At 35.6% G+C, this 72089-nt stretch overlaps 1 protein-coding gene across 1 annotated transcript; it reads right to left on the bottom strand.

Annotated features, from left to right (window-relative positions):
• Positions 1–38720: 38720 nt before the first annotated feature.
• Positions 38721–71403, bottom strand: npffr1l2 (neuropeptide FF receptor 1 like 2). Its single transcript, XM_051109670.1, has 4 exons — positions 71184–71403; positions 50207–50583; positions 41781–41880; positions 38721–40338 (listed from the first exon to the last, which is right to left on the bottom strand). The coding sequence occupies exons 1-4, from the start codon at positions 71336–71338 to the stop codon at positions 39336–39338; spliced, it is 1635 nt and encodes a 544-aa protein (XP_050965627.1). The 5' UTR covers positions 71339–71403; the 3' UTR covers positions 38721–39335.
• Positions 71404–72089: the final 686 nt, after the last annotated feature.

The raw sequence follows: 72089 nt of genomic DNA, 5'->3' as shown, positions 1-72089 counted from the left end.
GTTTATTACAAAAAGACATCTTTTTGCGTTACATGCTGTTAATTGATAGACTGAGTCATGTGAATTACTTGTGATGTTTAATCGGCTGTTTAAACTTACATTCTGATGGCATCCATTCACTGCAGAGGATTGTTAGATCGCTGTCTCCATGCCTAGACAATTAAGATCCAGCCCCGGACACCAGATCCCGTCAGAAAATATCAGTTTGTCCTGTATCAGAACAACTCAGCAGAGTAGTCTAATACCCAAACCCTGTTAACAGGAGGTCTTGTCTGGTACCCAAAATACCCAAAACACTATTAACAGTCTTCTATCAGCCAAGAAGTTGACTGAGGAAAAACCAGTGAAAATGAAGAGCAGAAGCAGGAGACGAAGTAATGAGGATAAAAAGGAGCAGAGTTTATTGAATAGTCTTTCTGAAATGTCTCAATGCTCAGACTTCGTCTGGAGAACAAAGATTCAACAAGTATTGTTATACCAAACTGGTTCACAGCAACATCCCATAAACCTTGAGTTTCCATAAACATTCCCTTGTATCTCTTATTCATTAAGACAAACAGACCTTGAAGCTACACAGTCATAAGACTAAACAACAATGGAAAAAATACATATAAAAACAAAACAACTATAATATAATATAAATGTCTAATCAATTAATGAATCAATAAAACTAATATATAAATGACTATAATGATTATTATAAATAATTATATGATTAAATGGAATAATAAAATGATTAATGATTATAAATGAATAAATGAATGAAGACTAAATGAAGAAAGCAAAACACAACACAAATGTATGGTTGCTCTGAGGCAAAACACACACAGTTTGCATTTGAGGATCGTCAGATCCTTCAGGATCCATTTGTGTACATGGAATGATGGAAAGCTCAATTTCTCAGATGGAGAAACCAACTCCTTTTTATCTTGAAATGATGTTTGATAACAAAGATTGGGAGGAGCACGATCAGATAATCAACTAATTCGGCACAGGTGCAACTCATCTAGCTAATCATCCAAACTAGCACAAGTCATATATATGCACACAGCCGACTTACCTCTGTCATTCGACTGTTTTTTGGCATCCCCCTTCACCCCAACTCCTCCCTCTTAATCTATCCTCATCCTATAGACCAATTATCTGTTTGTAAACATTCGGGATGCACGCGCAGCATGGTTGCAGAAAACCCAGAGATCGCCTTTACAGATAGAGAATTACAAGGATACGGCACAAAATACTTAGATTTAAAAAGAGTATAGATTATATTGATTAGATGTCATTTTCAAATTGTTATTCGCATATTACAACAGCTTGTCACCCAGCCATAAGCAAGTTATTCAACGAAACTGACGTTAGATAGTGGGATAGTCTTACAGACCCGAAACAGGGATGACGTTTTTTATGGGCAGTTCAAGTGGCAGCCAGCATTATGTAGACCTATTGTTTAAATCAAATTTATGCTTTAAAAGTAGAGTAATCATAGCAGTTTTCATCCATAGTATGTCTGTTTAAACGTCTGCGTTTAGCTTAAAATGGCGTCTTTGACTACAGTATTGTATAAAAATTATTTGCATTCAGATTTTGACATCAAAAGGCCCAAAACATTTTTTTTTCTCTTATTCCATGGAGTTTACCCGTTTACCTCCACTTGCTACCAGTGTTTTTCTGCAACCACTATGCGCGCGCAGCTGCAAATGACGTCACTGTGACATCTACTCGAAATCGGTCTATACTTGGGATGGGGAAGTTCTCTGGGTTTGGGCCATATTTCGGGCTCAGAGCCCTCCCCAAAGACAGCACGCCAAAATATGCTTACTGTTTACTCAACCAGATTAGATGTAAAGGTGAACTTGAAGTTTACTTTTTTTAAATAAACTTAAAATGAAAAACGTTTTTTATTTGCAAATAAACAGAAAAAAAATGGTATGATTGTGAAACATAGTTTGTCTTTTCAAAGTTTTGCACTATTACTAAATAGGCCCATTTGTCTTATTTTGGGTGACAGGTCATTTATTAAGTAAGCTAAAGGCACAGGGACAAACATGGAACAACGCGTGGAAGGACATTATGTCAGTCTCAGTGCTATCTGCTATTATTTAATGCTGTTATTTTTTTATGTTTATTTTAATGCTGTGCCAATGCATGAGAACACCTTTTGACATTAATTTGCATTTTGTATATTAGCATTCTACAATGATAGCGATAAGTGAAAAGCAAGCATACTTTATTGTAGCTTGAGCATAATTACAGTGAAGATTGGTCAACAGACCTTTTCTCATAATCAGACATCTGGCCAGTGTCATCACCCCTGCAATCTCTTAATTATCCAATGTACTGCATGCTGACTACTCCTGTGTCATCTAACCAATAATTCACATTGCTGGAGGCACTAGGTAAACAAGTCCTTAAGCACCATGTTTGTCCTCATCCCAGTGGGCAATAATCGCATTAAGCCTTCCGTGAACACCTTGTCTGAAAACAAGATTCCTGGTGCTCTCTTTTAAACAGTTATTTTTGATTTGGTGATAAATCTTTGAAGATTATTTGGTTTCCAATAGATTGTTGCTTTAACTTATTGCCCACAAGTAACCCACATGACTCAATCAACAATTGTGAAGTGAAAATCTTGTTTGTAATAAACAAATCTATCGACAAGTCGCTGTACCTTAAACCTATAGAGTGTTTTTATGACGCATCATCAGTCGGCCATATTGGTGCCACTGAACCGAATGAAACTTGCATATTTTGCTGATTATTGCTGCTGAAAATTGTCAATTACTTTCATGTTTTGGGCTGCACTAATCGGTCAGACTGGGAAAAACATTATGAGTACTATAGACTACCAAAAGTTGTAACAAATCAAGGAGAAGAGTGCATAAAAACTGTCTGAGGAACAAAAGGCATTTGTGGTTGGCCAAACTGAACCAGGATTTCCAGGCCAAGAATCTTGACAACATGCTTATCATTCTTATCATTAATACTGCTCCTATGTAAATTTTAAGTTCAGTCAACTCAAAAAAAAGTTTATTCAACTTGAAATGTTAAATTATACTAAGTGACAACTTGGATATTTGAGTTGAATCAACTTAAAATTTTAAGGCAGCTGGGTTACTTACCCATCTGTTAAGTTTAGCAAACACAAATATCTAAGTTGTTACAACTTAACATTTCAAGTTGACTAAATTTATTTTAGTTGACTGAACTTAAAATTTTAAAGCAGCAGGGTAACAAATTATTTTAAGCTGACTCAACAAATTGTTTTTTATTTTTTACAGTGTAGTCCAGCGGTTCTCAATTCCAATCCTCGTGCCCTACCGTTTTGCATATTTCGTATGTATCCCTTATCACATAGGGGAGAGCAGGGATGAAAGTAACATGGGACGAAAGTAACAAAGCTATTTTCTCAGAGCCTGGACTGTATTTGCTTTCCAAGCTATGACAGCACATTTAGCACGCAACCCTTGATGGAGCTGAGAAATATCACGTGATTTCGTCATTGTTTTCTGCGGTTAGGTCCGGAAAGCAGTTTTCGAATACAATAAGTAAATTATGGAAGCTGTAATTTTTTTTTTCAAATTAGCTGTGTTGTTTCTCGTTTCAGGTGTCACAGTAATGATCAATCTACACGTTATTTAGTGCCGTAACATATCCTGAAATTTGGCTTTTCAGAGTTTTTAAGTATAGAAGTAAATCGGATGTAAATGTCAGAAGTTCCTGTCGGGACGAAAGTAACACTTGCTACTTTTGTCCCTCAACAGTGACAACAAGTGTTTCTTTTGTCCCGCAGCATGCTAATTTGGTGACTTCCTGTGTCTTGCATCATTTATTAAAACGTTTAGTATAAATGTTTATGTTGTATTATACCAAATGAATATGCCAAGAGTGTGGGTCAAAAAGACAGAGAAAGGTCTGATTCAGCCACACGTTCATGAGAGGGTGTTTCTGGACATAATATCTGTCAGGAATATCAGTCTCAGGGCTGTTGCCACATCCCATTTACCTTAGTCATATTTAGGTTTTAGCCATACTGTAGCTTTTCCACCTCCAGCTATGAATTTGCAGTATTTCTAAATGTTTTATGCACATTTTGAATTTATGCATACAAACAACTGGATGGAAACATGAATAGGCCTATTGTTAAATTATGTTGAGAATTTACATTATGCTAATTTAATTTAATTTTCATATTGTTCATTCAGATAAAAAAATGTTTTATAAAAATAAGTTGAATAAATAAATAAATAAATAATTTAAACAAATTCAAGTTTGTACACTCAGGTTTTGAAACATTTGATAAAACTTACATTTAAAAGAAAAATATAATAATTTTTTGCAAAGATTAAGGACAAAATATGTTTGCAGTTACATATTAACAAGCTCATAGTCGTGTATATTTAATGCAAAAAAATTTAACACAAAAAATCTAGCTTGTATTGTTGTGTTACTTTTGACCCACCTGTATGTTACTTTCATCCCAACGAACGGGGTCGAAAGTAACAATATGCAACTTATGTTCAAACTGAAATTATACTGAAGTCTTTCTACATTTTTACAAAATACCACCTGGTATTAATAGACCACACTTCTGAGTTATAGGCCGCAGCAAAAATATATCTCTGTCTACAACTTTATCTTTTTAAATTCTGTTTTTCTGCAAAATTGGTACTTTCGTCCCCGCTCTCCCCTACGACGTTTGTTTTATTCAAAACTTTCTACCATGATTCCAGTTCGAAGCGAGCGTATATGTTCCAATTAAAGACCATTAAAGTGTGCGAGACATGAATTTAAATTGTATTTATTTAGAGATGCATTTATGTCACACTTCACACTTCCCTAGTAAGATTCATCTGTGTGTGAAGACGTTGCAGGCAGCAACGCAGCGCAAATCTATGAATGAATGTTCCGAAGTGAAGTAAACTTCAACAGAATTCCCCTGCTCAGGGAGTAGGGAACAATGAATACTTCTAACGAGCTGGTTATCAGAATCAGGTGCGTTAACTAAGAGAGACAAGCAAAATATGCAGAGCTATGGGATGCGAGGACTGAAATTGAGAACCGCTGATATAATACCTCTCCATGTGATTTAACAGCTTCCACATGTTTTTTTTTATGGTTTAGACAGCTTAAATTAGCAGAAGAACCTATTCAGTAGTACATTAACCGTGCAAACAATGCTGTTGTTTATATCCGAATATCTCTAATATAACTGCACATCCGGGTAACTGACCAAGTTGTGACGTAAGTGCAAACCCACTATAACAGGGGTGGCGAACTCCGGTCCTGGAGAGCCGCAGCCCTGCAGAGTTCAGCTCCAATCCTAATTAAAACTCACCTGCCTGTATCTTTCTAGTAACTCTTCAGACCTTGATTAGCTTGTTCAGGTGCGTTTGATTAGGGTTGAAGCAAAACTCTGCAGGGCTGCGGGTCTCCAGAACCAACGTTTGCCACCCCTGCTCTATAATAACGCTTTGTCAAGTGCTGTCAACTGTTTTAAACAGTTTTTGCTTGTAAACTATGCTTGATCTGTGCATATTTCTCTCCTGGTTCCCATAAGACAACCTTTTCACTGGTACAAGAATATGGACTCTTAGTTTAGCTAGAAATGAAAAATGTCATTTCACTTCACAGGATGTTAATTGATGGACTGGAGCCATGTGCATTACTTGTGAATCACTGCGATTGTTTTTATTAGCTGTCGAGTGAGGATTCTCATTCTGACGGCACCCATTCAGAGGATCCATTGGTGAGCGAGTGACGCAATGCTAAATTACTCCAAATCTCAAAAAAAACAGCTCAACCACTTTTTGGATGGCCTGAAGGTTGAGTACATTTCAGCCATTTTCATTTCCTTTAATTAACTGCCTTGCAACCATTTAAGGCATTTTAGAAATGCATACCAATTCCCTAGCAACCCCTCTACAGCTGTTTAATTTTTCAGAATAGGCCTGTGCATTTAACACTTTCCTAGCAATTCCGTAGCAACACCACAGCAATCACTCGGAACATGATATCAGCTGCGTAGCAGTAGGCAAGGTGAGGCAAGGCAAGTTTATTTATATACCACATTTCATATACAATGGCAATTCAAAGTGCTTTACATAAACGGAAGTAACATAATCATAAAAATAATAATCACAACAATAAAACAAGGAATTTAAAAACTTCTAAAATGATTAAAAAATTGATTTAAAATAAATTTAAAACAGTTAAAAATAGGAAAAGATTATACATAGTGCAATCAGTTCGGACGTAGCACAGTGCTCATTCAGTAAATGCACAACTAAACAGATGAGTTTTGAGTCTAGATTTAAATGTAGCTAATGTTTTAGCACATTTGATCTCTTCTGGAAGCTGAAGAATGCGGGCAGCATAATAGCATAAAGCAGATTCCCCTTGTTTGGTGTGAACCCTTTATATTTCTAACTGACTCGATCCTAATGATCTGAGTGGTCTGTTATAGGATTATATTCAGTGAGCATATCTGCAATGTATTTAGGTCCTAGGCCATTGAGTGGTTTATAAACGAGTAAAAGCACTTTAAAATCAATTCTAAATATAACAGGAAGAGAGTTTAAAGATCTGAGGACTGGTGTGACATTCTCAGATTTTCTGCATGGTTCTATGTGGAATCCTGGCAGCAGCGTTCGTTCAATATGTTAGAAACTATTCAGAGCACACTGTTTTGTGAAGAAAATTAAACTACACAATAAATGTAAGTTATCCTTCATTTTAATGTGTAACATTATCTGATCGACGCAATCGTCAGCGCTGCCACTGCTGGCCGTCATTAGATTAATGAATAGCAGCACGCTGCTCAAATTACTTCCAGAAGAATAATCGAAGTGATTCACATATTTGTATATTATTTATTTATGCTTGCAGTATATTTATTATGAGTAGTCTCCCATTTTTGTATAAAGTATAATGCTATTCAATAAACGCACTCAATCACAGATGATATGACTCGTTTAACTCGTTGTTTGGAATAATCATCTGTGGGCTGGAAATATGTGTTTATTTGAACAACTTTAATTTGATGTAATTATTGAGGATTGCTCGTTTTTTGGGGGGGTTGACAGTTTACAAAAACGTAGTTTTTCAGTTATTGCTTACATAACATTTAAATGCAAAGGGTTTTAAAACTCTCAGCCAAGGCATTGCCAATCCAATATGCAGAGTTTGTCCTGACAGAGATGACTCTTTCTAGTTTTAAAAATGTAAACATAATTTGTTCTCTACGGTATATCAATGTGTCAGAGCAGAGAACACAAATGCTTATTTTCTGTTTGTTATGGAGGTTTACAATATCTCCGTTTCATTGGACAATAGTGTCATTACATCTTATTTGAGCTAACATAAATTGCTATATGAGAGATTTTGTACCTCTTTCAAGGCTGATAAGAGATTACGTTACGCCTGCTGTGAAGCCTATTTTATTGCCATTGTGAGCTTATTTTATCACAAAACCCAGGAGACCGGTGATTTATGCTCTCATTTATATTCTTTGTCTGTAGAAGATGTGAGAAATTACAGTGGAGCTTCAAACATCACACTGGAGAATAAATTTAAAAACACACCTTTTTAACTCTCCAAAAATATGCTAACCAGCCACATTGTGAGTGATTACATATCCGTTTGCTTCATTTTTTTCAGCAACTCTGTGACAATGTGAAATCACACTTTTCAAGCCCAGAATTGCTTCTCACAAACACCTTTTCACATAGCTCTGTACAAGACCTGCAAGTGCATATGCCAGAGGAACTGTGACCTCCTGTGACTCACAGTGTTTTCTGTTCTGTGTGATGCTTCTGTTTCAGAAGACCAGTGAACAACTCAAAGGACCTCAGCCACACCAAATGCATCCGTCTCCTACCAGTACTCCTCCAGTCTCGGTCTGTGGCCAGGACAGAAACTGAAAGGTAAATATTGTGCACAAAGCTTCTTTCATCTCTGCAATCCAAGGTTGGGTCAGGGAGAAGATATTTCATTAAGTGAACCAGCACACTGCCTCTTGTGAATCTCCAAAACAATGAATGAAGTCCAGCTGGGTTTGAGTTCATAGGAACATGTATTGGTAAACAATTTCTGGGAGAAGAGAAGGTCCTTATAATATATAGGTGCTTTTATTGGTATAAATACGCATAAATATGAGTTTAATAGTTGAAAAGTTTAGGTTAAGTTATGTTTTTTAAAAATGTCTCTTATGCACAACAAGCTGCCTTTATTTGGATAAAAATACAGTAAAAGCAGTAATACTGTGAAATATTATTACAGTTTAATAATAATAAAAGTACAGAAAAAAGTATTTATTCCTTTCAGAAACACTGAAAATACTGATCTCAAACTTTTAAAGGTTGTATAGGTACAGTACATCCCCTTAAATCACCTTGCGAACAGAGATGGTTAAAATTGCAAAAACAAAGCTCAAATGTTAGTTTTAAAAACAGCTTAATTTGCAGAGGATATGCTGTTAGTTATCTTTGTTACTAGATGATATGCTATTTGTTGCTGTTTGTTATTCTGCTATCTTTCTAAATTTTGGAGCAGCTGTAGATCAGCACATTGACATTATCACTGTCATTGTATCCCAACTATTTTAGCTAAAAAAAAAAAAGAATTTTATAATCAAAACAAAGATTATCTTTGTTCAGGCTGTGGCATTACGTTGCTATTCTGATAGCGAAAAGCCTGACTGAAAAGAGGCTAATTATTTAACAATCCCCACAATGCTTCTTTTCAACCTAATATTTTTTATTAGAGCAGTATTAGGAGTGTGTACATTCACTATATAAAGTGCTGATGGCTGGGAGACAATTGCTAGTAAGAATAAATATTCAAAGCTGACAATATAGTTCCTTCCAGTAAGTTTAAAGGTATATTTCACCCAAAAAAATGAAAATTCTCTCATTACTTACTCATCCACATGTCATTCCAAAGCTGTTTGACTTTCTTTCTGTGGAACACATATTGTGGAAAAGAGGCACAAAACCTGTCACTGGAGTGGTAACTTTTCAAGAGGTACACTTCGGGGTGGGCAATATGGCAAAAATATCATATCACAATTTTTTTCAAAAATATCACGATTTATCACGATTCTTTGTCAGGTTATTTTTACTAGTTTGTAAGTTGTCTGAGCAATACAGCCAAACTAATTTCCCTTTTTTAAAAACAAAGCCTTTCATGGTAACAAAGTATAAAATAAAAAAGAATGAAAGATATTTAGGCCAAAGTGAGAGTCATTATTTTATCTTTGTTATTAAAAAAATAAAAACAAAGCTAAACATAATACAAATAAAACAAGCTGTGCTTTATTTTTCAGGTACAGTAGGTGTATTTAGCAGAAGCATTCAAGAAATTGAATTAACAAATATAAAAAGTGAAACACTATATACATCAATTATAGTCTTGTCTGTCTTTGCTTGGACTGTTTTTGTTCCGGGATATGACAGTTAGGGTATGTCGAAAAACTCCCATCTCATGTTCTCCCTCAAATTCGAATCACCCTATATCGCTGTTTTACCCATTTTGTTAAGGGTGTTTGATCTTATTTACATGTTCACGTTGCAAAGACTGGGTTGGAACTTCTGCGGCAATGTAGGATGATTTTGAAATGATTTTAATTTTGAAATGAGGGAGAAAGTACGACTGGAGTTTTTCAACATACCCTAACTGTCTTGAGTCAGAATACTCAGAGTTCATTGAGAGAAAGGCAAGATGAGCGTTTGAGATTAAAAAGTATTTAAATTGTATTTTTTTAATGAAAATAACCGATCATTTCGCTAGATAAGACCCTTCTTCCTCGGCTGGGATCGTTTACAACCAAATTTGGGACCGTTTGAAGCCGTCTTTAAACTGCCTTTTGGAAGTTCAAAATCGGGGCACCATACCAGTCCATTATATGGAGAAAAATGCAAAGAAAGAAAGACATGAACATCTTGGATGACAAGGGGGTGAGTGCATTTTATGTGAATCTTTGTTTTGGAAGTGGACTTTTCCTTTAATGACAAGTAGGAGCATGTGTAGTACTGTCCCTTTAAGAGCTGCATGGATCTAATATACAGGCACCTGTTTTTTTCTCAATTGTTTACTTTAACTTTAGACATAGGCAATTGTGTTTATATATAAACCTTGCGTGCTTTGACAATATTAACGCGATACTTAACTTAGTTCAGTAATTAGGCACTATTTGACAGGATTTTAGTGTGTGCACGTTTCAGGGGTATATGCACTGGAAAAGGACATGTCAGAGCAGCACGCACTGTTGGACCTTATTTACCCCAAAGGACAGTACATATTAGTACAGTAAAATGCATATTAGTACCTAAAGTGTACATATTAGGCACCCGGATATCCATATCCAGATCAGATGGTCACTGTAGTCATCCTGATCCGGTCTGTATCCAGACCTGATGGTGGATCAGCACCTGACCACAAGAGCTCTAAATGTTAGCCGAGACCATGACAACTAGATGAGCCCTAGAGACAGTTCCCCTACGAAGACCTCTTGAACCACACGGTCAATGCCTTCAGCACAAATCCAGCTTTGACTCCTTTAGATGTATTCAGTCTTCAAGTGGAAGGAACAGGATCGATGTTCTGAGTGATGCCAGTCCACAATCTGAGAACTAGTTTCTCCCAAGGTGTTTTTTGTCCATTTCTGTCACTGATGGAGTTTGGGTTCCTTGCCACTGTTGCCTTTGGCTTGCTAAGATATGGACACTTCATTTTTGGCAGTATTGTCGACATGATTGCACAGAAGCTATTGAGAGCTAAACTGAATCACTGGGGGCAGCAACACAACTATAATGTTTAAGGCCCAGAAAGGTATACCTTTAGTATGGTAAAGACATTGTTTAAAAAAAAAACGTGACATCAGTGGTTCAACCATAATTTTATGAAGCTATGAGAATACTTTTTGTGCGCAAAGAAAACATAAATATTATTTATTTACGACGTTGTGTTCCGAAGATAAACGAATGTCTTACAGATTTGGAACAACATGAGGGTGAGTAACTAATGACAGAATTTAAATTTCATTCGTGAAATTTCAATTTAAAAGTCAGTCGTGCACATGGTTTACTTAAAACGAGCGAACAAATTATTTTTTTGTGCGCACAATTTACATAAACGAGGAGGCAAATTATTATTTCTTGTGCACGATTTACTTAAAACAAGGGAATGAATTAGTAAATCGTGTGAATGATTTAGTGAACAGGGAAGGAATTAGTAAATTGTGCACAAAAATTTTAAAGGTGCAGTGTGTAATATTTAGGAGAATTTATTGGCAGAAATGCAATATAACATACAAAACTATGTTTTCAGAGGTGTGTAAAGACCTTACATAATCATAACGTTATGATTTTATAACCTTAGAACGAGAAATTTATATCTACATACACATGGAAGTCGCCATTTAGTGCCGCCATGTTTCTATAGTAGCCCTAAACGGACAAACTTCTACAGAGCGCGTTTCGTCAGTACGTTGTTCTACTTCTTCGTTGGTGTTTTAAGAGGCCGCTCGTGTCGTCACCACGTTGAAATGTTGAAACGATGTTGAGCCGGCATTGTGATCCCATCGCACCCCCTCCTCCCTTTCCCCTCCCCCAAGCCACCGCATCCCAATGCCGTGTTCGGAAAGAAAGTTGTGTTTTAAAGGCAATAAACATTAGATGGAAAAATATATATATTTCATTACTTTCTCTCGCAGTTATATCGTTAAGTAATTATACTGTATATAAATTGCGGGCATTAGGGGGCCGCTAGTAATGTGCATGGCATTGAAACTGATTTCGTATGCACGATCGCATTTCACTTTCACTTTTCATCATGATGTTTCACTGTAGACTTCGTCCGATGCCAATTTGGTAGACGTCGCCCAACCCTACTAACTGTCATACAAAAAATCTAACTAAAGTCAGCGAATAAACCTGAGACAATGATCAATGAGTAACAATAATATTCACAATAACATATTGGTTTACTGAATAATTAAGTAAATATAATTCTTTGACTTACCTTTGTACAGAAACCTCATCGCTTGATTGGCTACTGTCAGGTGTAACAGACGACGACATTTTTGTCCTGTGTCAGCTTCTGTAGCTTCTGTATGCGTTTCGAAAGGGCGGGGTGAGCGGGGTACTTGAGCCGTTGGTTGAAATTCGAATCCTCACCGCTAGATGCCGCTAAAAATTACACACTGCACCTTTAAAGGGGTCATCGGATGCCCATTTTCCACAAGTTGATATGATTCTTTAGGGTCTTAATAAAAAGTCTCTAATATACTTTGATTAAAAATTATTAATGGTTTTGTAAAACAACACCCTTTTTACCTTGCCAAAATCAGCTCTGCAAAAATCATCTCATTCTAAGGGGTTGTTCCTTTAAATGCAAATGAGCTCTGCTCACCCCATCCCTCTCTTCTCTCTGTGGAAAGACGATCTTGTTTACTTTAGCCGTGTTTAGCCGCTAAACTTCCTAACTACCACGTTATAAGGAAAGGCGATCGCAAAGATTCATAAAACGCTTATACACACTTCTGCTGTAAGTGAAGCTGGATCATGAATGATTCGCGCAAACATAGGCGGATATATGTAGATCAGGAGGTGCATTCCATTCACAAACAAATGTAATCTACTGCTTCTTCAGCAGCTCAGATGTCGGGAGTAAATGACGACCACTATGTTCATTATTACATCCAGCAACACAACACCTCAATTGCTCAATCGGAGATATTCTTGTCTAATTTACATTCCTGTTCTGGCATCAAAACAAAGAAAGTTACTGGGCTGTGAAAGCTTGTCTAAGATAAGAGCTCATGTCGATCTCTCCCAACTATGGTGGGAGCGGCCTCTGTCGTAGTGACGCCACACCGACAGGCATCTGAGAACGGCTCGATTTGAAAAAGGGGATATTATTTTTACAGATTAATTAAAAACCACTGCATGGATTTTTATCGTTATAAGGTAGATTTGTACATAAACTGCCAACACACATTAATGTTCAAACAACATGAAAAAGTGAACTTAGCATCCGATGACCCCTTTTAAAGTTTTTTTTGCATTATTTATTTTCTGTTTAACACTTTAAAGTTTCTTTGACACAACTTTTAAGGGTACTGCCCCAGTGGCAGATTTTATTTTTAATTTTTTTTTTTTTTTTCCAGAAAAAGTACATTGGTTAATGGCCACCAAAACTGTTTGGTTACCAGCATTTTTGAAAAATATCTTCTTTTGTGTTTAACATAAGGAAATAAAGTAAAAAAAAAAAAAAAAAAAAAGGCTTACAATGACTTGAAGGTGAGTAGATGCTGACAAATTGATGACAGTTATTTTTGGGTGAACTGTCTCTTTAAGACATAGGTTAATGAAATGTTGTTTGGTACATGTGTGTTTACATGCATCAATATGCGACTGCAGTGGCAAAGCCGCTTACCTGACTTTGGATCTATACGGGAAATGTTTGTAATTCAAGACACATGCTTTCTGATGCCCTGATGTGAAAAGAAATCTTGAAATCAATACATTTGTCAGATGTCAGTCAGGTCACCAAAAGACGTCAGCATGATCGGTCGATATTTCTCTCCCTTAGTGTAGCTGATCTGTGGGCTCTATATGCTTGATGATACATTATCGTTCACAATGTGATTTTGTTAAGCGCAACAGGTTGCCATGAGCAGACATTAATTAATGTATACCTGCTGACGCAATCTGTTAAAGTGCAAGTGAGAGGTTCATTCTTCCTTCTTCGTCAGCTGATTGAGCCATCTCCAGGAGTGAGAAATGCAGCCATGTAGATTAATCATTAGGAGAGGTTAATGACTAGGAAAGATGTGCTTTGGTAACCTTCTATTTCAACATTACTGGGTTTGGTATGTAGACAATCTTAGCTCTCTTTTCGCTTACTGTTAGTTGTCCTCTTGATAATTACTTGCTCGCTTTCTGCAATGTGCTTATTAACATTTTCTGATGAATGCCTTTCTGAACGAGATGAAAGCTCATCTGTTTGTGCAATCAGAGGAATGTGTAAGAACACTGTGTCTTGGTGTGACTTGCACATCACTGTCTTTTGTTGACAGAGGTGCAAGGTCCCTTAGTGTGCACTGTTTGTGTAAAAGTGGAGGTTATATGAAAATAAAGCTATTGTATAATGGACAATTCCTTTTTTGCACTGTATGCTGTGGGGAATGAAACTTCCCAGCTATGTGGATTGACTATATGAAAGTGTAAAAACATAGGGAGTTTTTCATTGACACCGTCACCTTTGGCTTTCTCACTGGGAGTACAATACCCTAAGCAGTAAAAATCTTTCGTTAGGTAAGCTAAAAAACATGGTTCATGTGGTAACATCTAAATTAGTAGCTGGAGTTAAAATTAAAATGATTAATTAATGCAACTTACAAAATAAGACCTTGAAGTATTCTTTTTAAAACACTAATTGAGAGGAGGTTAACCTTCAGAAAAGAACCTCACAAGATCAGACTGTTTTTTCGTTGTTTTATTTTCTATTCATTTTCTCTTTTCACTAAGAGTAAACTGTTTTAGTAAATTTAGCCTTAATTAAGCAAATTAATGAAAAATAAATTAAATAATCAGAATGGTTTGTATTCATACCCCTTCATTTTTTTTTTATATTTTGTTATTTTGCTTCTTTATGTTGAACTGTTTTAAATTACTTTTTGTCACAACATCATAATTTATTAAAAATTGTAAAAAAATTAAGTACATTGCATAAGTATTCAGTACTGAGCTGAAGCACCTTTACAGCCTCAAGTCTTTTTGGGAATGATGCAACAAGATTTGCACATCAACATTTGGCAGTTTTCTGACATTCTTCACTGCACATCTTATCCTCTCAAGCTCTGTCAACTTGGATGGGTCTGGCAGTCATTTTCAGGTTTCTCCAGAAATGTTTGATTGGATTCAAGCCCAGGCTGTGGCTGGGCCACTCAAGGACATTCACAGAGTTGTCTATAAGCTACTCTTGCTGTGTGCTTAAGGTCATTACCCTGTTGGAAGGTGAACCTTCTGCCCAGTCTGAGTTCCTGAATGCTCTGGACTGGACTTTTTCTTCTACTCTGACGAGCCCCTCAGTCGCTGCCACTGAAAAACATCCCCACAGCATGAGGCTGCTACCAGCACACTTTACTACTGGGATGGTACTCTGGTATTCTACAGGTGATGAGCGGTGCCTAGTTTCCTTCAAACATGATGCTTGGAACTGAGGTTTTTTTTAGACCACAGAATCTTGTTTTTTACAGTCTGAGGGTCCTTTAGGTGCTAAGTTTTTTTTTTTTTTTTTTTTTACGTGTCTTCACTGAGGAGAGGATTAAAGGCCAGATTGGTGAAGTGTTGCAGTGATGTTTGTCCTTCTGTAAGTTTCTCCCATTTGCATATATGTCACCCTGGACCACAAAACCAGCATTATGTTGCGTGGGTATATTTGTAGCAATAGCCAAAATACATCGGATGGGTCAAATTATAGATTTTTCTTTTATGTCAAAAATCATAGGATATTATATAGGATAGGATATTAAGTAAAGATCATGAAATATTTTGTACCGTAAATATATCAAAACATAATTTTTGATTAGTGATATGCATTGCTATGAACTTCATTTCGACAACTTTAAAGGCGATTTTCTTAAAATGTAGATTTTTTGGCACCATCAGATTCCAGATTTTCAAACAGATGTATCTCGGCCAAATATTGCCCTAACAAACCGTACATCAATGGAAAACTTATTTATTCAGCTTTCAGATGATCTATAAATCTCAATTTCGAGGAATTTACACTTATGACTGGTTTTGTGGTCCAGGGAACATGATCATGGAGCTCAACTAGAGTGACCATAAGGTTCTTGGTTATCACTGTAGCCAAGGTCCTTCACCCATCAATTGCTCAGTTTTGCCAGGAGGCCAGCTCTAGGAAGAGTTGTGGTTTTTTCAAACTTCTTCCATTAAGGGTAATGGAGAACCTACTTCTGTGAACCTTCAATGCAGCAGAATTCCCCAGATGTGTGGTTTGATGATGCAATCCTGTCTCTGAGCTCTACAGGCAGTTTTTTTGCTTGGTTTTGCTGCCATCTTGGCAGCGCGCCACCCCCGGATAATCAAAAATGGGCAAATGTGCAGGACGTTGGTGAAGCTGAGGTGCCTGGTTGCTAAAACCAGGCCCGCCTAACTCGACAGTTGTGACAGTAGTGCTGCTGTGAGAAAAGCCAAGGAGAAACCAAGGCAGAACACAGTATAACATCAGTTACCACTCTTTGTTTTGGAACGCTCAAATTGAGTTACGGTGCTCTGCATTTGTTTAGCTGTTCATCAATATTACTGTGCCGCCCTGGGGTTATACGATATTCTGCCTTTGCTTTACTGTCCATTAAAGTCTGCCGTGTTTAAATGTCAGTGTAGCCTAACTTGTGTTCTTTTATACATCTGTCTATACATCTTCATTAGACAAACAAATCAGATAGATCACGATCTAACAAACTGCTCCATATAACAAAGCACTGTAAGCAAGTAACGACTAGAATTGGCAACAATTATTAATCGTAAATCATCTTTCAAGTTTTTTTTTTTTCCTTTTTATACTGTAGATTATTCACTCTGTGCCAGCTGTCAGTCTGGGGCTGCCCACTTCTGCACGTGTGAGGACTCAAATGCTGTGTCAGTGTAGCATGTATTACACATAAAATCAGAAAGAGTTAGCAATTACATCCCTTTCCTACCTTTTCTTGTAACTCGATAAAATCCATGGCAATGAACATCATCTGAGATGTTTAATTCACAATCATTCTGAGCATTATTCCTACTTGTTGGCGTTCACATCAATCTACAAGTCATTCTTATAGGTTAGGCTATTTTCATTCACTTTGATGTAAAACATGTCTTGCATCCCTTAATGTTAGCGAACATTGCAACTAAATTGGCTGCAAGAGTCAAGTCAAGTCGAGCTTTATTGTCATTCCGCTACATGTGTGGACATACAGTGGAACGAAATGTCGTGTCTCACAGGACAACGGTGCTACATAAATAAACATAAATATGAACATACATACACGTAGAAACAATTTTTTAAACCTATACATGTAACTATACATACACTATAAATAATTGACTGTACATACACATAACCTAAGACAGACTATACAAGTACTTTACATAATAACTGTGCTTGATAATGTGCAGAAGAGGTATTTAAAGGTTAAGAAGCAAATAGTGCAATATGATTTGTGGTGCATTGACAAGTAAACATTCTACAAGTACTTATTAGGTTCTTGTAACATAGGTTGTTAATAAGAAAGTGTCTGGTGCATATAGAGAGAAAAGAGTGTGTTTCTACAGGTGGTTTGTCTAGCCCACTCACCTGTGTGTAGCACACTCAGAGGTGCACCGTGTTTTGAGTTTTTCAACAGTTTACATTGTGGATAAGGTTTCAGCGAGGGGTGAGGTGGTTGGAATTGAGGGCTCTCACAGCCTGGGGGAAAAAGCTGTTGAGCAGTCTTGCAGAGCAGGCTCTGATGCTCCTGTAGTGTCTTCCTGATGGCATTATCTGGAAGAGATGATGGGAGGGATGGGTGGGGTCCTTCACGATACTGGTGGCTTTACTGGAGCATTGTGCAAGGAAAATATCCAGAAGGGAGAGGAGAGGGATCCCGGCGATCTTTGCGGCTGTGTTCACTGTCTGTTGTAGGGTCTTGCGGTCAGCAGCACTGCAGTTCACGTACCAGACAGTGATGCAGCTGGTCAGCACACTCTCAATGGTTCCCCTGTAGAATGTGGTGAGGATGGGTAGAGGGAGACTTGCCCTTTTCAGCCGGCGGAGAAAGTGTAGGTGCTGTTGCACCTTCTTGGAGAGTGACATGGTGTTTGTGGTCTAGGTTAAACTCACGTGTAACTTTTTTTGTCTGGTTGTTATGGTAAGAAAAAAAATCGAATCACATTATAGCCTATAAGATAACCAGTGATCAATAGATTTTATACAGATGTTACTATAATAATTCTGTAAATGGTGATCAGCACCCAAATATTGTATATAATGTGGTAGTTACTGCCTTTTGCCTTGGTGTGACTATTTGTTTATCGTGAGTTGTTCAAATATCGGTAATCGAATACGGTTTTAATGATAATTAAAATATGAAACGGTAATACTAACTGTGGGGAATTTTATCTCGATTTATCATCAAACCGGTTATCGTTCCATCTCTAATACTGATGTGGAAAAAAGTAAGTTTAAAGCAGTTTAACATTAAGGCAGCAGCATAACAAAATGTGAAAAAAAGAAGGGGTATGAATACATTCGCAAGGCACTGTAAACAATCACATTCCATTTTCAGTCAACTGTAACTGTAGTTAACTTTGTCCGATGTTAAATCTTGGGTTTAAAGCCTTATATTAACTGGCATGATAACAAAAAACAGAAGATAAACATCCTATAACAGTCGGATACATGAGGGTTGGCGCACAGCACATTCAGAGTTCAATTTTTCATAACACATCCTGTTGGGAAAAAAAAGCATATGCTGGTAGGTACGTTTTGATGCTGAGGTGCTGGTTAGGTAGGTTTTGATGCTGGTTTAAGCTGGTCCTTAGCTGGTTTATGCTGGTATACCAGCATCAAAACCTACCTAAGTTGCTGATTTGATCCCGGGAAAGGCAAAAGCCTTGAACTATTCACCACTGTGCGCTTGATGAAAGCACTTACAGTAACACCAGGCTGCTTCAGGAGATTTTTCAGAAAAAAAGAAAAAGCAAAAATATTTCTGTAGTTTATTTTAGAAACCCTAATGTAACATGGAGGTCACATAAAATGGTATTGGAAAGTTCTACTATTCTTTCATTTACTACTTTTCAAATGCATTTTATGCATATGTTTTTTATGATTTTACCTTTATCTCAAACATAGACTTTCAATCTTAACACGTGCAAATCCTTTCTAAAAAATTTTTGCGTTTACATTTGGCAGATTTAGTTAATCTAGCTAGCTCCAGGCTGAATTTTTCCATTTTGCCTTTAATAAAGTTTTTTAGGATGTATAAAATGCTATGGAAAAATGCTCAAATGATTTATGTTGTGTATATCTACTGGACATTGTTAGTAAGCAGGTAAACTAGTGAAAACTGACAACCGTGTATGTGCGTTCATACAACAACATTATTATTGCTCACTGCAACAGACAGCTGAAGGACAAGATGTGTCAAGGTCTTTAGTTGATCTCTTTAAGATGAGAGCTATTCAGAGCTGGCTGGTCAGTTGATTATCTGCCACTTCAAAGCGACTGTACTGAAAGGAGTCTTTTTTTTTGTCTGTGTATTTTATGGAAGGGTGTCAGATATATATAAACGGCACACTTTGTATCTGTGGTTACCAGTTTAAGAAAGCTACACATTGAACATTTGGTTTAACCTGACTGTAGTGTGCCAATCCTTTCATTTCCAACATGTGTTCTGAAGCATGTGTGCTTTTGTCTGATAGACAATTCTTGTGGATGCCAGGGGATTTTGTGTGATGAGAATTTAAAAGGCTGTCATTGATCTTTCCGCTATCATAAAGCATGATTTCCTCCTTGTGATTCATATCTTATCCATTAAAAATCCTAATACTGTCCTTTCTGTAGGGTCTAAATTGGAGGTCTGTGAAAAAGCTTTGACTTTTTTTTTTTTTTTTTTTTTTAGCTTAAAGAAGAAGTCCACTTCCAGAACAAAAATGTACAGATAATGTACTCACCCCCTTGTCATCCAAGATGAGCATTTAACTCATAAAGGTATAGAATATCCCTTGAAAGCGAGCAACTTCGTTTGAGTCCACTTATATTTACCCTTATGTTTTAAGTAGTCTGTTTTATGTAGATACTAATTAAAGTTCAAGAGTGGCAAGAAAAGAAAACATCTCACAGCACTGTAATTAAATTAAAAGTTTCAGCTTTATGCTAATTCAGTTAGATAATAGTCATACAACAAACTACCTAAAACCAATTCTTATGATGATTGTGGATCAGTTGGTTACACTCTCATATGAAGGTGAAATCCAACAGTGTGATAACTGTTAGATTGTGTATCCGTGAGCATTTAGATGTGAAAATATTTAGAGATTTAGACAGTCTATTAGATGCAATACACATGAAAACACTATTTGCATATGGAACAACACATCTGTTGTTTTACCTGAAGCATAAAATGCTGATGATTGACATTTTGATACATTTTCTCTTTGGAATCTTATTCTAAAAACTAATATTCATTGTTTATCTTGCCCTGAGGCCACAACCAAGTGCATCACTTTGAGACATTCCACATTAATAATAATAACAGCATTCTGTTCAAATTATGTAGGCATTATGTGTATATATTTTTTGTGAGAGTATACCAAATTGGCAGTTCCACAACAAATAGCAGCTTTCAAAAGCTGTTAAAAAGTCTTTATGACATTTTCATTCCTGTCACATGAAGCACAAACTAACCTAATGCACATTTGTAATGCCTTTGTGTGTGATATAGGTTACCGGTTCACTTTCCAGTCACCAGATCAGGACATTTAAAAAGAGACATCTTGAGAAATATTTTTTGCAGTAGTGTGGAATGAGAAACTGATAAAACCGCAAAACCAAGAGGTGAAAATTAGAAAGAAGATAGATGGAGAAACACAGATAGAGACAGAAGCTGGGGGATTTGATGTGAAAATGTGAAGATGGGTAGAAACAGAAGTACAGAAGAGGTGAGAGAGCTCACTAATTGCCTGAGACAGACTTTAATTGATTCTTTAATGGGGTTTGTGTGTGTTGCATGTGAAGAAAGCAAGCATGGACAGGATGGAGATCGGGCTGTAAATAAAGACACTCATGACTCTGTCCTCACTCAATATATCCTCCATCAATATCCTCTGTGAACAAAGCCAGTCATTTCAAAGTGTATTACTTTCTTTCTTCTGTCCACAAAAGAATTTCTGAAGACTTCTGTTTTTGTCCATACTATATAGTCAATGCCAAAAAACAACTTTGAGCTTCATTGACTTTCATTGTATTGCTTAAATATATTCTTTTATTTTCATTGAAGAAAGAAGGTCATACATGCTTGGAATGACACAACGTTGAGTAAATGATGACAGCATTTTCATTTTTGGGTGAACAGTCCCTTTTATTATCCAAATCTGCTTATGCTACAAATATTGGTGATGCCTCAGTCTTCAGTCAATTGTTTTTTTGAGAAAATATGTGCTGTTGCATTTCTTATCTAGTTTAACTTGTACTGCTATACTGGAGAAGCGACGGGAAGGTGAAAGTAGAGGCAATGATATAAGGACATGCTGTACCAAAACATTCATTCATGTGAGCTCTTGTATCTCAAGTACATGCACTACCCATCAGGCATCTGAGCGCTCTCATAAACATGCTTTACATGATCATTTTGAACATATACATGAATATGTGTATAATGTGGAACATGCTTTCTTAATTCTTACGCCGATTATTGATCTTATTAACATAATGTTCATTATGAATAAGAGTTTTTCATCCATTTCATTATGAAGCAATTTGACATGTAGCATCCAGCTGTGTGTAATTTTATGCAGTGTTGCAGTTAGCACTTTTGTTGTTGTTTTTTTGCTACTGTATACTGAGAATAGATTTTTTTGTCAGCATTCGCTCACCCCGTCATTGAACCTCTCTTCTTCTATTACACACAAAGATTTTAGGCAAAATGAGCTTCTGTTTTCCATTTACATAGAAAACTGATGGTGATTTATACTCTTTATACAAAAAAAGCACTGACTTGTGTGCTTAAGGCTATTTCAAGTCTTCTGCAGATACAACATATCATAAATTTGTGTTCAGGAGCAGCCGTAATTTGAGACATTTTTTGAAATATAATGTTCTTCATATTTTCTACTATCTTTGTACTGCCACTGATGTCTGACATCTTGCACATCAAACCTGAATGATGTGCGAGATTTATGGACTACTTTTTTGAGGCTTTTATAAAGCATGGATAAAAATCCATGCAGTGGTTTTTAATTAATCTGTAAAAATAATATCCCCTTTTTCAAATCGAGCCATTCTCAGATGCCTGTCGGTGTTGCGTCACACCCACAGAGGCCGCTCCCATGATAGTTGTTTGACATTAGTGTCTTACCTAAGATCAGTTGTAACAGTCCAGCCTCCATGTTTTGATGCTGGAGCAGGGATGTAAGTTAGACAAGAATTGAGCGATTGAAGTGTTGTGTTGCTGGATGTAATAATGAATGACATCTGAGCCGCTGAAGATGCAGTGGATTACGTTTGTTTGTGAAGGGAATGCACCTCCCGATCTACATATATCCGTCTGTGTTCACACGAATCATTCTATACCAGCTTCACTTACAGCAGAAGTGAGTGTAAGGGTTTTTTATGAATCTTTGTGATCGCCTTTCCTAATAATGTGCTAGTTAGCAAGTTTAGCGGCTAAACACGGCTAAAAACAGGCTCGTCTTTCCACAGAGAGAAGAGAGGGGTGGAGCGAGCAGAGCTCATTTGCATTTAAAGCAGCCTCGACCAGAATGGGATGATTTTTTGCAGAGCTGATTTTGGCAAGGTAAAAAGGGTGTTGCTTTACACAACCATTGAGAATTTTTAACCAAAGTATATTTACAGACCCTAAAGAATCATATCAACTTGTGGAAAATGGGCATCCGATGACCCCTTTAACATTCCGAGTTGAATAAACTTACTTGAGTTGACTGAACTTAAAATTTTAAGGCAGCAGGTTAGCAAATTATTTTAAGTTGACCCAACTTATGTGTTTGTGTTTTTTTTTTTGTTTTTTTTTTAAACAGTGTTCCTTTCTGGGCCTTGAACGTGTCAGTTGCATTGCTATTGATGCTTAATTTGTGTCCCAACGATGAACAAAGGTCTTTGGAACAACCTGAGGGTGAGTAATTAATGACAGAATTTTCATTTTTGGGTGAACTATCTCCAAATAGTATTTTCTGTAAAACACACTCCAGTGACCTCTTGTTTTATTTACAACTTCCAAAAATATTTTTTACAGTGTCCTTTTGCTATATGGAAAATTGCAGCTTGGCTATTCTGCCTAACTCATTTAGTGTTTAACAGAAAATACTGTAAATACAGTTTTGGAACAATATGAGGGTGATTAAATGATGACAGTTTCTCATTTTTGTGTGAAAGATTTGGATTTCTTCCTTGTGCAGCTTTCCGAAGCGATCTGCTAGAACATAATAAATGTCAGACTAACTGCTGCTATATTTTCGCTTTAACCAAAATGTCACACAAGAAGCAAAATATTCAATGACAGAGGGCTGCGGTGGAAGACAAACAACCTTAGACGAATCACAAATAACTCGAGAGGCTTTCTGAGAATATGATTCAATGCTAGAGCATCCTTTCGTCATTAGCCAATCAGTCTGTGTTTGATTTGAGCAATCATCTTAATGGGCATATTTGTGTTGTTTCTGTAGGAGACTCTTTTGCTATCAAGTCCATTGTGATTGAGGCTGCTGTACTCTATAATCTAGAGGTGTCAGGGTGCCGTACAGGTACAACAAAGGTGATGAGGTGAGGGTCTAACAGATGAATCACTGCCAGGAGTGAGTGTCATGGCTATTGTCCTGGGGCATACATGTGTTCACTTCTGTCCTTTCACTTATCCTTTTCTTTAACCTTGTAGCTCACTCATTTGTCCCTCTCACTTTCTCTCTTTCTGCCTCTTCCCCTCAGTCTGTTTTTTGCACTGATTTTCAACATTCTGCTTTTATATTTTAGGTATTGTTGCACCATTGTCAATATATGACATATTGCATATATGACATAGCATTTCTTTGCAATATGTTAATTATTTTGCTTATTAGGATTACAGTGGGTTCCAAACTTCTGAGACCACAATTTTTTTGTTGTTGTTTCTTTTTTTTTTTAAAAAAAAATCCTAAATGTTTATTTCCAATGTTTATTAAATCTTATATTTTAAGTCTCAAACTTTTGAACTTGCTTTTATTGTAAATTGCATATGCATGGAATGAATGTCAATGTATTGATTTCTGCGTAAATTGAATTTATTGATTTCTTTTGGTTGCTAAGAGAAATGAATTCTTTTGTTGATGGATGACCCTCCTCCACTGGGATTGGTAGGCTATTGCATTGCATGACCTTTAGAAGATTCACAGTCGCATTAAATCTTAAATAGCTAGCTCTGAAACAATCTCGGCTGACTCACATTTACTCTTAAAAATAAAGGTGCTTTACTGGCTTAAATCCATGAAGAACCTTTAACATCTTTGGAATTTTTTAATTGGACAAAAACTTCTTTATAGTGAAAAAAGGGTTATTTAGACTGTATTTATTTAGAGTTTTCTTCAAACTAGGATAAAATGGTTCTTTTAAGAACTGTTCACTGAAAGGTTATTTGAGGAACCCAAAATAGATCTTCTATGCACTCTTAAACATAAAGGTTCCAAAACTGTGTTTTTGCAGTTCCCCAAAGAACCTTTCAGTCGACAGTTCCTAAAAGAACCATTTTGAAAACCATTTTAAAAACCTAAAGAACCTTTTTTGACAATAAAGAACCTTTTCTGCATTTGGATGGGTGTTCAAGGTTCTTATTAGAACCATTGATGCCAGTAAAGAACCTTTATTTATTAAGAATGTGGCATCACTGCGAAAACCAATTTTTTGGAACCTTCTATTGTTTAATATAAATAATATTTCTTACTGAATTATGTAGAAGAAAACCCATGAAAGATTTACATTATTTAATAAAATCCACATTGTTTTGTACATATTTTGGTCTATGGGGGCGCCATTATTTCATTGACATGAATGGTTGCACTCGGTGAGTTACTGACGCTACCTGTTAAATTTTTACCGCAACACAACTCGTAATACACAACTCTGAAAATAAAATACTGATACAATGACAGCTACTGCAAGACCTTACAGGTGGCAATGGATGTAACCATAGCCTTAAATCAAATGGTCTGCATGCGTCTGCATGTTTACATCCTGCCAGGATGGCATCTAGCATTTCTTGTCTCTGTCATTTGTAAGTTCTTTCAGTAGCTGTGGTCTACTTTAAATAGCCTTAAAGGCATCAGGGCTAAAGTGGAGAGAACAAAGACACTGGTCTTTAGGAGGTTTTATTCACCCACAGGCATTTTCTCCTCTTCTTATCACTAGGAATGCAGTGAAGACTTACATCGCTTCTCTTGTTGCCCTTCGATTGAAAATTACAACCAAAAGCCACACAATATGACATTGTATCAGTATTTTATTTTTTTTATTTTTAGTTGTTTTGCGTCAAAAATAGCAACAGATAGTCCCAGTAGCTCATCAAGTGCAACCACTTCACATCATTGAAATAATGGCAACCCCCACAGTTTAAAATATGTATAAAATGTGTGTGTGTGTGTTTTTTTTTTGTTTGTTTTTTTTTTAAATAATGGGGTTTCTACTACATATTTCAGTTGCCTTGTATAAGTTATAGTCTTAGTCTTAATTCCTGGAGTTTCCCCTTTAGGAGTGTTTCGATATTTTTCTCACATGCACTTAAATAATATGTTATGAAAAGTTTGTGGGTTAAGAAATGCCTGGCTTGGAGCTCTTGGGTTAGCCAAGGATGGAACTTTTTGGTTGCCTTGTTACACCACTGTCACTGCACACTACTGGCTACTGTCACTGTTCCTGCTGTTCTCCAGGGAGAAAAAGCAAAAGGAGATGCTATTTCTAAAGCAATGCTTCTAGACTTTTTCTATACTAAGTAAGTCATTGTAGAAGAGCATCTGGCAAGGTTACTGAGGACCATCCAGATGCCTTGAAGCCAGTTTGTTTGTTACCCATGAGGCAGATGGGGTCTGCAAGATAATGCTGACTCTCAAACTTTAAATTAAGTTTTGAGGATTTTTTGCGTTGTTGTCCTCTCTATCCCTGTCACTTGGTGGAAGGTTCCACCTTTCCCTTCTGGCTTGCTTAGTTGGGGTCTGAAATACACTTAAAGGGATAGTTCACCCAAAAATGAAAATTCTGTTATTAATTACTCACCCTCGTGTCGTTCCAAACCTGTAAGACCTTCGTTCATTGTTGGAAACACAAATTAAGATATTTTTAATTAAATCCGAGAGCTTTCTGACCCAGCATAGACAATAATGCAGCCGACACGTTTCAAGGCGTAGAAAGGGAATAAGGACATTGTTAAAATAGTTCATGCACTGTAAAAAACTGCCTTTAAATTTTCAAGTTCAGTCAACTCAAATAAGTTTAGTCAACTTGAAATGTTAAGTTGATAACTTAGATATTTTAGTTGACTTTTGGTTTGTTTGCCTTAAAATTTTAAGTTGAATCAACTCAAATATCTAAGTTGTCACTTAGTACAACTTAACATTTCAAGTTGACTAGACTTTTTTGGGATGACTTAACTTAAAATTTTAAGGCAGCCAGGTGACAAATTATTTGACGCAAGTTGACGCAACAAATTGTTTTTTACAGTGTGTGACATCAGTGGTTCAAACTTAATTTTAAAGACAACAGGAAAGAACTATCCGCAAAATAATGTGTAAATAAACAAAAAGTGATGCATTGTCAAGATAAGCATATAAATGGACATATCAACTATTAAAAATGAGAATCTATTTTATTTACTTTTACTTTACATCTCTATTTATTGGTGTTGAAGACTATGCACCCAGTCAAACTATACATTTTTGTAGTGGAAATTCTTAATCACTTTGTAAAAACAAACCAATTTAGTGGACGGTTTCTGTAAAATCTTCTCAGGCTCATCCTGGGAAACCAAAAAGTTTTAGAAAAGATAAGATTGGTTAATTAAGAACCTGGGGCCGTATGAAAGAAATTTCTTATCTTAAGTCCTAGGTTAAGATTTGCCAAGTTAAAGAACATTTAAAGATTCTAACTAAAATTGCCATGGTGACTAACAGATAAGATGTGCCTGTAATTCTGTAATACGTCTTCAGGTTATTTTCTGAGAGAGAGATTAGATTAGAGCAGGGGTGGGCAACCTTTTCCTGCAGAGCCCCTGATATAAAAATGCTGCATTTTCTCAACAATGCATAATAGCTGTCATTAATTAAATTTTAAATTTCAAAAAATACATTTCTTTATACATGTCCGTCCATATACTAATTTCAGTACCTTCATGGCCCCTCAGGACCACCTATGGACTCTGGTTGAAAGACCTGCCATCAGGTGTTTTAGAGTGGAAAAATGCTTTGTTGCATTTAACTACATAGTAATTGTCAAAAAGGGAAGATGGCACTGATTTGAAGACTACGAAAGTCTAGTCTTTGAATGCACTGAGAACCCTTTGAGACAAATGCTAAGTAATGTGCAGTATACTGAATTACAGTATTTTAGAAACTATTCAATTTGCATGTGATTATGAATCAAGGAAGCAAAATTTCAGAGAAAACCCATGATTTTCAATGGCCCTGGGAAAGAGCAAAAATTTCCATTGATCTGTTGAATGTCCTTACTTTTAAACTATCATTACATGTGATGGACTAACACTTTGAAGAGACTCACATTATTTTAATATTTTGCTGCTTTGAAGCAAAGAAGCCGTATTTTACCTTACGAGCACTCAAGTTTTGTTTGTTTGGTGGTTTATTTGTGCATTTTACTGCTGGTGTAGATGTTTATGTATTGATCTCCTGACTTTGAAACATTTTAAACATGCCTTTTGAAGATACAATTGGGGTATCAGGGTATTATATATGAATAAAATACATAGTCAGATTTTAATTGAAAGGATTATTGCCGCTTTCCTTACACAGTGCTTTAACAAACTCACAAACATCAGTGTGTATTTAACAAATGTATTTTTTGGCTAGTAATTAAATTAAAATGTCTGAAACATTATTTTTATGTGACTGAAAACAATGAATCATTGTGATATAGGCTAAAAGCACTGAGTGCGTCTATTTGGCTAGGCACCAGACAAGGTGCAAAAGCACGTTGGAATTTAGCAGTTAAAGTTTAAATACACCTATGATTGTCTGCATCAAATGGTTAAAATCAACAAGTTTGGGGGGCTGGAGTGGGTCAAATAGAACCTGAGGTGGTACAAATGAAATCGGAGAGGTACCCCTCGGTTGAAGTCGCATTCAATTTAGCATTTTCGCGTTTAAAATCGTATTCCAGAGGTGATGGGGTCGGTCCTTCAGATCATTGCAGGGGGGGGCTTCAGGACGTCATGGGGGGGCGGCGGGCCTGGATGGAGTAAAACTGTTTAATGCACAGGTAGTTCCAATTCTCGTTCTATATTAATGCACTGAATTAACTGATGCACACAAACATACTCTCTCTCTACTCTCTACATACTCTCTCTAGATCGATCGTTTGATAATTTATTGAAATAAATGCTATAATTCATTCAAATAACCACACTATTTCATCTCTGTGTCTGGTTAGAAGCGGGCAGAATGGTAGAGCAAACGTCATTTTTACTAGGGGTGGGAGAAAAAAATCGATTCTCCAATGCATCGCGAATTTCACAATCGATTCTGAGCTTGTTTTTCCCCCGCATATGGCACGTGGCGGGCTTCATATAAAATTTATATGAAAATGTAGCCATGTGCAGTAATATTGAAAACCGAGAATGTGACGCATTGTGATATTGAGCTGATAATGAAAATCGCAATTGAATTGAATTGAATCGTGAAACCAGTGAAGATTCGCACTCCTACTTTTAAGATGGCAGTACTGACATACAGAGATTCCAACTATAAACGAAAAGCATAGCATTGGTTAGAATGTATGGTTGTAAAGACGTATTTGCACAGCAGAAGAATTAATTGGGGAAAAATGTAGATCAAGAATCGTTTTGGAATTGGATCGTGACTCCCGGAATCGGAATCGGATCGTGACGATCGTAATTGTACTGAATTGATTGAAGATTGAAGATTCCCACCCCTGATTTGTACCCATTTTTACCCATGGCAAATGACCATGGAATAAGTGGGATAATCAACGGCTTGCCGTGCATTAAAGGATTTTAAGTGCACTTCGCGGAGGCAACCACCCTCCGCATTGTGCATTTAAAATCCTTTAATGCATGGCAAACCGTTGATTATCCCGTACTTAAAACGACACACTAACTGAAATTTGGCTAATTTGAATGCTACCAGCTCTGGTAGTTTAAATTCATGATGAAACAGAAAAATACATTTAGAAAATTGATGGAGTGATGCTGAAATGAAATTAAAATTTTGTTGTCATACTGTGAAAGTCAATGGCAACTGATTACCAAAATTCTACAGAATATATTATTTTGTGTTTAGCAGAAGAAAGAAACTCAAGGGTGAGTGTAGGCTAAATGATGACAGAATTTTCATTTTTGGGTGAACTATCCCTTTAACCATGCTGCACTTTGTGAATTAATTTTTTTTTCCTCTGTTCTTTACAAATGTATCTTGTCTTGTCAGATTGTACGTTGTGAAACCAGTAAGATATTGGACTGTGTGACATTTCAGAGGCATTAATTGGCTAGTAGTGAACATGTAAAAAAATTGAATTCCTTAGTTTGAAAAGCACAATTTATTCAAACCAAGCTGCTCACAACTTGTAATTTTGTAACAGATGACAATAACATGTGACCACTTACCTATAAATCTTCACACAGTATTCAGAAGATTGGCCCACTCAATCACAGTGAAGTAACAGGAAAGAAGCAGGCTGGATTTTATACATCAAAAGTTGAAAAATATTGATTTGTCAGCTAGTGCAGAATGTTTTTGTACAAACATTTTGACACCTTCGACCAGAACCGCTTAAACTAATTCTGTGAATCTTTCTTGAAAAGCTTCCTATGTTGTCATCTCTGGTCTAATTTCAACTTCTGGACTTTGGATAAAAGCTTTTGGTAAATGCTGATGTTTTATGAACCTCTCCCAATGTAATACTGTCTTTGCAGAAAGCCTGTTATTGAGGATGGGGCAGCAGCAACAACATCGGACCAGCCGACAAACCCCACAACAACTAAATGTCAATTAACTCTTATTAATTTGCAACTACATGTCAGCTAACTCATTAGAGTATTAGTAGACTGTTACTGTAGGTTAGGGTTAGATTAAGTTGACATGTACTTGCAGGGCTACTTATAGTCAATAGAATGTGCGTTGGGGACCATCAAAAGAAAGTGTTAGCAGATATTAAGCAGAGAGTCTACTAATACTCTAACAACTGCTAATTGACATGTAGTTGCAAAGTTACTCTAATAAATGCTGGGTTATTTTTAACCCAAATGCTGGATTTAACTTGTTGGGTCATTTTATCGGGTCTGTGCCAAACTGGTTAAAACTGGATACGTCGTATGGGTTTGTCAGCTGTCATTTTGTATTCTGTCCTAAGAGAAAACTGACTGATGGGAAACTTTCTGAATGAACTTAAGGTTTGTATTACATTGTATTCCTTTCAAATTATCAGAAAACCGTCTGTAGTCTCAATAGGTTAACTGACCCAGCACTATGTCAAAAAAAAAAAAAGCTCAGCAAATGGGTTGTTGTAATGGGTTGTCAGAACAACCCAGCATGTGTTCTGTCCAATATTTACCCAGCACTGGGTTGCCAAATAACCCAGGAATGGTTGTTTTTAACCCAGCATTTTTTAGAATGTAGTTAGTGGAATGTGTAACGAAAGAGCATTATTACCCAAATATGCTCTAAGAACATTTGTTAATGTTATGAAGACGTTACACTCTAAGAAATGCTGGGTTATTTTTTTTTTAAAACCATATGCTGGGTTCAACTTGTTGGGTCATTTTATTTGGTTATTTTTATTATTTTTTACCCAGGTGGTGGGTTTTTCTTTAACTCAGCTGCTGGGTTATTTTTTTCTACCCAACTGCTGGGTTGAGCCAGTCTTTAACGAAACAACCCAGCTGCTGAGTTACAGTCAGAGCGCAGGCTTTTTGAGTCCTCTACAGGAAAGACAGGTTCGTAAGCGAAATAAAGGTTTTTTTATTTGTAAAGTCTTTACTATGTTGTAAATTGTATTATTTTACATAACGCAGCATATGGACAAGATGTCAGTCAGCTGCGTCAGCAGCATTTTTTTTTTCACAGGATGGAAACACCTTTTGCTTGCATAAAATACATGGATTTTATTTGTTAATATACTGAGTTTAATTTAGTTTGATATTAAAATATGTTCTCTTTATTAAAAATATTATATTAAAATCTATACTGTTCGTTTATGGGAAGGTTTTGGAGTCAGTCACGGCATCTTTCAGCTATGAGTGAAAAAAAGTGAGGCCGCGGTCTAAAGTTCGCAGTTACCCCGCCCGAACAGCAGCCCTTCACCGGCTCAGATTTTGGCAACACACCGGCATGAGAATTAGTGCTATTTCGGTAAAAAGCATTACACTAACATTACAATTTTATGTCTTAAATGCTTGTTAAACGAGTTTAAATGTATGTAATATTGTAAACTATGCTGTATTCACCCAAATAAATTCAGTTTGTCTTGTATTTTTACCATGTGTTCTTGCTTAATCACAAATGTTCATCTGTTGATTATTGCTGTTGCCTCTAGTAATTCTGTGTGTGGTTTTTTTTATAAGTTCCAGTCCATTTTAAGCCAGCAATATAATAACTCTTAAACAATAGTTGACTTAAATAAAATAACCCAGCATGTTTGGTAAAAACATTTTTGTCCAGTATTTACCCAGTGCTGGGTTGCCAAATATCCCAAGCTGGTTTGTTTTTAACCCAGCATTTTTTAGAGTGTATTTCTGAATAACCTCTAAACATTTAAATCATCCAGTTGTTAAAATATTTTAAAAAATGTTCTGGGTTATACAAATGTTACGGGAACATTCCATCTTTTAGAAACACTATGGGAATGTTACTTTTGAATGTTCTCTAAATGTAACATTTTTGAATGAACATTCTATTAATTAATATTAATATCATATCATAATCTATTAATATTATCACTAAATAATAAGTTGAAATAATTGGGAAAAAAAAATCTATAACAAACAGATTAGCTGTATGGTATGTAAGATAAACAACCATTGGCTATGTGTATCAAAGCAGGAATACCTAGACAGAACCTCTTTATTATTGTTACAAAGTTTGTAAAAGAAATAGAGATTTGAAAGTTAGCTTCTGAAGCACATTTTCTAATAACCTTCACTTCATTTTTGCACTAGCATGACATCTGTGATAACACCAGGATTTAACAGGACACCTCTGGTGAACAGTGTCCACTTTAATGAGATGACATGTCTGTATGTCTTTTAGAGTTCAAGTCCATATAGAGCTACAGGCTTACATCCGTTAATTGTTCAGTGTAGGGAGAAGTATACTGTATTAGCATAGAAATAGTTTTCTTTGGCTTCCAATTGAAAACTTGCCTCCCTGAAAATGAAATATTGAAGGTTGCCAAATAACCCAGGAATGGTTGTTTTTAACCCAGCATGAGTTCAACTTGTTGGGTCATTTTATTTGGTTATTTTTATTATTTATTACCCAGGTGGTGGGTTTTTCTGTAACTCAGCTGCTGGGTCATTTAATGCTGGGTTATTTTTTCCTACCCAACAGCTGGGTTGAGCCGGTCTTTGACGAAACAACCCAGCTGCTGAGTTACAGTCAGAACGCAGGCTTTTTGAATCCTCTACAGGAGAGACAGGTTCTTAAACGAAATAAAAGTTTTTATATGTATTTACTATGTTGTAAATTGTATTATTTCACATAACGCAGCATATGGACGAGATGTCAGTCAGCTGCGTCAGCAGCATTTTTTTTTTTTGAATGGAAGCGTCTTTGCCTTGCATAAAATAAATGGATTTTATTTGGTATTGTACTGAGTTTAATTTAGTTTGATATTAAAATACTGAAAACTTCCAATTGAAAACTTGCCTCCCTGAAAACAAATTAATATTGAAGGTATTAATATAAAAAAGAAAATAAATTATTCTAGAGGCCTAAGGCAGGTACTGTAGTAGATGCAAATATCCTACAGACATAAGGGTGTTATTTATTTATTTATTATTATTTTATTACTCTTATTTGTGTGTGTATGCATATTGTCAATTATTTCTATATTTAATTAAGTACTACATTTTACTTTTAGACCACTGACTTTCTTAACTTTCTAAAGAAAAATACAAAAAAAAGAAAGAAAGAAAAGAAAAGAAAAAAGACTACGTGTTCTACAGTGTTCTCGTTGTCCATAGTGATTAAAATCAGTAATTTCAGATCTGTCATCACCATTCTTGTTCACAGTTTCAGTTCTTGAAACAGTTTGACTAATAATAGTTCATTTATAATGATTGGAGTGATGAATAGACTAGCTGTAGACTGAAGGGAGAGTCAGGTAGAAGTGCTTGATTTATCAGCATGTGGCGTTTGAAACCATCTGAATGAGAATGCTGAAAACAGGCCTCTGTAATTCAAAGGGGCTCTGACATAACAGGACCCCGCTGTATGTACGCAATAGGTTTGAACAGAAATAGTAAACAAATTCTGCTTTTAAAGGATTTTTCCTCATCCTAGTCTTCCTTTCATGTTTCTTTTTGTCCTCATTTGCTATTGTGAACGCAGGCTGAGAAGTAAGCCATTTTAATTTGTGCTTTTTAATTATATACAGTAAATGAATTCCAGATGTTTATGAGACAAAATCATCTTTTTTATTTTCAAACTAAGCCGAGAGGCAAAGCAACAAGAAACAATGTAAGCTTACAAATACCAACTGAATGCTTTTCATGACAAATTGTACAGCGTAGCAAATGCCGGATTAACAACAGAAAGGAAATGAAGAGAAACACACTTGGCTCCTACACAAAACCTTGATGGTGAACTGTGTCATAGTGTGACATTGGCAGGTTGTGGGTTACAGAGCTTTAGTTTAGCATTTTCAGACACTGAATTGAATTCATCAGCTGAGTTGAACCGGCATTTATAGACAAATTCAATTCTGAACAGTTAATCGAAATCCTCATGAGATAGTAAAGTACCCTTGAAGAGTAAGCAGATGGTTTTCCTTTTATTGAACCATAATGCTGCGAAAGCTCTTTAGTGACCTTGCTGCTCTATACCTATTCGTACACTTTCAGACAACGAGAAGGGATTTCTTCCACCAAAAATGAATGATACAAACACTAAACAAATCATATCACACATTTATAGTGCTGCACGGCTGCAATTCGACTCAGTCAAAGCTCACAGAGAAAACTGATTGCATAGCCACTAGACATTTTTGTAAGCTTTACAGCACAACATCAGGCAAATTAGCCACTAATAAATCATATAATAATGATTAACATCAACAACATTGATGAGGGATTTTTTTTTTTTTTTTTTTTTTTTTAATGAGCATATGATACTTCCTCTGTCATGTTCACATGGGAGTGAGGAGCATGGCTTTGTTAATTATAGAATGCTGGTTTACATCTTTCTGAATACTGAATGGTATACACTGGATGCCACCTACTGTTTTTTAACAAAAAGAACCAGAACATTAGGCATTATTCCACAATAAACATTTCACACAGTAATATATGCTACATTATCACATGACCTTGTGCCATGTTAATAGCATCCAGCATGGTTGAGCAAAAAATTGAATTTCCATTAATTTAAATCCTACCTCTTTATATTCAAATTCAAATTTAAATCACAATTGCTTTGTATCCCATTTACAACCTTTAAATTACAGCTTACCCAAAACTGAAGATTTACTGAAAAATTACTCACCCTCAGACCACCCAAGATGTTTGTTTCTTCATATGAACAGATTTGGAGTAATTTAGCATTACGTCATTTGCTCAACAATGGATTCTCTGCAGTGAATGGGTGCCGTCAGAATGAGTGTCCAAACAGCTGATAAAAAATTTACAGTAATTAACAAGTAATCCACAACTCCAGTCCATCAATTAATGTACAGTATTTAGTGAAAAGCTAAAAGCCATTTTAAATATAAATCTGATATGAATGCAATAATGCTTCCTCCAGTGAAAAAGTCCATCTCTGTTGTCCTCTCACATCAAAATCAACCAACATATTTGTTTATTATTTTGAAGTGTTTTCATTTGTGCTTGATCTGTGCATATTTCTCTCCTTATTCAGACAAGACAACTTTTTCACATAAATAGCTGGAAGCAATGGTTTGAAGTTTGAAAATGTCTTGGTGATGCAGTTTTTACATCACAAGATGTTAATTGATGGACTGGAGTCGTGTGGATTACTTGTGGATTATTGTGATGTTTTTATCAGCTGTTTGGACCCTCATTCTGACAGCGCCCATTCACTACAGAGGATCCATTGGTAAGCAAATTATGTAATGCTAATTTTTTTCCAAATCTGTTATGATGATGAAACAAATTTGTCTACGTCTTGGATGGCCTTAGGCCATCTAATTCAGGAAATGAAATGGATTTTAAATTGCAATCTGTTTCTTTATTGTGAACTACTCTGGCATCCAGTTATTAGCTTGGAAATAAAGAAGGTAATTTTTTGTGCTTTGTTAGGTCATTCTGCCATAATGGATACAGAAGTTTCACATAAAATCCAATCTTATATTACGGACAAATGGTCTGCACTGTTATTAATGATAATATTGGGTTCATTTGTTCAGACTACAGTACAAACAACTAAATGCATTTAAGTTGGATACATCATAAAAGTTGATTTTTCTTCTGATTAAAGAATGTTTGTGAGTTCTGTAACAAAACCAAAATATTAATTTCAGTTGAGTGGAAAGACACATCCACAGTGTAATCATATTTCAAAGGACACTATGCCTGTTTTTATTAACTGTGCACTGTCCGAGAATGTAGACTTTAATTCTTCTTGTTTTTTAACACTTTTTTAAACTTTGCAAGTACATGTTAACTTATTCTTCTAACCCTAAACCTAACCTAACAGTCTGCTCTGAGAGTTAGTAGACATATAGTTGCAAATGAATGAGAATTAGTTGACATGTAGTTGCAAGGTTACTTATAGTTAGTAGAATGTCTAAAGTGGACTATCAAAATAAAGTGTAACCTCATTTTCCAACTCCCCTAGAGTTAAACAGTTGAGTTTTACCGTTATCGAATCCATTCAGCTGATTTCTGGCGTTATAATCAAGGAACTTTGCTGACGTACCATGGGTGCAACAGGTGCACTGATATTACGCAGCGCCTGAAAATAGTCTACCTGTGCAAGCAGGTGGTCACATTGGTTAAGTTGACGGAAGTTAGCCTATTTTTATCGAAACTCTTTGGTCATTTTTGAGTGAGATGCTAACGGTCTAATCGGATTCAATGATCTATGCAAAGCTATGCTAAAAGTGCTACCGCCAGACCCGGAGATCGGCTGAATGGATTCGAAAACGGTAAAACTCAACTATTTAACTCTAGGGGAGCTGGAAAATGAGCCCATTTTCAAAAAAGTGGAGTGTTCCTTGAAATTATGTGGGTATACTTTGTGTTTTACAGTGGATGCAAGGCAACAGAGAGACAACAAGAGTGGTCAAAACTCACTGAGGAAATTTAATAAGAGTCCTTTTATAATTAGTCTTCTTTTCTCAAAATTATTTTCTGTGATATAGTACTTAGATGTGCACAGTGGTGAACGTGTATCTCTTTGAAATAATTGCTTTTTAAAATTGTAAGTAATGTATTAGTGCTGCCCACATTTTTGATAGTTCTTCCCAAAAAAAAAGTGTGCTGGCGGAGCTCGATTTGTAGTGAATTATGTTTCATTAGCATTGCAAATGTTTTTAACAAGCATGCTTACTACAAATACACAAATGTAATTTCTTTCTAAGTATACTGCGTGTGCTGAGAAAATATTTGTATAAAAAATTAGCTTTATTTTTTTGTCAGAACAAAACTTTTTTTTTTAATAAAAATTAGCTTTATTTTTTGTCCTTAATGTTCTGACACCTGAAAGCAATGAATCGATCAAACCTGGCCACTTTCTAGCAAATTCTAAAAAAGACATTCTGCAATGCTGCAGCACAGCTACTAGTTTCCCAATGTCGTGAAATCAATAAAAGCCATTTTAAAGATCTTCAAGACCCAAGGTGAACCCAGCGGGTTGAAAAATAAGATGATGATGATATAGTCAATCACTTAGACATGTTACTGTAGTTTAGCACTTGCATTCTGCAGGCAATGAACAGTTAGATGTAATTTAGATGTCACAAAATATGTTCTTTCTTTAAAATGTTTAAAATGAGCTGTTTTGGGGATAGTACGATTTTTTTAAAATTCACTTATGCTCATTCGCACATTTATTTGATCAAAATACAGTAAAATAATATTGTGAAATATTATTACAATTTTAAATGGCTGTTTTCTATCTAAATATATTTAAAAATGTAATTTATTCCTGTGCAGAATTTTCAGCAGCTATCAATAGCCTACATTTTTTAGTGTCACATGACCCTTCTGATTTGCTGATTTGTTGCTCAAGAAAACATTTATTTTTAAAACTTTGTGAAACCTTCATGCTTTTTTTCAGGTTAATAGAAAGTTTAAAATAACAGCATTTATTTAAAATGCTGTCACTTTTGATCAATTTCATGCATCCTTGCGGAATAATTCAGAAATAGAATCTTATTGATGTGTTAATTGAACTTTTGGAAATATGCCTAATCTGTGAGGAAAAAAAGTATTCTACATATCTGGGGATAAACAGGCATAATTAATTAAAAATTGTTTTATTGAAGTTACGCAGTTCCTCTATTATCTGACCGGGCTGAATTTCTTTAAGTTTCTTTAAGACTAAAATTCTCTTTGTATCATTCCAGTTCAAAACCCAATCCAACTTCCTGTGGGGCTTGGCCAATTAATTTTAAACTCATGAACCGAAGGTAATCTCATTCTTAAACTACTTCTCAGTCATTGCATCCCTGTGTATAAGATTGTCAGGTTCGGTGTTCTGACGATTAATTCAACTGAAAAATGCTACCTTCCAGCATGATATTAATGTGACGTAAGGCGTTATTAACGTGTGCACCTTACAGTATTTAAAAATACAGTGTTGGTAGCATAATCTGATAGGTAGCATTATTTGTTAAAACATCCCGGCTTGCTCAAGTGTTTTGTCTTTGTTGGACTAAACTTGTCTTCGGTGATGTGAACTAACAGCTGTTGTGTGTGAGAAAATTCTTGTGCAAATCCCAAGAACACAGTTAGATGTAATGGCTATTCATTTACACATTTTAGATAGATAATGGAATGAAGTGATTGCTTTCATTCTCTTTACAGTCCATTTACAGTACATTCATCTTGCTATTACAGCATTAAGTATAGAATTAGACATCGATACACACTAAAGCAAAGCCAAGTCTTACATAAGCCACTTGGCGCAGACCAATTAGGACACATGATGAACACTAAAATATAAACATTTGAGTCATAATCACAGATTGTGCTCGTACCTCGCATCTTCGCCGCACTGCTGTTCTGTTTGCTCCACAGCATCTGTCCCCTTTGGTTTTTACCATGAATGTTTCACTAGGTTGGTTTTCACACCAGTGCTCATTTACATACAGTGGACAAATACAAATACAATATACACAATACAAATGCACATTTCAGGCCAACATTTGTGCAAACTGCGCTTGAGACAAAATAAACACAGCCCATTTGGTGAGCGCAGCTTGTTGCCTGATTTGAGAAAAACTGTTTGGCTTATGTCATTTCACAGACTCCGATTAAAATATTAAAAATGTTTAATACAAGATTAAAATGTTTAAAATGGAGTCCTTCACCAATTAGCCCACAGATTGTCCTGTTGAATGTTTAGGCTACAAGCATGGTTAAATGTGTTACATTTTTGGTGTGAATTCTCTGAAAAAAAGCTACAAAAGCTGTCACTGGGGTGGTTTTCAAAAGGAGTGATTTGTACCATTTTGGTACTAGTGTGTGCACTTTAGGTACTAATATGTACCTATAAGGTATTATTATGCACCATTCAAGCATGAATAGGGTAAAACGGTTTTACCTTTTGAAAAGGTACCACCCCACTGACAGCTTTTGTACTTTTTATCAAATTAAAGTCAAAACGTTGGATGCAGATGATACCAGTGGCCATATACAGTAGAATCTATGTAAACAAATGATTCACTATACGGTATTTCTTTATATATGACTTCAGCCTCTTTTAACGTCGCTCGTTGCACTTTGCGGGAAACAAAAATAGGGAATTTTTTATCCTTGTAGAAAAAGTAAGTCATTTAGACTTTAATAGGGAAATTATGTTCCAGTGTTTTCACAAAAGAGATTAGGACTTTAGGACTGACTTGATCTAATCGTCAGCTGATTAATCTAACGCAAGTAAAAGATCTGTGGAGTCTTAATGGCCCACAACCTGAGTCAGTTAATGGCATGAATGATCTATCTATTGATCCCAGGCTTGATTTTTACCCACCCTGATGGGACTTATTTTCTCTAGTTCCTCCATCTGAAACATTTTTTGGTTTGTGACCCCTTTTATCACAGATCCCGCACTGGATCCTGTGTCATTCGAGCAGACCGAGTTGTTACACAGCCGGCCAGTTCTCCTGTGCTCCAGCTCCAGACACGACCTGGAGTTCTTCATATCGCCGTCGGTGTACACCCGGTTCCTTGTGGCGAAATTCAAAGGATTGGTGTTCACCACAGGATCCCTCACGTCTCCTCTAGGTTTCCGTCGCATGCTCCTCGCCCTCATTCCGTCGCAGCAGCACGAATGCGTTCTGCACACGGCCTGAAAGCCCCTCTTGAAGTTCTCATTGTAATACCCGTAGATAATAGGGTTGACGCTCGAGTTTGAGAATGCCAACCAGTGAGCGAACGGGAACACGTAGCCGCTTAGCAATTCCAGCTCGTCTTCATTCAGACCTCCGTAGTCTGTAAGGAGCATCAGGGTCCACAGAGGCAGCCAGGAGAGTGTGAATAACAAGGCCACGACACTCAACATCTTAATCACTTTGATCTTCTTTTGAGAAATGAGGGGCCGACCTTCCTGTTGGGCTCCAGGGGCCGGAGGCGAGGCGTGCGAGTTTCCGCTTTCATTCTGATCGTTCCCAGAGATCACAGAGGTGGTGTAGAGTTTGATCCCGATTCGTCCATACATGAGTGTGATCAGGGTGAGAGGAATGAGGTAAATGTGTGCGAACAGGACGGTGGTGTAGACTTTTCTCATCTGTGGGCTGGCCCAGTTCTCAAAGCATGAGAACAGTGGGTATGTGTGGTTGTAGTCTTCATTGTGGACCATGTAATGATGCTCCACTCTCTCCACGGTTAACGTTACAGCCGACGGACACATAATCACCACTGCGAGTACCCAGATCATCACTATGGTCACCTTGGCAACCAGCAGGGTGAGTTTGGGTTGGAACGGGTACACAATGCAACGAAACCTGGAAGAGATTGGAACAGAGCTCTTCACAGCTGAAAAAAATCTGTATATACCAGTGTGAGTTGATCCTCTGCCTATTTCTGTAATTATTTTCTTTCTCTTACATTTCTTTCTTTGTTTCACTTCCCCTTTTATTATTCACTCATTTTGTCATAAAAACATAATTTTTATGTCTTTATCTAAACCTATATTCTGAACAGACCAGAGAAGTGGTACAAGACGCTTTCTCAAAAAGGATTTGATGTTGTATATAATGAAGCACTTACTGGGTGAATCTCACAATATCTAGGTCACATTTCAGCTCAAAATCAAATAAAGAAAAAAAAAGAATTATACTTTAAATAAAGAAAAGTGAGGCTTCTTTTAGGACCATTAATATTCTTTTTGCATTGTTATATTATTATATGGAAATTAACCACATTAGCCCCCAAACTGACATTATTTTAACGCATTTATTTCATTATTTATTTTAAATTTTCAATTAAATTTTTTTTTTTTTTACTTTGAATGTAGGGTTTTTTTTTAAGACAAGAAACTGACATTAATGCATCATGTTTTTTTTGTTTTTTTTATTCTCAAAAATTTCTCAATAAAGCATTGTGGACAATGCATTCAAGTAATGTCAGTTTGGGGGCTAATGTGGTTATCTATCTATCTATTTATCTATCTATGAGCAGCAAAGTCTTAAATTTTTATAATTAGAAATATATTTAAATATATTTTTTATCTAGATAGATAGATAGATAGATAGATAGATAGATAACCACATTAGCCCCCAAACTGACATTACGTTAATGCATTGTTTATATATATATATATATATATATATTTTTTTTTTTAATTCTTAATAATTCTCATTACAAAAAAAAAGAAATTGTACTTTGAATAAAGAAAAGTAAGGCATTTTTAAGACCATAAAGATTTGTTTTGCATTGTTTTATTATTACTGTGGCAATTAACCACATTACTTTAATGCATCGTTTTTTTAATTTCGTTTTTTTTTTTTTTATATTCTCAATAATTTTCAATAAGTAAATAAATACATTTAAAAAATTTGATTGTTATATATAATGCATGTCTTTTTGCATCTTTTTAAAATTCTCATTAGATTGTATATATATATATATATATATATTTATTGTAAAAAAATTATAGAGGATTTCTGAAGGATCATGTGACACTGAAGACTGGAGTAATGATGCTAAAAATTCAGCTTTGCATCACAGAAATAAATTACATTTTAAAATATTTTTAAATAATAAAATATATGTTTTCTATATAAAACAGGAAATGAAATGTACCTAATTGATATGAAAATAAAGTCATAATACAAAAAAGTCTTAATACAAAAAAGGAGAAATTCTTTTTTATATTTCTTTCTTTTGAATTTGAAATATTCTTGACAAGTTTTGTGAGATTCAACCTTGTGATGACACCACTGACCTGTCCACTGCGATGGCCACCAGGGTGAACACAGAGGCAGACACGGACATGCCCTGCACCAGACCACTCATCTTACAGACTGTGTTTGTGAACGGCCAACCTTGGAGGAAAAGAAAAAATATGAAATGACTGACAAGGTATATTGTGCTACACAAAACCCCCTCACACACACACACACACACACACACACACATCTTTTAGGCGAGAAATTGCTGAACGCAGAGAGACAGAGTGAAAGATTCTTCTCGTTTTATCAGCAGGAGGTCTGAGCTTACTGCTGCAACTGTAATATAGGAGGAGTTAAAAAAGATTCTCCTCAATCTTTTCCATGTACACAAGATGCTTGCAAAAGTTCAGCTTAAAATGCAGGGATTTTTAAGGTTTTTTTAACTTCACAACAGGGTCTCCCTCAATCCCGGTCCAAGGACTAAAGGTTCAGTTGCCCCCCTTTTTTGTTGACCTTGCTTCACAATACTGAATTTCTGCTCACAATAATAGATCTGTTCTCTTATATTGCTAATGGCTCAGTGGGCAATGACTCACTTATAATGGTAATGACTCAAGTCATTCAGCATATTTATACTCTGTGAAATGCTTTTTAATAATACTGTGGCATAGAAGAATTAATATTGCAATGCTGTTGGCTAAGGACATAATCAGGTTGCATTGATAGATCTGGCTTTGTTTCTTTCCAGTACATTTTAAGCCTAGCAATGAAAGGCAGTTATCTAAGGTGAGAAACACAAAGTGGAAAAATGTAAATAAATGTTCCCAGAGCTATACAATCACTGACGCATATTCTTATACAGACCAGATGAATAGGAGTAAACAAACACTTTGGCACTATTCAGATGATTTTTTTTTTTTTTTTCACCCAAGAATGATGTCTGTAAAGATAATTTGCATGATTTTTATCAGGACAGCAGTTATATTAACAGTATATAATCAATGACGCAAATTCCTATACTGGTAAGATGGAGCAGGAATAAACACTTTTAGGTCTGTTTATGTTTTTGAAAGATTGCTTACCAAGGCTTTATTTATTTGATGAAAAATACAGCAAAAACAGTAATATTGTGAGATATTATTACAAATAAACTTTTTCAGTGTATTTTAAAATGTAATTTACTTGAAAACAGCTGTGCTGTGGAAACTGATTTTTAAAAAAATATTTTTTTAGGAATCTTTTATGAATAGAAGGTTCAAACGAACAGCATTTACAGTTGAGGTCAAAAGTTTACACACACCTTGGTGAATCTGCAAAATGTTAATTATTTTACCGAAATAAGAGGGATCATACAAAATACATGTTTGGTTTTTTTAAGTACTAACCTGAATAAGATATTTCACATAAAAGACGTTTACATTAACTCCACAAGAAGAAATAATAGTTGAATTTATAAAAATGAAAGTTTACATGCGCTTAATTCTTAATACTGTGTTGTTACCTGTATGATCTACAGCTGTGTTTTTTTGTTTGGTGTTTAGTTTAGTTGTTCACAGGTCCCTTGTTTGTCCTAAACAATTAAACTGCCTGCTGTCCTTAAAAAAAATCCTTCAGGTCCCACTACTTCTTTGGTTTTTCAGCATTTTTGTCTATTTGAACCCTTTCCAACAATGACAGTATGATTTTGAGATCCAACTTTTCACACTGAGGACAACTGAGGGACTCATATGCAACTATTACAGAATGATCAAACACTCATTGATGCTCCAGAAGGAAAAACCATGCATTAAGAGCCGGGGATGTAAACTTTTGATCAAAATAAAGATGTGTACATTTTTCTTATTTTGACTAAATATCTTTTTTATTTAATTTTAGTACTGCCCTTCAGAAGCTACAGAAGATACTTACATGTTTCCCAGAAGACAAAATAAGTTAAATTTACCCTGATCTTCAAATTCAAAACATTTTCACCCCCCGGCCCTAAGCGCATTGTGTTTCCTTCTGCATCAGTCAGTGTTTGGACTATCTGTAATAGCTACATATGAGTCCCTCAGTTGTTGGAAAGGGTTCATATACACAAATACACAAAGAATTTGTGGGACCTGAAGGATTTTTTCTGAAGAACGGCGGGCAGTTTAACTGTTAAGGACAAACAAGGGACTCGTGAACAACTATCACTAAACAACAACAACAAAAAAGAACAGCTATGGATCATTCAGGTAACAACACAGTATTTTGAATCAAGCGTATGTACACTTTTGAATGGGGTCATTTTTATAAAGTCAACTATTATTTTCTCTTGTGTACTTTATGGAAACGTCTTTTACATGAAATATCTTATTCAGGTCAGTACTAAATAAAAAATAACATGCATTTTGTATGATCCTCTTATTTTGGTAAAATAATTAACATTTTGCAGATTCTGCAAGGTGTATGTAAACTTTTTGACCTCAACTGTATCATACTTGAAATGAAACATTCTTAATGTTTGCTTGAGGTTTGTGAAAGTTAAACCAGCATAATTTTTTCAGTTCCACTTCGTTGTACAGTATGTGCACTTACAAGTACGTACAGTGTACTTACCTAAGAAAACACTGGTAATATAAGGTAACTACAAGGCTTAGAGGTAGGTTTAGGGTTAGTACCTAGTAATTACACAGTTATTGTAATTACTATAAGTTCATGGTATATACAGGTGGACATGGATGGTAAAATAAAACACTACGCTATTTTATTCGTTGATGAACATAAAGTTCAAAAGAATAGCATTAATTTTACATAGATTGTAACAATGTAATAGTCTTTACTATCACTTTTGTTCAATTCCTTCCTTCCTTCTCTTTTTTTTTTTTTCACCAAAATCTGCATCCATAATGCAGATTTTGGAAAGTCAGGCTGGCTGGTCCTGGACTGGACAGAGGAAAAGAAAGAGAGAGGCCAGTGACCAATGAGCTCTTCTGTCTTGTGGTCTCTCTGTGGAGTGCCAATAGCCCACGGCTATTAAGTGCTTATGTTCTCACGGGAGGCCATTCAAGAGAAAAGAAGGATGCAATCATCAGTCCAGAATAAACAACTGTGCCCATCTTCCACTACACAATAGGTATGCACAACGTTTTCAACCAGAAATTATAATTCATTGATAAGTACCTTGTAAATTACATGCAATGCAATGTAAGTCGCTTTAAATAAAAGCACCTGCCAAATGCATAAATGTAAATGTAGCTAGAAAAAGAACTTCGGAGTAGTGAAAGCGTCCTTTTATCTTTGAGTACCTAAACTAACTGAAGCTATAATAATGCGGTTTCACAATATGCAGGGCAGTAATTGCGTGCTATAGGAGATTTTTGTATATTTGCTGCTTTGGGGAAATGTTAGAGCAAAAAGAAAATGTTATTTTTCTATCTAATGTAGGAAGTGACCATCTCAAAGCCATCAGAGATGTATCTAATTGGACATGTATTTTCAATCTGAGTTTAATTCATTTTACTTTCTGATTTGGACAGACAGAATGGTCTACTGAATCGGAAATATTCTAGAAGGGACTTAATAAATTTGGATATTATAAACAATGTGTCAGCATGAGGGAGAATGTATTATTTGCCTTCAGAGCACAGCAGGCAAACAAAAAAACAGCTCTTTCAGAGCAAAAACGACATGACACAGAGTATGGAGACATCAATACTAAATATGTTCAGCAGTAGTTTCATCAGAAAAAATGTGAGTGCAGTTTAACAAAAACATTTTATGTAAACTAAATGGGTTGTTATAAAAAGACAGATAAAGGGAGACTAACTTAACTCCACACTAAGCAAATGTATGTTTTTTTTAGTCCTAAGTGCAATTTTCTGAGTCACTGCACTAGAAGAGATTTAACGGGCAAAATGTACTGTCTACAAACACCAGCACACAACAGAAATGTTGAAGACTACATCACCACTACCTGCTTTGTTCAAAAATTGTATATGCTTATAAAGAGGGGAGAAAGGGAGAAAATAAACCACTGGGGAGTGACCAGGGTACAGTAGCTGGCCATCAGTGCATTTTTTGTTTTGAATGTTGGTGTGCTGATGTCTCCATCAGGCTTACTTAATCAGCTTGTTGAACAGCATCTCCAGCTAAAGGTCATGTATACGGTATTATGTGCAAGATGGTTTTGTGGTAATTGCATTTTCCCTGTTTATTTACAGTTGGCAAGATGCATGAAAATCCCCCCCAGACCGCTAAAAGGAAACACTGCACAATTTTAAAAAAAGACTAGATGTTTTCCTGGCTGCTGCATTAAACTGAATAATCAGAGGTGATTTTATTCACTCAGTTCACCTGCATGAAGTTTTATGTGGTCCAAGAAAACACTGAAAATGTACTACTCACTTTTGCTGGTTTGCCTCAGCTCTACAAGTCTAAACAAAAAAGATGAGTTTTACTTATGGTTAACCTATTAGCAAGACCTTTTATTTTATTAGAATTATTAGAAAAAAAAAAAAAAAACAATATAAATTATTTTTGGTTTTATTCATATTTACTATAATGACCTACAAAAAAGAGATTTACTTCATTAAAATTTGCTAATGCAACACAATTTTTCAACATTTTTTTTTACATTTTCATTTCACTGCATTCAGTAAAATTAAATTTGTAAAACTGCAGTTAACCTAATCCATTTGTGTTGGGATTACATTAATTATTTTTGTTGCTGGGCAGCGGTTCTTCCAAGCTGGCATCTTCCAAGCCAGTTTTATTAGTATTATTTTACTTTTATTTTAGTATTCATTATTTTTTTAGTTATTTTTATTTTAATATTTTCAGTTTGTCTTTAATAAGGTTGAAGTTTTAGTCATTTTATTAAGGGCTTTTGTCAGTTTTATTTGTTTTCCTATAGTCTAATTTATTCTTACTTCAGTTTTTTAATGTAAGTGTAAAGGAAATTTTAAAATTAATCATTTTAATCAATAAATCATAACTAACATTCCCTTTCTTGCAGGTTTAACATTTCACATTCATTCACAGTCTTGACATTTGTATGCTTTTAGAGAACAAAATGTTTCACATTTGTAATAATGATGCATATGGATTATTAATAAATTATTAATAACCATAGGAGGTCATGGTTTAAGAAACAAGCTGAGGTCATCAAAAACCAGACTTCCTGTAACAGAGGGGGGTTTCTAACATGCCATATAAATGAACCAATCTTATTAAATTATGCCCCTTTTTACTTTATGTAATATAAGTCTCAGGTGTCCCAGAGATCATTTATTATATCTTTTTGAAAATGCCCATTTTGAGTAGAAGCAAAAGCATGCTGTTCTCGTACATGTCTCTTTAAATGCAAATGAGCTGCTGCTCCCCCGCCCCCTTTTGCAGAATAGAACTTTGCCTTTACAGCTCGTACCTCAGATACTCTGCCAAAAAGCATCTGTTTGGTTTTGATTATGTCTGTCGCACTGAGATCATACGTTTTAAACTATATTAGTTTCAACTTCTGATAGAGATATTTCTAAGCGCACACAGCCGAAGCACACGCACAGAAAGCGTGTGAATGTGAGCGTGAAACTAAGTTCTCTTCTGTGTCTTACTGCGCTTAAACTGTCAAATACACACAAGATTATATTAAAAACACACAGGAGTTACAAAACAGTCAGTTATGTCTGTGAAGGTAAACAGTAGGGATGGGACGATAAATCGTTGCCACGCGAATCGAGAAATGATTCAGCATCGATTCGAGATTTTCCGAACATATCGCGATTCTTTCTCAAATCGATTCTGAGTTAGTTTTGAACAGCAGATGGCACTGCTTGCTTTAGACACAGCCGTGCTCTGCTTGTTGCAAAATCCTTACACGCACTTGAACCTAAAATAATCATTTATACAATTTGATAAGGTTAAAGCGAATTACAAGGGTGTTTACAGTGGGCTGTGTTTACAATAATCTCGCGTCATAAAAGCATTCTGAGCCGAGGTGAAATTACATGACTCAGCCGAACGCACAAGTTCTCTTCAGCACTCTTCTTCATGAGCATTTGAGTGTGCGGATAAATACTAGATTAGAGTGCCATCTGCTCTTAAAATCTAAGCGCAGAATCAATTCCAAAGAGAATGGCGATGCATTCGGAAGATCTCAGAATCGATCCACGAATCGATGTATTGTCCCAACCCTAGTAAACAGCTGGCAAAGAAATTGCATGTTTATATTAGATCTGTGTGGCAGCAGCGTAATATACAGTACATAAATCGTTGAACGTTTGCCATGGCGTTAGAAGCGGTACACCGTTGTCACCTGCAAAAACAAAATGATGGCGCCGTGGGTGGAAACGTGCAGATTAAGGGGTGGTAATATTCTAATAAGATTCCCTACATTTTTACATTTTAAATTTTTTTTATTTAACTATCAAGGCCAGGCAGAAAATGCACTGGTCAACACAGACAATTCTGTTTTTGCAAAAGTGCTAGCAGTATGTTTTTGTCATCATTGTGTGACAAAGTTAATCCTGGTGCTCAGAATGAGAAAGAAACACGCTGTGCCGAAAGCTGAAAGAGCGGTTTCTGTTCTGACCCGAATACGGTATTTGATTAGGGCCTTTTGTTCTATAGAGCCAAGGTCCAATAGCAAAAGCAAACATAAGAATTGACATATGAGCTGCAGCCAGCGAATGTCAGAATAGGTCAATGCTGCATGAGTATTAGCACCAGTGTTGGGGCTAGTTACTCAAAAAAGTAATATATTACATATTACATATTACTCTCAAAAATAGTAATGCCTTACTTTACTTTATTACTCCCTGGAGAAAGTAACTAGTTATATTACTAGTTATATTACTAGTTACATTTTTTTTCTTAATTACTCTATAATTGCCTGAGATGCATCAGATGGAGGGAGAAGATACAAAGGAGGAGTGTTCTTTAGGGTCTTTATTACGCCAACAACTGGATATGTTTTTGGTCGATCGGATCACAAGTGGACAATGGAGACACAGTCGTTTACATCTGGCGTTTTAATCCATCTCTTCTGTCCACTTTCGACCACTTCTGACCACATTCCTGCATTTACATACATTACAAACTCAACTGACAGGCGTCTCTCCTGTATGACTTCATGTGATTCTCTTCAGACATTAGAACTGTACATGAATTATGAGCTTCTAGAACGTTTGACCTCCTAACTGAAGATCTTTTTTTTACAAATATAAACAAAAACAGTATAAATAAAAATAGTCTAAACAAAAGAATAGCTGTATTAAGTGCAAACAATAGTGCAGCCATAATCAAAGTAGGCTAGGCTACTCTCTCAATGTTCAAAGTGCAAATAGAGACCAATTTTTTAAGCCTGATACAGAGCTATAGACAACTACACAACCTATTATAGGATACATACAAATAACAACATATATATGTTATGTAGCCTAATTTGCGCGCACTGTGGAACCGCTCTCTAAAAGCGCGTATTAAAATTGCTTTTGAAGGCGTGTGCGCGTTTAACTTTCGGTTTCGTTTTAAGGATCGTGCGAATTCTCAGCGGCGCTGCGCGTGCTTTCTACAATACGAGACATTAATTTAACAAACGAATTTGAAAGTGAGGGGGACACAAACGGGATTTTGAAAAGTGGATGTGGTCAAAAGTGGACAAGCTGAAAACGTTTTACACCCCTATTTACACCTGTACTTAGCATTGTCCACTTGTGATCAGATCGACGCATCAGAAAACGCATGTTAATACCAGGTGAAACAGGGCCTCTAATTCTTGCACAGTACCTCTCTCTGGTCAGTGTCAGTAATCTCAAATCCAAATCCAAAAAAAAAAAAAAAGCAGGTGTTCTCAAGTCCAAACTTATTTAATATAATCGCAACATTTTGCCGTCATATAATCGCACAGGCTGACATTGCGATTGCGATACGATTAATTGTGCAGCGCTACTGGGAACCTTCCTCTGAAAAAGAGCTTGCCGTTGTTGACGCTTCCATTTTTCCCCATCTGTCTTTGCGGGTGCCGCTCTGCTGCCGGCTGCCGGGTGTCGACCATTCGGTGATGGTAAATGATACCTCGTGCCAAACCCAGACCAATCACTGTTCCATTCACGCCCCCACCCCTTCCCTTCTGTTCTCTGTGTTGTGTGCCTTGTGTGTGATGAAGGTGCTACTGGCAAATGTAACGCAAGTAACTAGCTCGGGAAAACTGTAATAATATTACCATTTTCAGACGAGTAATGCCTTACACTACTAGTTACTGAAAAAAGTAATATTATTACAGTAACGCGTTACTTTGTAACGCGTTACACCCAACACTGATTAGCACTAGACTTAGAACTGTGTGATTGATGTACAAGCCTCGGTAGTGCAGTGGATAAGAGCAACTGGTCTCAGGTTCACCATGGTAATAAGTGAGACCTGCTCTGTGCAGAGATGCTCTAGCTAAAGATGTGGTCAAGGCAAAAGACAGGATTATGATGTTTTTTTCTCTCTCTCATTCATTTTTTTTTGTTACCTGTAATAAGGTTGTCCACCAGGGTTGTCGGGATACAGAAAACCCCCACCAGAAGGTCACTCACGGCCAGGTTGAGGATGAAGAGGTTCGTGACTGTTCTCATCCGCCGGTTCTCCAGCACAATCAGACACACCAAGCCATTTCCCACCATGCACAGCAGGAAAATGAACAGGTAGGCCATGGTCAGGGCAGTAGCCACAGGTAGAGAGTGCTGGTAGTAAGGATAGTAGGTGATACTGGTGTGGTTGGTGACGTTACTGTTGTTTGAGTAATCATTCTTGAGGCTGCTGTTCAAATAGAGTGAAGAAATCTCCTGCGACGCCTCCATTTCTGCTGGCTCGTCTGCCATGCTGTCCTGGGTCCCTCTTGCTATGCACCTGATGGTGAACACAGAATCACACACACACCACAGTAAAGCCAATTCAAATCAATATTGTCAAAATAGAGACAAGAGATGACTTTTCAGTGTAAAATGCATTCGTGCAAAGAATTTGGGCACCAGAGTGCATCGGGCTAATGGGAATGTGCAGTCAATTTCAACAGGATGCATCAAGAGACATTCCGCATTTTTTGTGATTTTATGCATAGTGAGTGAGAAACAATTTATGCTGTTGTGAAACTGTATATACTTTACGGACGAAAATTGCTTTAGAAATGCAATGAACAAATGAACAACTATATTTGCATTTCCAGAAGAAATCTGCAGAGCTTGCAAGGCAGATAAAAAGTGTTTTAAGATAAAATATTTATATTAAAAAAGCTTTATTTAATAATCTTTAAAAATATAAACATACAATTAATAATATAATTGTATCCATCACTCTATTCTCAAAACTCCTCTTCTGTAAGACGAATATAAATATTTTTATAAAAGTTTATATTTCTTGGAATTGGTAATTTATTAAATGCATAATCTTGCACATTTTGTAGTGGTTTACAAAAAAAAAAAAAAAGCCAATAGTGAGAAAAAGACAGTTTGCAGTATATGTTTAGGTTTTAATAAGTTATTCAATGTGGAGGGTTGGTTTAGGTTTTGGTTTCAACAACACATCTTGTTGAAGAAAATCAGGAATTGAAATTCATGTAGATGATTTCACATTGCAGAAAGTTTTGCTTTTTTTTTTTTAAATATATCCAATAAAATAAAATACTTTAACAAAAAATATTATTAATAATCTTTAATGGTACAAATATACATATAATAATATAATTTCACATTAAAAAAAAATATATCCAATAAGATAAAATATTTAAATTAAAAATATTATTAATAATAGAATTATACATTTAATAATATAATTACATCCATTCATGAATTCACCAAACCACTTGTCCTCTGTAGTGGCGTGGGAATATAAATATAATTTTTTTTATTTTATTTTTTATAAAAGTTTATTATCCATAGCTTGGCAAATTGTTTGTAATGCTTAAATTTTGAATGTTAGAATGGTTTATGCTTAGAAATACCAGTGGGGAAAGAAAAAAATTGCAGTGCAAGTGTAAGCTTAGGTTTTAAAAGGGTGGTTTAGATTTAGGTTTTGGTTCTATAACACGTCTTGTTTTAGATCAGAAGCAAATAGACGACAAATTCCAATTCTGTATGTATATTGTATTCAGTATACAATGTCATTGCTTTCAGTGATGGAATACTGAACATTCTATGCAAGTTAACAGGTGATTTTTATTTTTAATCTTAAAACTTTTACCACACCTAAGGCTGAAATTATTAAAGGGGACATCTGATGCCCATTTTCCACAAGTTGGTATGATTCTTTAGGGTCTTCATAAAATGTCTGCAAAATACTTTTCTCAATGGTCGTGTAAAACAACACCCTTTTTACCTTGTCACAAATCTTTGTTCACAGCAACCCGTTTTGGTGCATGTCTCTTTAAATGATAATGAGCTACTGCTCACTCCACCCCTCTCTATTGTTTTTTGTGTATTCGGTGGTGCGTTACCATCAAAAACAAAACCAATCAGCGTCCTCAGTGGCTCTGATATCAGGAGAAAATTAATACTATTTCGTTCACTTTTACATCCAACTACAAAACACCTGCATTGCTTATGACACATTGCTACAGCTGCTTGAACGCAGAGAAAATGGCAGACAGCGTATAACTGGCTGAGGGCGGAAAATATGTTAATATGGGACAGTCTGTCAGTGGTTGTGAGCGGGGCTTGATAATTGAAGTTTTTGGATAAAAAAAAGAGTGAATGCATTTTTTTTTTCCATTGTAGGGTGGTTGTGTCTAATATGACGGTGTTTTAGTGTCACGTTAAAAAATAAAAAATAAATAAAAAATTACAAGATTAGTTTTAATATTGATTATTTTTTAGATTTTAAAAATAAAGTCGAAATTACAAGAATAAAGTCGAAATGTTTTGAAAATAAAGTCAAATTTTTTTGAGAATAAAGTCAAAATGTTTTGAGAATTAAATCGTAAAAAAAATGAAAGTAAAATGCAAACATTGTGTTTTTCAAGCTCTTGAATGTGGCGTGACAGATTGCTGTATTCATGTGAATCAATTCATTAAATTATACTGTTTTCTTTGTGAAAATTCCACCACCTGCTCTGCAAAAACGTCTGTGGCATCCAATCTTTCATTCCTCACATGTATTTAAATAAAAACAACAATAAAACGTTCTAAAAATTGAAGTGGACTCCAACTCATGGACATTATTATGTTATGTTGTTGTCTTTTCTTAAGTGACTATTTACAAGCAGTTTTATTCACGGTATAATACAGTATAATACAATATTTAATGTCTACTATTTATTATTTGTAGCACGCCAGCCACCCAGTAATCGCAATTGCAGTAATTTTGTGCCTTGTTGCTTTTAATATAACACAGCTTAGCTTTCAAATTCTGTAAATTTTATCACAAATTACAAATTTAAATAAATATAAATGTTTTTCCTCCTTATTCTGAGTTTATAGCAAGATATAAAAGTGAAGGAACATCAAAATGCATGAAAATATGAAAATAGTATAGCCTAATTTAATGAAATGAATGTCTCATTATTGTAATCAATAAGTTGATTGATTCGCATGCTGCTTAAACTGAAGCAAATACATCTGTCACGCCCCATTAAAGGAGAAGTTAACTTCCAGAACAAAAATGTACAGATAACTTACTCACCCCCCCTTGTCATCCAAGATGTTCATGTCTTTCTCTCTTCAGTCGATAAGAAATTATGTTTCTTGAGGAAAAACATTCAGCAATTATCTCCATGTAATGGACATCAATGGTGCCCCCAAGTTTGAACTTCCAAAATGTAGTTTAAATGCAGCTTCAAATGGCTCTAAATGATCCCAGCCGAGGAAGAATGGTCTTAGCTAGCAAAATGATCTGACATTTTCAAAACAAATTGACAATTTATATACTTTTTAACTTCAAATGCTCGTCCAGTCTAAGTCTGTGTTTTTTTTCCCAATGGTTCAATACAGTCAATACAGTTAGGGTATATAGAAAAACTCCCAACTTCTTCCCCAAGTTTAAAATCATCCTACATCACTGCAGAAGTACCGACCCAATGTTTACAAAGTGAACATAAAAAGAAGATCAAACGCTCTTTACAAAAAAAGTAAAACAGTGATCCCAAATTTGTAACCAGGATATGTCAATTTGTTTTGAAAATGATCAATAATTTCACTAGATAAGACCCTTCTTCCTCGGCTGGGATCGTGTCAAACTCAGTTCCTGGAGAGCCGCACCCCTGCAGAGTTTTGTTCTAACCTTGCTCCAACACGCATACTATGCAGTTATCAATTAAGCCTGAAGGACTTGATTAGTTGGATCAGGTGTGTTTAATTAGGGTTGCATCTAAACTCTGCAGGGCTGCAGCCCTCCAGGACCGGAGTTTGACACCCCTGATTTAGAGCCATTTGAAGCTGCATTTAATTCTACATTTAGACAGCATTTGAAAGCTGAGACTTCGAAATATCACCCGATGCTCCCAATATCCGGGCCATTTGTGTGCGCTATATCTTAATAAACTCTCAAAATATTCTAACTTAATCTCGTAACTGTTCCGAATTAATTCTCGAAACATTTTGACTTTATTCTCGAAACATTCTGACTTTATTGTAGGGACATTTTGACTTTATGTTTAAAACATTTTGACTTTATTCCCGAAATATTAAAATTTTATTCTCGTAGTATTTTGACTTTATTCACACAGTATTTCCACTTTATTCTCAAAATATTACGACTTTAATCTCGTAATCTTCTATTTTTTTTTATTTTTTAACATGGCACTAAAACGCCGTCATGGTCCAAACACTGCTAAGACACATTTATATGCAAACACCAAGTAAAAATAGAAAGCGAGAGAGAGTCTGACTGGGAAAGAGTCTATGTTTGGGCTGAAATAATTTCAGTAGTTGAATAGTTAAATTTATATAATAGTGGCTTAGAACAAACTTCTAGCTAGGATGCCTAAAGACATCAATACAATGCTGTCTTAAAGGGGTCATTGGGTGCCCATTTTCCACTTCTAACATGTTGCCGGTACTCAGAGTCAAAGCGTCATTAGAAATTACACTATATAAATCACACTACCACGAGGGGTTGCCTGTCATATCGACCGATCACATGAATGAATGCAAGCGGAGTCATTCTATGTTAGGATTAGGCGTGGAGTAGATGCGTATAATAGGCACACGAAAATTGTATTATATGCACGTCAAGCACATGCATATCATGCACGCCAAAGTCAATTTCAGCGTATGAATATCATGCCAAATAGAAAGGAAAATCATGCTATTGATATGCAGTTTTATGAGACCGTGCCCTCGAATTAGTATATTAAGCAGGTTTTTGCAATCATATAATTTTAAAACAGTAAACTCTAGTTAAAAGTGAAAGCATTCAAACAGTAAATTAAAAACAGCACTAATGATGCAGACAATAGTGACTTGGGTCCAGATGCCGGTAAATTATTCTTTTCAGCGTGTATTTAGCGTAAAAGCATGAAAAATATAGTATACAGTAAGGTGCAGTCAGGACTTATGATTATTTGTATTACTAATGTTTATTTAATTATTGATTGATTGTGGCACTATACAAACATTGTGAATTATGAAATTTAAAGTAACAGTCAGGTAACGTCACACCGACAGGCATCTGAGAATGGCTCGATTTGAAAAGGGGATATTATTTTTACAGATTCATTAAAAACCACTACATGGATTTTTATCATTATAGGGTAGATGTGTACATACACTGCCAACACACATTAATGTTCAAACAACATGAAAAAGTGAACTTTGCATCCGATAACCCTTTTAAATATGATCTAATTGAAGTGAAATAGTTTTCCAGGGACAGACATATACAGACAGTAATACATGTAACACAAAGAACGGCATTCTGAGGGTAGGCTGACTGGAGAGATGAAACTGAAATCCATGACCTTACAGCACTAATTGTTCTTCTGTTTCCATTGCTTTTAAACTAACATTTTAATGAGAGTGCTAAATCTGTGCTTGAGTCACAGATCAAAACAATTAAACATTACAATGCAACATAATTATCTAACCACAGAACTGCTATTAATACTGACCAACATGAAAATAGAGCACAAAGACTTGATGAGCACACTAAAGTAAAGTTTTGTATGTTCTTGTAATTAAACTCTCAGGTTCAGCTGGGAATAAAACAGATATGATACCACCCACAATGTCTCAGTGTCTCCTACCATTAAGGTCCTGAAAACAGCCTGTTGGAGCTGGAGTTGTGTCCTGTGGTGCAAAGCTGTTGAGTTTGCTGTAAGTCATAAAACAATCGAGGGGGGGCAGGCTGAGAAATGAGAAAATAAATACCCTCAGTGTTCTGTATCAATCTCTGTCTCAGCCAGAATTGAAGACGTGTCTCTGTGATTAAAGATACACTGTACTCAAGGTCGCTGTAAATGACTAGATAGCCATACTCATGTTTTTTTTTTTTTTAGTTTAAAGCTATAGTATTCTGTTCAACCTTAGAACAAACTGCTTAAAAATCCTCACAGCATGAACTGAATATGCTTTATTAATTAGAGATTTTTAATAGCATAGTTGAATTGATCTGTTTTTTTTTTGTTTTTTTTTAACAGATATTGCAGTTCAGATTCAATTAAGATTCAGTTGACTCTGTCCATCTTGCCTTGTCCAAAGAGCTTTGATAGTTTTTTCTTCTGTGACCTTTTTTAAATGAGCAATGTAAGGAGTTCTGAGTCACTCAGTTTAAAAGCCTCACTGACAGCTGGGGGGGAAAAAATAAGTGTGATCCATAGATGTTAGCCACTGTTGATTTTAAATGCGTATGCATGACAGCATTCGCACGTCTCAATCTTTCAATGAAAAATTTATTCCGTTTCAAAACACATGAATTATTTTAATCACACAAATTCATTTTAATCTCCCTTTAAGTGTCATCAGGAATCAGGAATGCAAATACAGAGGAAACAACCGAATTATGTCACTCAAATCGAGACTGTGAGAGGTTGGAAGTCATCAATTCCATTAGTAGCAGAAAATAACATAAGATGTGAATCTGTTTCCAGACATTCTTAAATATTTTGTGATTTGTTTACCGTCCTCCTATTGTTTTCATCAACTTATCATTTGTTACAACATTTAAAAAAATCAGTCAGTTAGTAAAAAGTCGTCCACTTCCAGAACAAAAATTTACAGATAATGTACTCACCCCATTGTCATCCAAGATGGTCATGCCTTTCCTTCTTAAGTCATAAAGAAACTTATGTTTTTTGAGGAAAACATTTCAGGGATTACCTGCATATAGTGGACTTTAATGTATTTCACTGCAGCTTCAAAGGGCTCTAAACGATCCCAGGCAAGGAAGAAGGGTCATATCTAGCGAAAAAGTATATACTTTTAAACCTCAAATGTCTAGTTTTGTCTAGCTCTGTGATGCGCATGCGTACTCTGTGTAAACTTCAACTTCAAAATCATCCTACATCGCTGTTTTACCTTATTTTGTAAAGGGCGTTTGACCTTCTTTACATGTTCACTTTGTAAACACTGGGTTGGTATTTCTGCAGCGATATGGGATGATTTTGAAGTTGGAGGAGAAAATGAGATGGGAGTTTTTACACAGAGTACGTAGCGCATCACAGAGCTAGACAAGACGAGCATTTGTGGATAAAAAGTATATACATTTTCAGTTTTTTTAGAAAATGACCAATCGTTTCTCTAGATAAGACCCTTATTCCTCGGCTGGAATCGATTAGAGCCCTTTGAAGCCCTTTTGGACGTTCAAACTCACAGGCACCATTGAAGTCCACTATACGGAGATAATTCCTGAAATGTTTTCCTCAAAAAACAAAATTTCTTTAGAAATGAAGACAGAAAGGCATGAACATCTTGGATGACAACAGGGTGAATACATTATCTGTACATTTTTGTTCCGGACATGGACTTTCAAAGTTAGACAATGGGGCAATTGTCTCACTTGGGTAAAAAATGTAGTATGTTTATAAGAAAGAGAAAAGCTGAATGTTTATAAGAAACAAATTCGTCATGACATTTAATTTGAAATCATTGCTTCTGGCTAAAATGCAAGTTCATATTCCATAATAATGCTTCCTCCAGGGAAAAGTCCATCCTCTGTTGTCCTCTCAAATCCACTGACATTTTTGTGTAGAACTGTTTTGGACTGTTTTTGCTTGTAAACGGTGCTTGATCTATGCATTTTTCTCTCTTGATTAAGACAAGATGACTTTTGACTGTACAAAGCAATATTATGGATAGAGGACTTGTACTATATTTGAAAGCAACAGGTAAAAATCTCTTAATGATGAATTTGTTTCTCAGAAACATGCACTTCACAAGATATTAACTGATGGAGTGGAGTCATGTGGATTACTTGTGAATTTTTGTGATGTTTTTATCAGTTGTTTGGATTCTGACAGCACCCATTCACTGCAGAGGATCCACTGACGAGCAACTGATGTAAAAAAATAAGTTTCTCCAGATTAATTCCAATGAAGAAACAAATGAATCTATATCTTTGATGACCTGGGGGTGAGTAAACTGTTTTTGAAGCAAGATTCATTGTTTGTAGAAAGAGACAAAGACGCAGGTCATTCATTCACCCAAATTAATCTCTCTCTCAAAATGGCCATATTTGAGAAAAAAAAGGTAGTTTGCCTCACTGAATATAGCTGTCGTTTAAGCTGTTGTTTAAAATTTGACATCACTGCCCATTTAGCCCCGCCCACAGATTCACACATAGTGTTTACCAAAGAGGCAAAGAATGATAACTAAATGATAAAAATGCTCTAAAAAGAACAAGGTGCTCTGCAGTGCCAATTTGTGTCAAAAAAAAGAAAAAAGTTTTTGCATTGCCTTTCTGCTGATCCCAACGTTAGGAAAGAGTGCATGAAATTTATTTTTAATAAAGTTCCAGACCACGTCAGTAAGAACTCGGTCCTTTGTTCACTTTATTTTACTGCAGATTTGTCTACAATTACCCATAGCGTCAGCGACGCAAAGCTTGTTCCCTTATCTCTGGGAACTGAGGTTACGTTAGTAACCGGAACGACACAATTTGACGATTTTCAAAAAGACGGAAACTAAAAGACAATGCTGCGCCATGCAACCTGGTCACTATTGCTTTGTCTCTTCTTACAGATGGTTTGATATGTATGGAGTTATTTATTCGTTTTAAACCTAAATCACAGTGGAGTCCATCTATGAAGAATGAATTAATGCTGTTAGCCAATCATAGCAGTGGGCATTTACTTTTGAGTCTACAATTCGCCATGCCTATTCAAACAGAGCGTTTTTCGTTTTTTGCGTTTATTATGATTTTGATGTAAAAATCTTGATAGCATTATAAGTGGACCTCAGAGAACAGTACAAAATAAAAAAACAAAGGCAGTTCATGACCCATTAAAGTGATTTGCATTTTTCTAATTTCCATCTTACCTCACTCTCTTTCAGCGTTAAAGTTGGTGCTTCGCACTAGCATTCACACTCTGCTTCTGTGAACAGCAAACCTAACAGGTTGTGTGACTATGAGGAATGATTACCTCAAAATGTAAATTGGCATGCAGTTTTCCATATTAGTCCATCGGTTGCTGACCCCTGGTCTAGTGTAATACCCTTTAAATTTTTTTTTTTTTTTATTATTAACAGCTTGTTCCTGTGGTTGGAGCCTATATGCAAATGAGAGGAGCTGAAAATTTTGAACTGACAAGCCTGGAAAGCAGTTCTGGTAAGAAATCACTCTAATCTCATGCTAACATAAAATGTTTAAGTATTATGGTATTACATTTGAAACAATGTAATGATTGTATACTTTAATGCTTTTTTCTGTGCTGTACAATTGCAAGTTTTTATTCGTTTTTAAAGATAGCAGCATGGGTTGAAATGGTCCTTGGCTGTTGACAGTTACAAATGCAGCAACTATAGAGGAAAGCGTTCTTTTACTGGAAACATACAACCTATCAGTTTTCTTTGATATGTTGCCTTGTTTTCTCATTTTCATATTTTCATATCAGTAGCCAATTTACATAAGTTAATCAGCATGAAGCAAGATTTTCCAGACAATCAGGCTGCATCATGATGCATTTACAGATATATGAGAGATATACGTCTAACGCGCCAATCACTGAGGAAACAACAAATACAGAATATGTCTTCTCAGAGGCAAATTAAACCAGTTATATGATATAATTCACTTACAATATGTCTCTACAGCATGTTTTTTTTATATCAGCTACAGCACACCTGTTTTATAGCATTACCTACCATATCTAGCTGTTTATTTTATACATGGTGTTGTCATCTTTCATTTTCTTCAACAGTATTCTATCTAAAAGACCCCCTAACTTGCACGGACTGAACGGAACTGCACCATAAGTTCACTTAATTGCACGCGAGTTCACTTAATTGCCTTGCAAAGTTGGAAAAGGCCAGAACTGATTTTACAAATATTATTGTAAAGCACACTCTTTGTTCTTTTCCCTGCCAAAATGTCTTTTAGCACCAGTTGATTGCCATCTTCAGACCATTTGATCAATCAGCTTAGCGAGTGGTGAATTCCCATGCAGTCCGTCTTCCATTTCGCTTTGTGATTCGTAGGAAATGCTTACTGGTGTTGAACATCACCCTGGATGTAATAAACAGCAAGATGCCCATTAGTGATGCTGCACTCAGGGCCATCAAAAAATAACCAGCTTTATCAAAGAATGCACAGCAAGACACATTACATCAGGCTTTGGGGGATTCAATCTTCTGAAAAACAGAGTCTCTTATATTGGCAGAGGGCATTAGAACTGCAGTATAAAATGTCACTTCATGATTTCAACTGATAGAACTGTCGGGGAGCTACTTTGAGAAGAAAGCCAGCAGCACTGGACTTCAGTTTGCTAGAGATTTGCCACTATTTTGTCACGGCTCCCCTGTGCCTCTGAGATCTAAGTGAAACCTTTTACAATAGCTTTCTCAAAAAATACAAAATAAATAAATAAATAAAATTACACAAACATAGGGCAACCTGTATGCTGTACAGAAGGCAAGATTGCCTAGAGGACCAATGCACAAGAGGATTCTTTTCATTTTCATCCATCCAGCTTTTTTGTCAGAAGTGAGCACCTTTATGTTGACTATACAGCCTATTTCACTCAATTCTCCTCAAAATTTGCCCTTAAAAGTTGGGGAAAAAGTAAAACATTTCTAGATGTGGGGGCATGGGCTTTAATGTCTTCATCTCTTATTATCTGGACATGGGTCTTGATAATGTTATATGATATATTGTAAGGTATTGTGATGCAAAATGTTAATTATTTCACCAAAATAAAAGGGATCAAACAAAATGTATGTTAATTTTTATTTAGTACTGATCTGAATAAGATATTTCACATAAAAGACATTTACATATAGTCTACAAGAGAAAATAATAGTTGAATTTATAGAAATGACCCTGTTCAAAAGTTTACATACACTTGATACACTTTTTTTTTTTTTTTAGTGCTTGTTGTTTATGAGTCCCTTGTTTGTCCTGAACAGTGTTTTTTCAGCATTTTTGTGTAATTAAATCTTTTCACACTGAGGGACTCTTATGCAGCGATTTCAAAAGGTTCAAACACTCACTGATGCTCCAGAAGGAAATGTGATGCATTAAGAAAAATGTAAGTATCTTACATAGCTTTTAAGGGGCAGTAATAAATTGATATTATAAATCTTCATTCTGTTCAAAAGTTTACATCCCTTGCTCTTAATGCATCATTTTTTCTTTTGGAGCATCAGTGAGCGTTTGAACCTTCTGTAATAGTCGCATTTAAGTCAGTGTGAAAAGATGGATCTCAAAATCATACAGTCATTGTTGAAAAGAGTTCAAATAGACAAAAATGCTGAAAAAAAAAAAAACAGAATTTGTGGGACCTGAAGAACAGCAGGCAGTTTAACTGTTCAGGACAAACAAGGAACTCATGAACAACTATCACTAAACAAAAAAAAACACAACTGTGGGTCATTCAGGTAACAACACAGTATTAAGAATCAAGTGTATGCATACTTTTGTATGGGGTCATTTTTATAAATTCAGCTATTATTTTCTCTTATGGACTATATGAAGAGTTCAGATGCAAAACCTTTAAAAGCCACCTCGGTCAAAAATGAGATAATGATACTGAGTGAATGCATAGTATACGTCCATCAAATACTTTTACTTCAAACTCGCTAAATCCCAGCCTCAGCCAAATCAGAAGTACCGGTACTTAGAAACCTATACACAGGAGCCTGATAAAAATGCTTATTTTAAAGAAAAATGTCAGATGGACTTAGAGGCTTTTGCATCTGAACTCTTCATATGTAAATGAAAATGTTCTTATTCCTCTTATTTTGATAAAGTAATTAACATTTTGCAGATTCTGCAAGGTATATGTAAGCTTTTGACTTCAACTGTATTTGGTAGTTTGTGAAAGTGACTCTCTGTTGTACCAAAAATGTATAAGTTTATATGTTTTTGCATCAACGTGTTTTTTTTATAGTAGAAAACATCATGCTTTTCCAAGCTCACTAACAAGTTTTAACGTTGGTGTCTTTGTGCTTCACTTTCAGCTTCGTCTTTTGATCTCTTTTTCAACCAAATGGAGGCTAAGAGCATTTTTTTTTTTTTAGCTAGGCTGGAGTGTATTAAATATATGACTTTACAAAGAGTAATTTGAGATCAGTTTCATTCTGCACAAAACAAAAGCAGCTTCTGTTTTAAGGCTTCAGGTGTGCCTTGTTTTTGTGACCCGTATATTGCTTTTAGAGAGTACACTTATAGCAATCTTGATGTGCACATCCATTACAAGTTCAATAAACATGCATGAAGAAATAATATTACTTAATCCAACTTTAGCGCACACTACAACACTAAAGCTAGTCGTCCTTTTATAATTTAAGTGTGCATAACCGTTTTGAAATCTGGTTGACCACTTGTTATGATCTTTTTTTTTTTTTTTTTTTTTTTTTTTTCACATTTGAAAGCTCCAGCCCCTAATTCATTGTAATTGCATGGCAAAGTGACAAGGATATTTTTCAAAGCATCTTCTTTTGTGTTCCACAGAAGGAAGAAACTTTGGAACAGCATGAGGGTGAGTAAATGTTCACTTTTGGAACATATCTTTGGAAATTGAACAAAATTGCTACAAGTGTTCTCACAAAGCCACAACCATCATGTACTGCTTGACCTTAGTTCAAAGAAATACTAACACTAACTCTACAATAAAATGAAAATTGGATTCATGGGTTGACCCAAGCCACCTCTCATCTGTGTTGGTCAGAGTCATTTGCGCACCACAAATTACTAGCACATTCATGGAAAAGGAAAGTGTTGTTTCTTGTCAAATCCTGTATTTTTTAAGTGTTTTGTTTGATTCACCTGTTTCTATGCAGTCACAAAAATGGCAACCAGAAAGTGAGTTTTTTTGTATAGACAAATGTTTGTATGGTGATCATTTTGATATGATATACACTGTAATTTCTAAAAGTAAATAATAAATCTATTGTATTATAAATTCCAATTGATTTGCAGAGCATGCATTTCAAATCATTTGCATTTACATAAGTCACTCTGCTTTTTGCATGTTTAAATACAGGGTTTCTGTGCGTCAAATCACCTTCACCTTTCTTTATATAGTGCTTTATACAATACATATCGTGTCAGCAGTTTTACAGTATAAACAGGAAAATAGTGTGTCAATAATGCAAACAAAATGCAATGCTGCTGTAAAGCAGCTCTTAAAAGAGGACAATATAATAGTCAGTTTTTCAGTTAAAGTCAGTTCATCCTTGATTCAGTAATGTCATCGTCAAGCTCAATTCAGTTCTCATTCAACACTGTCTGTGTTGAATCAACAATATTGCCAAGAATTAAGTTGGTCTTAAAAAGTCTTTATTCAATCTTCTGCAAATTACAAAAAGTCTTAAAAAGTTGTTACAAAAAATATCTTCAGTATTTTCATCTTCCTTTCTAATTTAAGATATACAAGATACATTTACTTTAGATGCAAAGTGAAAATATGAAGTCTGAAACTGAACTAAATTGGTCTTAAAAAAATGTAAAAAAAAAAAATCTTAAATTGGACAGAAAATGTGCAGAAAAAAAACAAAGAAAACATAAAATACTATTTTCATATTTTTGTTGATAAAACTGTCAAAAAAAGTCATAAACACTAAATTTTATTTGCTGCATTTCAGCTATTAAATTCAACTAACTTTTCTTCTTAATTTTTCACTTTTTCATTTTCATTCATTTTATGGGTCTGGCTTCCTGTCTCATCCGCATCCAACTATTTTTATCTGTACAAAACAGCTTGTTTTGCTGCTTGATATTGCAAATTGGTGTGTCTTACCATATTATTTTAATGTATTATCTTAGTTATGAACACACTGGTTTGTAGTGCAAACAGTTTGACCTTTTACTGCACGTTGTTTTTCTTCTCGATGTTTCCCTGCAGCGGATTAACTGGATGTCTCACCCACTTCTGCGTTAAAGAAAAAGGTGGACAGAGGGGATATTTCTAGTTTCTGTGTATGAATTTGTTGAACTGTGGATTATTTCTAAGTATATGTTTGGCAAAACTAAAGAGAACATTTAGCGCTAATGACTATATCATCTAAGTGCTGTTCACAACCTCAATCCCATTACCTTGACTCTGCAAATAGCAGAGGCATCTTTCGGTAGTTATTCTGTGAAAAAATATAGTCAAATTTCAAGCCTGAACCCCACTGGGAATTCAATTTAAAATGCTTGCAGGTGGAGAAGGAGGTAATAGATTTCAGGTGCCTCCAGATGTCTTTAAAGCTTTTCTATGACCCATTTCATTCTCAGAATAATCTGTTGTGATAGCGAAAAAATATTTAAGCTTTTTTTTTTCAGGAGGAGGTAAGAAGCTAGAAATTATGGAGGTGAGAATAATGAATAGTCATATGGATTGTGTAATCGCCAGAGAAGGTGGTGAGTAGCGTTCTCACCTATGTGTGTGCGTGACTGTGTGTGTGTGTGTGACAAATTACCACTTTTCAGGTCAGTGATGGAAAAATTAAAATGCCTCATCACATGAAAATGCCGAACATATCATTTTTTAGTTACTACCAATACAGGATTTAATGATGGGGCTGAGATGTTTTTTTGTTTAGCTGATTACTAATGAAAATGAACAAGCGTGAGCCTTGGTGGTGAAATGATACAATGCTGACATGAAAACTGCATATGCCAATTATCCGTGCTAATTTAGATGCGCTTCGTCGCTTGAATGCACCCAAATTGAACACTGACAACTTGAAAATTTGGCACACATCATTTGCCTGTGGCCTTTTGTGCAAAGTCAGTATAATTAGTATTTTAATTTATTATAGTCTTGGCCAACATCTACCCTTCCTGTGGAGTTTACAAGTCTTCTGGACTATGAGCTACTGGCATGGGATCAAGGTTTGGTTAGTTTGCATGGCCCTGTTATGCCCTGCTGGTAGAAGTCTGAAAAGACTGACAAACACCATCTGGCGACAATACATTGATGGGAATGAAAGTATGTATAAATAAAAGAATGTGCTAAATTGTTTCTACCTTTAAAGTGTGCCTTTACAGTGTTTTGCACAGGAATGTACAGTATTTGCTTACTTGTAGAATACATTTAAAGAGCTTTTGCAGAAAGAAAATTTTGTGATGACTGGCACTATAGTAAACTAGTATTTGTTATGTTTTTTTTTTTTTGTGCTCTTTGTGTGTTGATCTACCCTTTAATCTCTTTTCTGTTCGTTTTCTGTTTGTGTCCAACTGAATCTTGTTTTATTAGTCCTGCTATCACATATAGTATTTGTGCTCTTATGTGTCTTCAGTTATTTGTTCAGTCCTCTCTTTGTGTGGTTTGTAAAGTTTTGGCACAGTTGTTTTCACATTATTCATGTATTGGATTTTTGTATCTCAACTTGAAAATTAGGCTGCAATGCAGCTTGAGTGATGTCAACTACTTGAAAAGATGTGTTAGGATTAGGTTGGGAGGATTTAGACATTTAGAAAATCTTATGAGCCCACATTATAAAAGAGTGGTCATATAATACATTTGATTTTCCCAGCGGTCCACTTTAAATGTTAGTAATGTTTTATGACTATTTTCTTTTTGCACCTTGGAATCAAATAGGCCATTTTTTGCTACTGTGCCTGCAGTGATTTTTGCACTGATTTGCAGGAACAGGAATAAGCGCCAAAGCAAATATGAATTAAACAGTGCTTGGGGAGATGCTAGGCATCAGTTTGATGTTTTTATTTTTTGGCTGCTGCTTCTCTTGCCATCCTCATGCAATTTCATTGGCTGTTGCTCATCACTGCTCTCTTGCTAGTCAGGACAGAGCACACATCTGAGACGACCTCCCCCCCCCCAAAAAAAAAAAAAACCTTTCTCACAAATGTATGTGTGTCTTCTAACAGTGTTTTTACATGATTCTTGGTTCAATCATCAAGTTCAAGTGATTCCTAAAAAGCTATGTCTAGCAATCTAAAAATATAATTTCATCATACTATACATCATAAATATACACAGTACACACATATGTCTACTGTGTTTATTTATTATGTACAGTATATATTTTAAAAATTTACATGTATATATTTTATTTTGGATGTGATTAATTATATTTAATATATAAATTATGTATCGCCCAGCACTAATAAAATAAAAGAAGTCTCTTACGCTCACCAAGGCTGATTTTATTTGATTAAAAATAACTTTCTTTCTTTATTTTTAATATATAATTAATATATAATTCACTTATGTGATGGCAAAGCAGCCTTTTTCCAGCCTTTAGTGTCACATGGTCCTTCAGAAATCATTTTAATTGCTATTTATTATTTTGGATTACTATTTGTGCCTAATTATTTATAATGGTTTTTATTATTATCACTGTTGAAAACAGCTTTTGCTGCCTATTGTTTTGTGAAATCTGTGATATTTTTTTCAGTATTCTTTGATGAATAGAAAGTTGAATGAACAGCATTTATTTAAAATAGAAATCTTTTCTAACATTATACATTTCTTAACTCTTTTTCAGCATTAACAATAAGAAATGGTTTTGAGCATCAAATCAGCATATAAGAATGATTTCTGAAGGATCATGTGATACTGAAGACTGGAGTAATGATGCTGAAAATTCAGATTTGCCATCACAGGTATAAATAACATTTACAATATATTACAATAATACTGTAAATATAAATTGTAGCAGTATTTCACAGTGTTACTGTTTTTACTGTATTTTTGATTAAACAAATGCAGCCTCAGTGAAAATGAGAATACATAAATCATTATATAAATACACACACATACTCTACAGTATGTAACACATGCTGTCACTATGTCCTCTGTGCATAATTTGCTGGTCTGTAGTTTATCACTGAGTCATTCTGCAATCCCCTCTGCTTCAGCATTTTCATGGTTATGCATATGCGTACAGATTTCCACTCTAACTGTCAGATACTGTATAGCAGTCTAAGGACTCTAAGCCAGAATTACACTCAGCACCTCTTCAAAAGCATGGAGTACTTTGCTGGACCAAAAGCCCTGTTTCCGTTCTATTTTTCTAGCATTTAAGAGGTTACGCAGAACACCAGATGGCCGCATTATAATGACAGTAGACAAGTCCTGTATCATATGTTAATGCAACTCCTATCTAAATAATCACAGACAGATAACACTTTGCTTTATATTTTTTCATTGATGATGTTTTTTCATTTCAAACACCAACTCCAAGACCACTTGTACAAAAGCTTTGCTCAAGTACTGCTAGTCTTTGCAGCTCTTTCATCTTTTGATTAGTCTGGCAGATCCTGACTGCGATATCAATTGCAATATAAATTTCTTTCCTGAGTTCATCTGCTCCCTCCTTCAGAATCAATTCACTGCAGCATAACTCAAGCATATCCGGAAGTACCTCACTCAAACCACAAACCGGATCTAAATTACAGTCAAATAATCAGATGTGTTTATTCCGTCAGGTTGTGACAGCTTCATTTTACCTCACCAAACATTTCATTGACGGAGCTCTCCTGTTGTTAGAAAGTCATGTCGAGTTCTGCCAGCAGGAATTGAAATTGAATTTCTATTCAAACAAAAGCAAATGCACTACTGTAGAGGCTTTCATTCTTTTTATTGTACAAAGCGCTTTAGATTGCTGTCTGCAGACTTTATATTACTGCCCAGCAGACTTCACCCAAATGCTACTTTTATTTCTTAGAGTAACTCATGGAAATGGAATGTAAAACACTAATTATGATGGTATGAGGGCTTTGTTATGTCAGTGACTCTAATACCTAAATTACATATTTCTTAGAACTCGCATGCTTTATGCTCTGACTGACAGACCTGGAACTCTTAACACAAAAATCCCCAAAAATGCAATGGATAAAGAGCATTCACTGAAATCTGTGACACCAGCTTGCGATCCTGTCTGCTTCCACTGCTTTTTTCCCCCAAACTTTAACTACATTTCATGCAGATATTGCAATATAGCAATCTTCAAGCTAACTGGAGCAGGTTGTAATAAAATGTTTTCTAATCTTCAATCCAAGCTACTGTGGCAAAAGATAAGAGACAGGAAAAGGACTTTTTGAAAGGTGATGTTGAAATAACTCATGTGGAACAGCTTTTTCATTAAAATTGTAAATATGCAAATATTGCAGGGCTACTAAATTAAACATCCGAGGAAGCTTTTATACAAGGGATTCAAACCCGAATGCACTAATGACAGCTGTGTTTGCACTGCTAATAATACTGCAACAATCACTCTGACCGATATTTCTACTTAAAAGTTCATTTGTTCTTCAACACCGAGTCTATACCAGGGGCGGATCCACCGGGGTGGCACGGGGTGGCAACTGCCACCCTAAGAAAAAGCTGTGCCACCCCACCTGCCACCCCAGAATTATCACAGAATAAAATATAAATGTAAGCAGTGTTTCATGTGCTACTTTTCAGCCGCAGCGATGACAAAAAACACGTTTTGCAATAAAATATGCACCATAGTTGCACGCGCAAGCAGCGCGCTCAGTGTATTCGACTTCATTAACAAATGACTCTTATGAACCGGTTCGTTTTGAGACAAAAACACAAACCGCGGCCCAGTTCACTAACGAATTGTTTTCCTTTTTGTTCGTGAATCAGATAATTACTGCTTCTCGGCTAACTCAGAAGTCCTCTGAAACATCTAACCACGTCCGGATATGTCTGAGATTCATCGCGTAATTGTTTGGTGATCCGATTCTCTGACCGCTCGCACCACGTTCATCATGGATATAGGCCTTTTTGCCGGATCCGACGAAACAATAATAGCATGAAATCAATAAGAAGATGCCGGTCACGGAAACTAATAGCAGAGTTAGGTAAGCATTTGGTCGTATTGCAGTTTTCTCGATTGTTAACACAATGTAACTGATATTAGTTGGCTTATATTCCCAAACCATTCATTCAGTGCTAAAAACAAAGACACATTTCTCAAAAAGTTTAACAATAAGTAAGTTAAACATTAAGTAGCAAAACTGATGACACATCAATCAGAATCTCTGCATCCAACAACCATTTTTTATGTGTAGCCTACTGCATTTTTGCAGAACTGAGAAATGACTACCTAGAGATATAGTCTTGTGTCAGGAGACCAAATAGTACTGTATACTCTAATGAAATTTAGCCAAATGTGCAGAGGATGCTGAATTTAATTTTTAATTTTATTTTTTTTACTGTACTGTATTGTGGTGTATACCAAGTTCATATACAGTTCTTTGTTATTTAAACTTTTCTAGTATTTTTAATCTGCTGCAAGATTACTTGCAAGACTACAGTAGCAAAATGAAAATATTTTTTCCCAAACATTAATTGTTGAATTAGCAATCTGTAATTTAATTTATGTTGTATACCGTAGTAGACAATAAGTTGCAAATTAATTCCTAATAAGAGTTTTTTGTTAGTATTATTGATCTCATGAGTGTTCACTGGGCAGGAAAGTCATCATTGTATTTGAATTGTGTGTAATCATTTAAGACCTGTAATAACTAGATTGAAACGTTTGAAAGACAAATAAATTTATCCTGGCTTGTCTTAAGACTTGTTTAAAAACATAAATAGTTTGGTCAGTTACAGATTTTGGCTAAAGTGTTGCTAGTTGGTTGCTAGGATATTCTGGGTGGTTGCTAGGCTCTTGCTATGCAGTTGCTGGGGTGTTGCTAGATTTTATGGTTGATTGTGTGTTATGAGTGATTACAGACATTCCCACCTCTGTTAATAACAGAAAATCAAACATTGTTTCCAAAAGTGATCCAGTTTCAGTGCTTTGATATTATAATATTTCTTTCTAAATTTATTTTTCTATGTTAGTAAATTAACATTAAATCATCAACATTAACATCTTAAACTAAAACGTGATATATACCATCTAAGTAGTAATTTAATAGAATCGCATGTCTTCTTTAGTGATACAAGCTCTGAAACATTTACTGTATAACCTGAAGTTTTTTTTTTTTTTTTTTTTTTTTTTCATATATATTGTTTATGGACTTGGTGCCATGATGGACATTGAAATGTTGTTATTTATTTTTCATTTTAAACAGTATAGATCATTACTTAATGGTAATGCAACATTTGTGAACACAACTGTGTATGTCAGACTATAAACCCCCAAAAACTATGGATGGGGGCTTTCTTTGGAGTTGCCACCCCTCATAGACCCCATGCCACCCCTTTGCCACCCTAAAAATTATTTTCTAGATCCGCCCCTGGTCTATACTAAATGAAACGGATAAATAAAGGCATCCAACAACAGCCTTACACGAAAGGTATACGAAGCAGGCAAACTTAATTGTATGTGATTATGTTGTTATTACTGTGTCAAACGCAGTGTTGGCAAAACAGTCATCAAAAATGGATTCGTAAAGGCTCATGGGTTCGATTCCGAGGGAACGCAAGAACTGATAAAATGTAAATGGAATGTGTTTTGCTTTGGATAAAAGCGTCTGCCAAATGCACAGATGTAAATACTTTTGCATATCAGTCAAACAACCAGTATTGGTCATAATAACATTGCTCAGCTCAAAATATAAGCAACATATATATTTAGATGACTTGCATTAAAGTTGATTTTAAAAGAGCAATTACAGTAATTACTGCAATAATAAAGTTGTGAGACGGGAAAGCACGATTTACCTGAAACAAGCACAACTGCAACTTTTGGATGTGTGGCTAGGCGACTGTTCTGCACAAAACCACCACAGCTCTCTTCATTCATTCATTTAAATGAATACCCAAACGATATCTCAAGACTTAAAAAAAAATGTTACTCGCAATGGATGCCTGTTCTTTGCATTTTCCTCTGCAGCTATATTGTAACTGTCCCTATTCAACAACAACAACAAAAAAAAAAAAAAAAAAAAAAAAACCTACAAGTAAATAAATAATAAATAAAGCAGACTAAAATGTCATTATGTATAAAACTTACCTGCAAACGTGGACTGTACACTTTTCACTCCTGTGCCCCGGTGTCACACTGCAATTAAATGTCTTTATGCTACTTTTAACTGCAGCTTTAAAAAATACAGAATGGCTTGAATAGGTTGGCAGTATACGATAGAATTCCTTTGTCGCCACGTTCATAAATGAACTAGTGTGGCTAAGAAAGCTTGAAGGACGGCTGGTGATCACGTCGTGTTATTGGCATCTCCGATGATCCGCTCTGCGCTCCCGGTGAAGCTCTGAGTCAACAAGTAGCGCGCACAGGAGAACCCTTTCAATCATATTCACAGCTTCTCTCAGCCCCTCTACGCGCTGTCTCTCATCCAAGCCACGTCTCTTGCTCCCACTGTCTCACAACACTGAGTGAGACAGCACTGTGTCATCTGCAAACACCAGCACACTCATTCTTTTCAGCTTTTAATTAGTTGTTCAGAACGCTGCATCTTGGTAATTCAATGTAATACTCCATCATCTTAAAATATTGGATAAAATATTTAATTTGGGTAATTATTTTTCTTTTCAAATTTCTATTACACAAATATCACAAGTAACGAGTGAATTAAAAAAAAAATAGTCACAATAAATTTAAAGGAAACAAAGATTATTGAAGTAGCCTAGCTTATGTATTACAAGAAAATACTATTTTAGTCAGACAACTGCGTACGAGCTTTAAGTAACTGTTCTGGGTTCATTTCGAGTCGATAATAAAGAGTGAGACGAAGGTTAGCTTAATTCAGCTGCCACTCCGATGATCCATCGTGATTGCGATTATTGATTTGTTCGTTCTGAAATCGAACTGTATGTTTGATTCGCTAAAAAGAACCGAGTCATTCGTTCGTCAGTCCCCCTGGTGAAAAAACCAGCATATGCTGGTTAGTTAGGTTTTGATGCT

This window comes from Labeo rohita, chromosome 5 (assembly GCF_022985175.1).
Source record: "Labeo rohita strain BAU-BD-2019 chromosome 5, IGBB_LRoh.1.0, whole genome shotgun sequence".
NCBI lineage: Eukaryota > Metazoa > Chordata > Actinopteri > Cypriniformes > Cyprinidae > Labeo > Labeo rohita.
The sequence above is the reverse complement of the archived record's forward strand: the minus strand, read 5'-3'. Positions and strand labels throughout refer to the sequence as shown.

What these genes read in the sequence shown, in the direction of transcription:
- npffr1l2 (XM_051109670.1), bottom strand. Translation starts at nt 71,338, where the DNA reads ATGAACGTGGCGACAAAGGAATTCTATCGTATACTGCCAACCTATTCA. An exon ending in TGTACAGTCCACGTTTGCAG is followed by an intron (nt 50,584 to 71,183) that starts GTAAGTTTTATA and finishes GTTCACCATCAG; the next exon opens with GTGCATAGCAAGAGGGACCC. An exon ending in GGTGGACAACCTTATTACAG is followed by an intron (nt 41,881 to 50,206) that starts GTAACAAAAAAA and finishes TTTTCCTCCAAG; the next exon opens with GTTGGCCGTTCACAAACACA.